We start from the raw sequence: 51,692 nt of genomic DNA, 5'->3' as shown, positions 1-51,692 counted from the left end.
TATTCCACTTTTTCCTAGAGAATTCAGGAATTAAACTTGATTCCAATTTTTCTTCTCATGTCAAAATATCATTATCAGATCTTTGATAAAATACATAATTTAGAAAATTATCGTATGTTTATATTGTTAGTGGTATTTAATAATGAGATTTGTTTAATAATGCCAAAATATTTTATGTTATAGTTTATGAATTTGAAGAAATCTTTAAAAATATATATGTCCAACTACATTTTTTTATCTTAATTTTGTAAAAGGCACTTTATAAAATTTAAAATATTTTGTTTTTATGTTATAGTTTATGAATTAAAGGAAATCTTTAAAAATATATATGTACGACTACATTTTTTTTATCTTAATTTTCTAAAAACCACTTTATAAAATTATATATTTTGAGAATATTAAGACAGGAGATTTCATAAAAAACGAATGACACGTTTCGGAGTTAATAAGATTTCAAAACGCGACGTTTTTTAGCCGCCCGGTAAATAATCAAAATTTTTGATCTCATTATCAACTTTCTTCCAATAATAGGAATAGGGCTAGTAGTCGTTTTTGTCAATATCATCATAAGCTTGACAATTTATAATTGAATTTATTAAATACCATGAGATAGCCCAACAAACACTTAAATTAAGTTATACATTAATAAATATTTTTAATATTTTATATTTTAAGATTGATTCTAGTAAAAGTTAATTTTTGCCCCAACAAGCCTCAAACCCCAGGCTTGTAGATTACATTGGTTTATTAAGTCTCCTATAGGATAATTGTTATTATCAATAATACACCATTTGTATATAAATAATTCATAAAAAATTTCAAAATGTGATATTTTATTTTAAAAAATGTTTAAGTTTTAATTAATTTTTTAATTTTTTTTTAATTCTTTTGATTATCAACCACCAGAAAAGGTGAAAATTAAAGGGAAAAAATAGAATTTAAAGCTATAATAGCCAATGAATACTTATTATATCATATTTTTAAGCATAATATAATTAATTCGACCTAATTCTACTAGCCCCTAGTTACTGATATGATTAACCCTTTCCAGCGCTAAAAAATATGTTGATAATTTTTAAAATTTTTTAAATAAGATTAGATGAAGGGGACATTGGATTGAGACCTCTATCTTATTAAATCTTTTGTAATCGTCAAAATTATTAATTTTATAATTTTGTCAAATATAAATCACTATTGCATTGTGATAATGTTAGTTGTAATGCATTCGCGATATTGCATTCGCGATATTGCATTTGCTATGATGCATTCGTGATAATGCATTCGCTGTAATGCATTCGCTGTAATGCATTCGCTATAATGTTTTCGCGGTAATGCATTCGCTATAATACACTAGCGCTAATATATTCGCTATAATACATTCGCTATGATGCATTCGCGGTATTACATTCGCTGTAATGCATTCGCTATAATGTTTTCGCGGTAATGCATTCGCTATAATGCATTCGCGCTTATATATTCGCTATGATACATTCGCGGTAATGCATTCGCGGTAATGTATTCGCTATAATATCTTTTCGCGGTAATCGACATTCGCGATAATGCATTCGCGATAATGCATTCGCGATAATACATTTCGTGGTAAAAGTTTCGCGGTATTGACGTGATACGATATTTTGCCAAATCTAGGAGGTTAATATATTATTATTTTACCTAAAATAATAATGGGGTAGTTTTTTGTCTAAAATAATAATAGGGTAAATTGACTCAAATCAGCATTTTAATAACCTTAAAAATTTGAAAGGTAAAGAAAAAAGGGAGAAAAGGAACAGTGAAAGGGAAAAAAATGGAAGGAAAAGGAAAGAATAAATAGAACTTATTATTTTTTTATTGAAATAAAACCTGTAGAGGATTATGCTAGTATTAATACCCTTTTTTAAATTTAAACCCATTGTCTGGTATAAGTATCATGTCGGGCCGGGCCTAACTTTGCAGATCTCTAATATAAATGGTTATTAAATGAATGTAACATATAAAAATTTGCACTATATAACAACCATTATAATAAAATAATAATCCATGTTTAACAATATGTTTAAATAAATATTATGTTCATATAAATTTAAATATATTATCAATATAATAGAAATAAAAGTAATATAAATAAAGGTAATTTAAAATTGATTTATATATTATCTATAAAATATTCTTTTTTTTAATGAAGATAGAATAAAATGAAAAATAATTTCATAAAATATATTCATTATTTTATATAAAAAATATTATATATATATATTTTCTTTTTGATATCTAAAATACATATATATTTAATTTGTTTCAATATAATATAATTTACTTCACACTAATTTAGAATAGAATTTGATATTTATTTTATTTTTTGATATCTAAAAAATATATATATAATTTGTTTCAATATATTATAATTTACTTGCACACTAATTTAGAATAGTATGATTTGATATTTATTTTTATTTTTTGATATAAATAATTTGTTTCAATATAATATAATTTACTTGCACAATAATTTACAATAGAATGATTTGAAGATATAAATAATAAAAATAAATAAATACGTAGCGATGACATGACGTCACGATGACATAGTGAGTGAGGATATCGGAAAATTATAATCTTGATAATCATAAAATAGTTTGGTATATATTTATTATGCAAATTATAAAATAATAAATGAATATGATGTTATTCTGATTGACATTTTAAGGATAAAATGTGATAAATAAAAAATGATATGGTTTTATAATTGAATTATGAATTATAATGATTATTTGGAATATTTATTTTAATATGCTACTAACGTTTTTCGCATTATTTACAGAAAATTTTTGAATACAACCACTTTTGAAAGGAAATCTATAAATTTTTACGTTTATTGAGGCATGCGTAAGATGTCGCTAATCATTTATCAAAGTTGTGAAATTTTGTCGTGCTAAATGATTAGTTTTAAAATAATCTCACCTCGATAAATGTTTTCAGATATGTTAAGAACATTATCTCAGTAAAGAATCCTGGATTCATTATCATGTTTAAATATTCAGTAAAAACTATATGTTTCCCTTGTGAAGAGAACGTAATTTGACAATACCTTTTTACTTATATATAATATTTATATAAGGGGACATTTTATAATATAAAGTAGATAAGAGATAACACCAATTCAATTTTTCATGGCCTATATATAAAACGAGTCAAAGTGGTCAATCGTATAAAAAATATTAAATTATTCGCCCGAATAATCCAAATGGTATCTTCTCTAAAATTATATAATGTTTTTTTCTTAGTAAATCTATAGGTAATTTCACTGATATGCAAGCTCATTTTCCACCTTTGGTCTAACCCAATCTCAACTAGTTCTTATCTGACTACCGAATATAATCTTCGCTGGCGTTCTAAACTTTGATCTATGTTTTACCAGCCTATACGCTGCTACCGTTTGAGTCATTGTCATTTGCAGGTCATTAATTTATTCTTAACTGGCATGATTACTTCCTTTTAAGGTCTGAATGGTCGTTCTGCCTGCCCATTCGTCTTAAAGTGGCATGGCATTTAAATGCGGGAAATTTTGTTTTCATAACAATATATAGTGTTGTTAATTGGTTGGTTGTATAAAACCAGACCCGGGGTTTGGGTCTAAAAAATCGACCAAACCAGCTCTGAGCACAGACCCGGGGTTCAGACCCGTGGCCCAGACCCGGGGTTCAGACCCGTGGCCCAGACCCGGGGTTCAGACCCGGGACCCGGGGTTCCAGACCCGGGGTTCCAGACCCGGGGTCGTGTCGTGTAACGATTTAATAAACAAGTTAATAATTAAATATTTTTTATTGCAATAATAATAATGACTGAAAGAGGGCAGGGCGGGTCTACTAGGTCTTGGGGGGTCAGGAATAATTTATCAAAACAAAATATCGATATATGGGTAAAATATAATCTTCTAAACTAAATATCTTTAGATTGAAAGTATTCATTTTTTATCTTGATGGGTATGAATGACTTGGTTTTGGAGGTGGATGTATGGGGGGGGGGTGAAAGTGGGGGGGGGGGGTGAAAATTAATATTTTTTATATGGAAATAAAAATATTTTTTTGTAATGATAATAATAATGATAATGATCACTCATACAGGGCGGGTATAGGTCCTGGGGGGGGTGGGGGGTCAGGTATATTTTTATTAACACAAAATATCGATATGGGTGTTGTTTAATTGGTTGGTCTTGGTTGTGTAAATCCCAAACCCGAGGTGGGTCTAATAAAATTACTGCGATCTAAATTAGCAATATTTATATAAGAAATAAGCCAGCATTAACTCGAGTCGAACCCCATAAATAATGTTGTTTCAAATATTTTAATTAAAATTATTTATCAATAATATCGAACTTAAATAGGAAAATCCTGCAAGCAACTCAGCTTATGACTAAAAAATTTTTAATCGGGGACTCTTAGGGCTTGGAAATAATAAAAATGAATTATTATGTAGGTTTGCTTATAGATTATTTCTATACCATCCTGATCTTAGTTCAGAATTAGATACGAACTTTCTGACCGGATTTATTTAATTTCATCAACTAGATAATAAAATTAAGTATCTGTAGCTAATTTTTTTAATAAAATCACCTATTTTCTTATGTGATAAAAAAATTAAATTATATATTTCTATATGATTTTTAAATCTAAAATAAAGATGTGATTGATATTAACGAGTGGCTGCGTCTCTTCTATAAATATAATAAAAATTTTTATTTTACATAAAAAATTCAACATAAATATGATTAATTTAGATCTTATTTAAAAATATTTCCGTCAACATTCTCGATGGAAACAGTTATAATTATAAATTTAATGAAAATTAATTTCCATTTTTTTAGATTTCGGAAGAAAAGGAAGTTTTTCAAAAAAATTTCTAAAACACATTTGTTTTCAATTATAATTTTATTCGTATTCGTAAATATCATCATCATCGTCATAGCTTTTCTTATTATGTATAATATAATTATAATAAGCATATTAAAACTGAAACAGAAAATAAAATATAAAAATAAAATCACATAATTAGTAATCACTATTTTCAAACTTCAAAGATATATATTATATATAGATCGAATTTCCTTTTCGATATATCATATCGTATCCGTATGTGAGTTAAAGAGGCTGTGAAATATATTAAATCAAAAAAGTAGTAATTAATTACCTCAATTATATGGATCTAGTTTTGTTATTTGGTTTGAAGAACCATTTGAAAAATAATTATTTAAGTTAAATTACAGGAAGTTTTTAAAAAATAACAAAAATTTTCTCAACAATTTCTTAAGTTTTTAATAGTCATTTATTTTAATAAATAAAATCGAAATCCATATTTTTTTAATAATAATAATTAATTAATCATTCTGCCATATTGTTATTTTTATGCACCATTCTGTTTATAAAAGTTTGCGATAATCTCTTCAGAATCTTTTTTTAGTGAATTTGGTGATATTAATTAACTTGACAGTTAACATCGCCGTAAACGTAAATTGATTTCTGATAAATAAGTAAATTTTGGTATTTCCAATAAGAAATCTATCGATTTATTAATGTTAAATATTGTTTAAAATTTTATTCAAATTTCATATTATATATGTTTATTATTTATTATATATAGATTAATGTTACTTATTTATATAAAAGTTATTTAACAATAAAAATATTTTATATACTTTTAGAATTGCAATAGAATTGAATAAAAACTATAACTGATCATTATAATATATTTAAATAAATGACATAAAAATTAGATATGATATCGGATCGGTAATCGGTCGATATCAATTTAATATCGGATCGGATAGGCCTCCAAAAAGTGATATCGGTATACACCTACTTAAAACCCAAATTTATTAGTTATACCTTTAAAACCCGTGGTGATCCTGGATAGTTGACATCCCTTTAAAAATTATGACATATATATTATTGGGAATATAAACTTTAATATAATAAAGAAAAACTTTTTATTGGCCATTATTTTATCACAAATTATAAATTTACATTTCTTTTTATTATTTATACATGCATGAATGACGTTGAATTTTTATATTGGTCCTCCTCCCACATTAAATTACAATATCAATATGTGTTAAAATAAAATTTTACTTTTTTATTTTTATTCCGTCATGCATGGGCTACTCTTTTTGAATATTTATTACATATATTTTTATTTTACCATATAAATTTTTTATCAAAAGAAAGAAAATGGTAAGAAAATAATAATAAAAAAAGCTTTTTTATTAATTTAGAATGAATAAGATAAGAAGAATAAGATTTAATTTAAGATTAGAAAATGAAATATTTTTTTTTTACTTTTCATTTATCCGAGCCCAACCCCAAGGTGTAAGTCTGGACCCCTGGTCTGGACCCCGGGTCTGAACCCCGGGTCTGTACCCCGGGTCTGAACCCCGGGTCTGGACCCCGGGTATGGACTCCGGGTCTGAACCCCGGGTATGGACTCCGGGTCTGAACCCTGGTCTGAACTCCGGGTCTGAACCTCGGGTCTGAACCCCGGGTCTGAACCCCGGGTCTGAACCCTGGTCTGAACCCCGGGTCTGAACCCTGGTCTGAACCCCGGGTCTGAACCCCGGGTCTGAACCCCGGGTCTGAACCCCGGGTCTGAACCCCAGGTCTGAACCCCGGGTCGGCCTGAGCACAAAATTTGGTCGTAAATTTTACGACCAAGCAAATTAACAACACTAACAATATAGCCTAAATTCTATGAAACAACACTTTTAGATTCAATTATTAATTTAATAATTTTAAAAACTATATTTAAATTCATTTTTTTATCAATAATATTAATCCTTATTTGACTAGTTATTAATTTAATAATTTTAAAAACTATATTTAAATTCATTTTTTTATCAATAATATTAATCCTTATTTGACTAGTTATTAAATATATTTTTTCTAAATCTTATACCCATAACAAGCTTTTTAATGTAAATAATATAGGTATAATATTAAATATTTATTTTGTAAACTGAAGGAAAGTATTAATTAAATAGCCTTGTTTTATTACAAAGAGTAACTTATATTAATATTAAAAATATTAGTTATATTTTGTCAAATAATTTCTTAACTTGTGCAATATTGATAATTTTCAATAAATATTTAATTTAAAATTAAATTTATGATTAGTTAAGATAAATTCTCATTTGTTAAATCTTTTAGAAATTTGCATTCATTGTTGTCAGGATTCGATTTGTAATGGAAAACAATAGTATATTATTACATTATATTAATATGTAGTTAAATTATTAATGTAGGTTTTACTAAGTTTACGCCAAAAAAATTGGTTAAGTTTCGACATTTTGATGAATATAATCCTAAAAATGTAATCTTGCCAAAAAAATCAATCAGTCAAAAAAGCAATCACTTAACTCACCATACTCCTAAACAAGTCGATAATTCTCCAAAAAAGATTAATCCAATAATTATATCACATGATTGTATAAATAAACATTCCTCAAATTTTACACCTCCTAAAAAGCCACAAAAATTATTTGCCAGCCCGAAATATTGTCAAACTCCAAAACCAGAAGAAATTCCTTTACCTCCTAAAAATTGGCTAAAAACACAAATATCATGCTCAGAAAAATATGAAATATCAAAGGAAATTAAATTATTATTAAATATACCATCATAGTTTTATAATTACCTGATAAAATCTTATATTAAAAATATCTAGACTTATGGATGTTCATTTTTTGATTTACTTGTATTTATTTTTTTTAAATATATTTATATATGCATAAGATTTTGATGTAAATATTTTTATATGGATTTTATTTCTGGAATAAGATATCTTAGGATATCTCTTTAATTTACAATTCAAAAAACATAGAAAAAAAATATAGATGATAATTACTTAATATATAATATATATTCAAATGTTTTGCACATTTGTGTTTCCTACCGGGGCTCTTGAGCCCCCCTACTATTACCAGAAGAAAACTAGCTCATATAATTTATATAATAAACTAATCCTTATAGTTATTTTTTAGGAATTTCCATATCAAGTAATTGATTAAAAAATTTATTTATTTTTTTCATTATTTAATATATTGCATTTATTCAAATAAATATATATTCTATTCTGTAATATTTTATTTTAGCATGAAAATGAAGGATGGCTTCTTGGATTTTGCACCTATTCAACATCACTAATTTAAACATCAGGGCATATATATATTTATCTTATAATTAATAATGTAATTCATATACAAATATGCAAATAAATTTTTTGTTTTTTACTCACAATATTACTAAGGTTGGCAAAGATCCAATAATTATTAAATTGGCTATAATATAAATAAAACTGATAATATTGAGTCAGATTTTTTAAAAAATATTCACCTTATTGGGTTTTAAAAAAAATAAATATTTACTCTGATATGATATTAAATATTGGCATAACCCTAATTTAAAAATACATTTTCAATTTATCAAAAATTTAAGCCCATAACCAAAGGGGAAGGATCTTGTAAATATCATTTTAAGCAAATAAAAATTTTCTCACCCCACAAAAAATGCGAGATCTGCAAAAGTAGGCTGGCCTGAATAGGCTTTGGACCAAGTTAGGCTTATTTTTTTTAAAAAGAAATTGGTTTGGGTTGAGTTGCACCTAATATTTTTTAAAAAATTGGGCTGGGTTTGGTTTTGGAAATTATTTTTAATATATCTAAATTTATCAATTTTATGCTGAATTTTTAATGTAAAATAAAAATATTTTATTTTATTTATAAAAACTAGATGCCATATAACATATATCTTATATTTTGAGTAATTAAAATTATTTCTATATTTAAATAAATTTGTGCCAGACCAGTAAATTTTTTAAAAAAAAATGTTGGGCTGGGCTGGCAAACAAAAACTTATAAAAAAAATTCCAGGCTGGGATTGAAAAATTAGATCCACAGATCCTACAATATATCACTATGAAAAAAAAGAACTTGAAAGAAAAATTTCTAAAAGTTATTAAACAACAAATTCAAAATATTCTAGGAAAAAAATATTTAGTGAAATCTCAAATAATTTTTATAAAAATATCTTAATCAGTCACCTATAATAAGTTGACCTAAAGACCTCACATTTATTGAGGAACCCCCTACTTAATAGTGTTGCCTCCCTCTATCAGAAAATTAGGGATAAGCCTATGCAAAAGACTTGATATGCAGAATTGTACTGATCCAATAAATTAAGGGCTTTACTAAATAGGAATTCAAACTGAACCGTTATTTGTTACCAAACCTGAACCCTTAAAAAATTTGTCACCCCAACCTTAACAACCTCTAAAAATTAACATGAACTGGGTTGAACCTTTTGATATTTTAACTCTTAAAGATTACTAATAGTAAGTTTTGGGTGACTGATTATAATTATCAATAATATATGTTAAATATATTGTTGTGGCCTTAATAGGTTAGATGTATGCTTGGAAACAGAAGGACACACAGGATGCAAGTTCAATCCTGGTAAGGAAAAATTTTCGGGGTTTTCTTCGATGATGTATGTCTTTAAACATATGACATAATAAATTCCTGAGCTGAGAAATGCCACCCTGGTCACCGACAGGCTTGGACAGCTGGGTGCTAGGATATTTGTCCAATAAACCAAAAAAGACAGCCAGCTGAACTTGTGGGTAAGATAATAACGATTTCTTGGCCAGTACTAGGATGATGGTGACCTCTGGGCCTTTCGCTCAATGTCTACCAAGTTACAATGGACTTGATAATGATACTCCGGTGTGAGATCCATCGTGATTGATATAGTGGAAGATCAGGATTGGGATATCTGTTGATTTGATAACTCCGTGTTGGGAATACACAGGTGGGATATCTGGTAGATACTGATTTGATACACTGGTGGGAGATCAAGATACTTAAACCTCTAAAATGATACACCGGTGATCGATACAAATGAAATCGATCAGAAATACAAAGATAAAAATAGATAGCATGAGTAATAATATAATAGATAAGTGAAGGAGCTTACCACCACAAAATGTGAAAGCTAAAAAGGAAAAAACTATTGTTGTTTGATGGTGCTGCCTAGATGTTAGCATATATTTCCTAGAATTTATTCTTCCTCTATATAAATATAATTTGACAAGAGAATATTGTCAATATTTTTATTTGTATGCCATGAATTAAAAATCCTTTCGTTGAACATTTTGAAATTACAGGCTAAACAGGAACCGATTTATGAACAACCCTTCTAACCTGCGGCGGGTTTTAACCCTCTTTATGAAAATAGGCTTTGATTAGGTTCCTGTTATCAAAATTCTCTCTAAATAACGTTTAAAATTTCTGAATCCTATTTGAGCGTTCACATCCCTGTTGTATATCGCTCAATATTTTTTTTAGAAAATAGTGGATAAAATTTATTTACATAATTCTAATACACTTGTGTGCCAAAAGGCGTGAAAAGGTTTTTAAAGATTTAATCACAAACTATATTATTTTTGAGAACCGAACCTTAACCATGAAATGTTATTTTTTTTAACCTAAACTTAGGAAATTGAACCATGTTTCGCTTTTTATGATTATTTATATTCCTCTTATTTTTTTTAATAATCCTAGTATGGATCCATACGAATAGTCGCTAGTTGTGTACTAATTTTTTTAAAAAAATGTAAAATAGAATCATCATCTCAATGGAAACCCATTTATCCCGCTTTTAAATAAAAAATAAATAATTGAGAGTGAATTTGATCTCAATTTTCTAAAAGAAACTGCTCGATCAAAATCTCTTGGAGATATTGAATTCCATATATAATCTAATCAGATAAAATACTAAATTTAGTTTAAAAAGAATGAGGCCCATGTTCTAGTTATAAATTGATTCTGAAACGATTTTTTATTTAACTATCCTGTATACAAATTTAGACGTTTCCTAGAAATTTTAAAATGGTTAGATATAATATACAATCTTATAATGTATTACAATATTTTAATATAGAATTCATATATATGAATTAAAAAGAATTATTTTTATCTTCTTATATATTCCTAAAAACTTTCTTTCTTTCTTTCCTTCTTTCTTTCTTAGATAAAAAATAGAATTAGGGGAAACGCATGGTAACTTTTCAGCTCTCCCAACCGATAAGTGAAGCTTTTGCTTTTTTACGGTCGGGAAGAGAATTAATTGTTTCGGGAATAACCCTGCAAAGGTAAGATATTTTGCCAATGAATGTTCTCATGGCGCAATTTCTAAACGTTCCAGGCCAAAACTACTTTATATTAAATCTAAACATGAAATATTTTGTTTACCAAAATTAAGAAATGAAATATTTTGTTTACTAACAAATTAAAAATTAAAGGGTAGAATTTTTTTTTAATGCCTGTTTATTTATAAAGGAAATATCTGCTTTAAATGGACAATACGATTCAATAAAACCTTTTTCTTATTTAAAAGTAAACTTGATTATCTCTATATTTATTTCATTATTCACATCCCGGAAAATAATTTCATTTTATTTATTTGATTTTTATAAAAACATCAATTTTTAAATAAACGGTCGGTTCTTTAAAAATAACAAATATGCGGCGATTGTAAGAATCAGTCATTTACTATTTGACCCATTTGACCAAACTTAGACCTGTCGGCGAATTTGATTCTAAAATTTTCAATGGGACCAGGGCGGGACTCGAAGAAGGATTTTACAGAACGATTTGAACATCGGCAAAATTTTTCTTCTTTTCCTTGAATATTCACCATAATATTTTTTCCGACTAGGGGACCTTATTATTATTTTTTTTTAAATATCTAATCTAACATATTTTTCTATTATAATGTTTTGGACCGAAAAGGACTTCGAAAATTTGTCAAACAAAGTATTATGCCTTTTCTAGAACCAACTAGGAGTGACAAAAATATAGGCACGAAATCAAATACACATAGGTTCAATAAATTTGTAACGTTGTATTTTCCTTTAGTTTTTATTTTTAAAAACAAGAAATGTAAAAATTAAAAAATAAATTTTATAGTAGTATTTATTTATTTATTATTATATACAATGTTTTGATTTGGTTACTTAAATTTGAAAATGTTTTAATTTATGATATTAATATTTTATGATATAAAATATATATATAAATTTGGCAAGAACATGTATATTATTAGCACAAGTTTAATATTTAATTAATTATCTCTAATTTCTTAGAGTTGTGTTAGCGCTTGGCTTGGCATATTCCAAACTAGTTTGGTTTGGTTTAATCTTGTTTCGTTTTTTTTCCTTCTTCATTTTCTAATTATATATATTTTATTGATAAAATATCATGTTTTAATAATAGAGTATTATAATGAATTTTAAATTAAATAATTACAAATACAATTTTTAGCAAATTTGTCAAAAAATAGAGATAATATATAATAAATGTATAAATATAGATATAATATAAATCCTTATTCGTAACAAGAAAATTAACCTTCCATCGGAAATTAAAATTTATAAACCGCGAAATATTTTCTTAATTTTGTCTTTTGAAAAAAATAAATAATGGGGAGGGGGGGGGTGGCATTTTTGATTGCGAGATTGTTATTTTCTTGCGTTTCAATATGAGAATTTCAAAATAAATTTATAATTTATGATTATATAGTATCAGGAATTAATTAAGAATCGATATTATATATTATACCTCAGAAACGATATTATATATTATACCTCAGAAACGATATTATATATTATACCTCAGAAACGATATTATATATTATACCTCAGAAACGATATCAAATTTTTAGATCCATACCCGATTAAAAAAAATGTTAGGCACGGATTTAAAAACAAAAAAATCATCCGGCCCCAGGTTTTTTTATTAAAATATTTATATTGAGGCCTATATTCAGATTTTTATAAAATGTAGTATTATGTAAATCTGGAGATTTTTCTGAAAGGTTTAGACTTCTATGTGCCAAATTCTAGAGGCTCCCATAATATTATTTTGGCTGTTTCTTAATCGTGTCGATTTATCCCATTAACAACCCTAGTCATAGGTGTCTCCCATTATTTGTTGTTTGCTATCTGAAGAAATAGAGTAAAACATACGTTGGAAATGAATGATAAATTAAGAAGTATATTTATAGAAAACTAATTTAAAATAAGAAGTATATTTATAGAAAACTAATTTAAAATATCTTTTTTTTTAAAAAATATCATTTAGCCAGAACTTAGGCTTAGGACCTAAGTTATTAAAAATACTTTAAATTATAAATGGGATATTTATTTTTTTTTATTCATTAAATCATTATCTTTTAGATCACAGATTATGATCTATGAATGCATTAAGTTTTTAAACGTTAAATCCAAACACCAATGTCTATATGTGTGATAAGTATAATTTTATATGTGCAATTTCGAGTGAAATAGGTAATTAATTTTTTCTTAATAGCCTTATTCTTATTCTCTTTATTAAAAAAATATACATTGGCGCAATCGCGGTATTATTATAAACCCATCGTTATGGACATGTTTGTATGAAACAATAAAAACTATGTAATTAAATAACCCTTTAAAGGAGATGGGTGAGTATGGAAGAGGCACAATATTATAACTGCTAGGAGAATTTGCCCACTAGGTTGTTGCATCTCCACACCGCTCCGGCACGCATTAATCTTTAAAGATTTAAATCTGAATAATAAGAATTTAACACCGATTGGAGACAAGCCGGGAAAATATAATCAGTGACATAACTACGGGGGACTCTCCACTTAATGAGAAAATGCATATATTTTTTAAGAGGTGCTTATTTACCTTGTAGGTATTACCTTTTCAATACATTATAAAATATTTATATTTTACTGCTAAATGATTATCAGGCAGAACTGAACAAATTATGCGAAATATTTTTACGGGCCGGGTCAAAGTTTTGAAAAATTTCTTTGAATGATAATAAATTTACGTCGTTTACCCTCAAAATAATTACTAGCGGGTCCCGATATGTGTCAAATATATTTTACGGGCCACGTAAAATTATGGGTTCTTCTGCTAACTGAGCTCTATTTCCACATATGTTTCAATGAGTATTATATCAGGATTACCTGCCGGTGATTTTACGGTATTTGCATTATTATCAAATTGACTATTTCTTATGATATAGATTTCATCTTAGGAACACGGATTATTTATCAACAAAAAATATCTATTGATATCAAAAATTGGTTTATAATAGTTGCATTTATAATAATATTTATAAAGTATCACCCTTCTAATTTTCCATTAAAATATCTATACCATTGGAAATTTTATTGAGCTTGGTTGGAAAGCCTCTGATTGTTAACATGATCATTTTTCACACTACCCAAATGAGTGTTAAACTGATTCATGGTCAAATATGATACCAATATTATTTATAATACTGTTCTTCAAATTAATATAATCTGAGTTGCAACATGTTACAGAAGGGTGGGAGAGCCCACGCCTAAATTATGCAGATACAGGAGTCTCAATTTATGGGGAGATATCATAATAATTCCTGTTTTTTTTACTCCTGGGATTTGATTTTTGCGTTACATCTCTGAATATGATTATTCATTCAGTTCAGTCTTTTTATATTTTGAAGAGTTTTAAGTATACGCTTCCTTTTAGCTTGATAGAATTCTACAATCATGAATATTTATAAAGGAATATCTATTATTCTACGAAAACGAATATATTTGCAGGAACGTGCGATTTCTATCAAAGAATTCCATTCGTAATTTGTATTTATTGAATTAGAATGACGCTTATTTTTTTTCTTGGAGATCCAGCCAGGATTTTTAATTTGCTTCTATATTAAAGCATTATTATAAATTTTTATGAATGTCTCTAACAGTTTACAATTCATCGATTTATAAACCTTCCTAAAAAAAAATTTCTTCCATATTTTCGTTCCAATATAATCCCGGACAATAAGATATCTAATTGACATCACTGTTAAATGTGACTATTCAGGGGCTAAAATAAAGATTCAGTTTAGATTGATTTGAAAGAAAATTTTTTTTATAATAACTAATTCAGGTTTCGAACTTTTGTCAGTTTTGGTTCTTTTTGGTTCATTTATTTAAAATTCTTTTCTTTCCTTCAAATATTTTAATGCTATCTTACATCATATTAATTATTAATTACCAATGAGAATTTATATAAAAAGAATAAAAATTTTGCATTTTTTTAACATATAATATCACACAAATTTAGTAATTAAAAGAAAGAAAAAAAAGCGAACTTTACCTTTAAGGGATGATGGACCTATAATAAATAATATTTTTTAAAAAAAATTTTCAAAAAAAAAACTTAAAATTTTTTTTAAAAAATAAATGATGTAAATTTTGATCGCTTCATTGCTTTAATACAGGACAATATTATAAATAAATATTATATAGAAGCGTGCCCATGAAGATTTATTGTAACCTAGTGGATAAATTCTTAAAATCATTCTTTATAATAATTATTCTTTTCGACCAACGTATGTTTTAATTTTTTTTCTTCTTTTTTCTCTCTTTTTCTTCGTCTTTATCATGCTAATATATCACAAAATTAGTTGGAGTCTTAAGTCGTGCTTGCCGAATTAATGACAGGCTTCTGACTTGAAAGCAGATTTAGGCATGCTAAGCAACACTTTGATCTCCAGCGATGCTTCAATATGAGAATAAGATAGATAATGTTTTTCTTCCATAAAAATGTATTCATTAAAAGTTTGTTTTTAACAAGTGGTGATATAGATCTCATCGATGACTCACGGCAGGGCGTCACTAGCCTTTACAATGCTAGGGGGTTCATCTACAAATTTTTTATAGGGAGCTTCGCCCCTATGCCTTCTATTTTGCCAGCCTTCGGCCGGGTTTCTTTTAATATATTATACTTTTTAGATTAAAATTTGCAAACCCTGAACTAGTATTTAAAATTTCATATTTTGTCATTTATTATGTTACATAATACTAGGTTATAAATAATGAAAGTTAAACAATACAATTGGTAAGCTAAAGATAATATTTTTTGCAAGTAAAGAATTACAAAAGTGAAAAAAAAATACATTTTTTCCTACAATCCCTTATTACATTAATAAATATTTGTGATTTCGAATATAAGAAAATTTTACAACTAAGGAATTACAAAAATGATAAAAAAATGTTTATTTATTCCTACACTGACTCAATTGATAATAGTTTTCAAAAACCACAGGCAATAATATCTATCATTCATAATTAATCTTCATTATCCAAAAAATTTAAATATGATTCGCTTAAAAGTGTATTTCTTTAAATGTACTTTGTTGAACTCAATGACATATATAATACCTAGACTGACGATTCATTCATTAAAATGCATTTTTAAGCTTCGTTAAAAGCAAATCAGCTGGACCCGCCATTTTCATAACACATATAGTAATTAGTCTCATGTTAAAAACTACTATTAAATTGATAACTTGCTTCCTTATTATCACGATGATCCGGTAATTTTTTAATAAAGTTTGTATCAGATATAGGAATAAATTACGCTCTCGTTTAAAATTTAAATAATGATTAGTGTAACCAATATGGCGTCTCCAGCTGATTTGCATGATGTACACTTTTATAATATTTATACTAAGAATATGAAAAATATCTAATCTATTTTTTTTGGTATTAATGCATTTTCATAAAGGATATGTGTCTTATAAAATAAATAAAATTTCTATATAAAAATTGAAGAAGTGATAGAAAAAATAATTTAAATGAACAATGGTACAATAAATGAATCGTCAGTCTAGGTATTATATATGTCATTGGTTGAACTATAAATTTCATGATCCAATATACCTTTATATGGATTGTTGCTACACCAACAATCATAGTTGCTACACCAACAATCATAGTTGCTATAGTATTCTCATCATATTCCATGTTATAACTAATTTTATCTTTAATTATTTAAAAAAATTATTACTATCATAGCGCTTATCTCCTGATCCAATCTCACATATAGATTTTATTTTTTTAAAATCAAATATCTTGTATATAAATTAATTTGTCTATTTTCTTTCCTTTTTTTGCCTACACTATTTATATCTCTCGCATTCATCGTTAATCTTCTTTCTTCATTATCCAAAAAATCTAAATAAAAATTGAAGTGTATTACACTAAATGTACTTTGTTGAACTACAACTTCTTCTTTATCCAATATACCTTTATATGGATTGTGACTACCAAAAATTATACTTAGCATAGTTTCCTCGTCAAATTCCATGTATATATCTAATTTTATCTTTAATTATATTAAAAAATTGTTAGTATCATAGTTCACATCACCATATTCAACCTCACACACATATAACTTCTATTGTTTTACAAATAAAATATCTTATATATAAATTAATTTACCTATTTTTTTCTCTTAACTTTTTTGCTTCCATTATTTATATCTCACAGAACTACAATTAATCTTCTTTTATTATGGAAGGCATAGTTTGAAATTGAAAAAATATGTACTTTGTTGAACTCCAACTCCTTCATTGTCTCCCCTTTTTCTGTCTAAAATATCATAAACATCAATACTGCTTTCAGCTCTAATAATAAAAACATTTATCTCAAACTCAATATTCTAATCTATATATAATACATAATAGAATTTTAAAAGAATCGTTCAGGGGTCTATCAAAAATTTTTTGCATTCAGGCGGCTATCAGGGAGACATTAAAAAAAATTTATTCAGGGGGCTATTCAAAATTTTTAGGGGGCTCGAGCCCCTGCGAGTCCCCTCCTAGTGACGCTACTGACTCGTGGGTCCCTCCGAACCCCCTTTAAATCGCTGCCGCCGAGATTCTTAAAATGGTTTCCTTAAATAGGATTGGGCGAGTGAAGGAGGAAAAACTCTTCTTTAGTCTACTCGCCTCTCCCGAATAATGCATCTGCATTTTTCGACGATAAAGTTCAATAAAAAAAATGATAAATAAATATAACAAACAACAGAGCGATTGATAGTATTTCCTAATTTAAATGTATCTATTGTTATAAATCTTTTGCGATTCATTTTTTAGAGAATTTTACTTAGTATATTTAAATTCTTTGAAAGATTGTTTATTGAGATATAATGGTAAAATAAGTCTATAGTGGGTTTATACTTTTTAGAATAATAAGGTTTAGCATTTAGTTTAAATAATACATTTTTGGTGAAATATGTGAAACAAAAACCTTAGTTTTCTAACACCCCCTCCCCTTCCCTCCACGAGACAACTCATATTGATCTAAAATCTATACAAAGGTAACCAACCTGACGAAAAATTAACACTAAATTATTTATTTTTTTTAAATTTTCCCCAAACATGTAAAGTCATCATATTTAAATGTTTAAATTGGGGCAAATTTTAAAGAATTTATAATGTTTGTTTACTACTACCAATGACATAAAATAATACCTAGACTGACGATGCATTCATATCAACTAAAAACAGGCTAGAGACGCCATTTTTGTTACCAATAATTTTAAACGAGAGGCCAATTATGTCTATATCTGACGCAAACTTTATTAAAGAATTTCCTGATCATCGAGATAATAAGGAAGCAAGTTATCAATTTGTAGTTTTTAACATGAGAACAATTTATGGGTTACCAAAGAGGCGGGTCCAGCTGATTTGCATTCAACGACGCTTTCAAATGCATTATTATGAATGCATCGTCATAGGTATTATTATATGTCATTGACTACTACCAAATAAAATATTATAAAAGTTTTTATTATAATTTATGATTCTTTTCAAGATAAAACGAATCAAGTCGTCGGTAATGTCACTCTTACTCAACATCCGGCGTCTAATAATTTAACTCCTGACGAAACAGTAAATCAATACCGCTTAAACCTTTTAGATGGCGCCATGGCTTGTCACAAATACATGAATCCTTTCTACGACAATTTTTATCTTAAAATAGTCAAAACAGGTATATTATATATATATTTATAGTTTTATTGGGATCAATGATACATTATAAATATTCGTATTTCCCCCTTTTTATAATAGATTTATCCTGATTCGCCTTATTTTGAAAGTGCTATCTCTTTCGCCATCGTTTCCTCAAAACAGCCTAAAATTGAAAGGGGCTTATTTAGATTTACCTAAAAGATCGTTTATTTATATACCGAAAAAAAATATATAAATAAAAATAATATTTATTTAACTACAAATTTAAACCTAACAAAAAATTGGGCGACCTAATTAAAAAAATCTGTTTAGCCCTGAGCTAAACAAAAATAATTTTAAAAAAATAGGACGAACCTGAAATTTTTTAGGGTATAAACTTATATTACATTAATTGATATATTTTAAATTATATACTACACAATGACATATAAAAATACCAAAACTGATGATGCATTCATTAAAAGTGTACATCAACGAAAACAGCTGGGGACGCCATTTTGATTACCCATAACATTATTAAAAATTTTAAACGAGAGGCCAATTTATTCTTATGTGACGCAAACTTTATTAAAGAATTGCCTAATCATGTAGATAATAAGGAAGCAAGTTCTCGATTTAATAGTATTTTTTAACATGATAATAATTACTATATGGGTTACCAAAATGGTGGGTCCATCTGATTTTACATTCAACGACGCTTTCAAATGCATTATAATGAATGCATGGTCAGTTTAGATATTATTATATGTCACTGATACTATTAAAAAAAAGAATTTTTCTTACTAAGTTGACTTGCCTTATATAAAGCTATTGTAATTTTTTTTCTTCTCTACTTTATGATGACTTGAGGGCAGTTTTGAAAAATTTAAAGGATTCTGAAGATTCTGTCAATTCCACCATGGCTGATGCTAATTTTTAAAATAGGAAAATTTTATTTATCACTTCGTATTATGGGTAAAATATTATTGCTAACAAGCCTGGTTTATACAAAAGTGCAAACCATGTTGAAGGATGTGCTATAAATCAAATTCAATTAGAAAAAGACTGCCTGTTAATTTGAGTATTTTAATTTAAATTATTGTCTTGTATCATTTTTTAATCTTATTAGATAATTACACTGAATTTTTCAAATGTTTTTTCAAAGGCATAAGATTTCATAAAAGGGAGAAATCTAACTTTTAATTTTAAAGGTTCTAGGCTTCAAACATTACAATCTAAAAAGAAAATGTTTATATACTTTCAATATTAAATATAATATTTTATATTAGCTTTAAAACCAATGTGTTTTATACTGTACGATTTGATAATAATGCAGTTTAATGAAAGATTTGATGAGGAATCGATACAATTTTTAGATCAATCATCTTTTACAGCAAAGGGAATGTCTGAGTATTGAGGTTATCGTTAATTTTTCCATTTAAATTCGAGTCAAAATTTTGAAGAATAATCTAAATTTTGAAACATTTATAGGATGGCTAAAAAATGGGGATGTAATTATTACACATGACCTGCAGGTTAAAAAACCGGTTCAGAGGCATTTTAGCGGTTCGGTTCAGGTTCGGCTAGAAATTTTTGCGATTTAGGTTCTATAAAAAATGCTGGTTTTAGCTTTGGATCCCTGATGAACCTATACCCAATTATACTAAGATAATTATCACCCATTTAAAAAAAAACATAACAATATATTTCAAAGATTTTCTTATGGTTCCATCTAACTCATCGTCCCCAATTCCTAAATTGAAAATGGTCCCATCTCAAGTTCACCAATTCGATATAAACGATATAATCAAGATCAGGGACGGTTTTACCTTTTACATTGAGACTGGTTCAGAAACGAGCTTCCAAATTGGACTTAAGAAAGTATAAATAATTTTCAAAAAAAAAATAATCGTAACGACACATTTAGTAGAAGAACCTTCTACTAAAAAATATGTAAAGAGATTAAGGAAACCCTTGCTGACCATTTTTTTCTAATTATCCTCTCCCGTTTTTATATATAGTTTTTGGATTATTATATTATTTATTTAACGATTGTTTGTTAATATCTATTTATTTTTTTCTTTTTTTTTAAACTTCTTTTATTTTATTATATAAATTTCGTTTTCAATTTAAAAAGATTAAATGCAAATAAGAACAATTAGTGAGGTTAAAAATCCCGATTTTGGCTTGATTTTTAAAAACGTCCCGATTAAGATTTTAGCCAAAATAATATAGGATAACTCGAGATTTGGTGAATAGAGGTCCAAATCTTGCTACCATCTATGAGCAAAATCTCCAAGCTCGCATAATATTATTTTTGGTTAAAATTTTAATTAGGCCGTTTTTGTAAATCGAACCGAATCAGCTTTTTAACAACACTACGACTACGAACAATTATACCAATCCGAAAAAGGGAAGTAGAGATCTTATTTAATATATTTCACGGTTTGCGACAAAATTTGCGATATGTTAAGATTATGTTGGAAGGATTCATTTGAGATAACCGTTTTTAATCGCCGTCAAACTTTATTTAAATCAATTTCAAAAGTATAAATACTAAAAATGATGATTAACCTCGTTTTCTTTTCATTTCTTTTCTCCTATTATCGTTGAATTGCTATAATGTTTTAATTCTTATATTTTTCTTGATATTATTATTATAATAATTTATTAAAGAAAGTATTGATATAAAAAGTTTAGGTATAATATGAATTTAAAATAAATTATTTTTTAGTTTTGTGTTTTTAGGTATTAATTTTGTCCGAATCCTATAGTATTAGGGCCTAAGCTACCATCCCTGAACATAGTGTTGTTAAACAGCTCATTTTGAGCCGAGTATTTAAAACGCCTAACTCAATATTTTAGCTAGAAAAATATTGCCTATGCCTAGAGATTATGATAATATATGTATAGACCTTTGTTCTTTCTATAGGCGAAATCTTCAGGTTTGCATAATATTTTTCTGGGTGAAATATTGAATTAGACGTTTTTAAAAATCGCCTCAAAACGAGCCCTTTAACAATACTGCCTGACCAATTATAATACACCAGTCTTAAAACGATAACTAAGATATTTATACATTATATTTATTCAGGATCCTTATCATGTAGATCAAAACGTTTTAAAAGTTTCCTTCGATTTGGAAAATATAGCTTTATTAAACATCACCGAGATGCGAATAATAGTTCACGGTCAGGGGAGGATAGATGGAAGAAAAAAATCATACCGAGGTATGCTGTTCTATTCTATAAATTATAATTTTTAACATCTAACGACTACAAGAAGGTAGACCAGGGCTGGTTGAATCAACCATTTTTAAAAATCAGTTTCTGTGCAATTTTAAATACAGGAAGGCATAATATATAAATCGGCTCATACAATCCCAAACATATTCCATAAATGTTCCCTATCAAAATTTTTTAAAATAAATATAATAATAATTTACAAATATAATTTATTTTTGTAGGCAAACCAAATTATCGGTTTTTATTTTAGGGTTATTGAGCTAAAATTTAATAAAAATTTGAACATAATTTTTGTTTTATTTTAATAAACATTTGGACATATTGAAAACCTGTTTCTTTGTATTAAAATTAGTCATGAAATATGCTGCTATTCAAAATAATTATCAGAACACCATAAGTGCCTGTTAAACAAACCTTCTCAATTATAAAAAAAATATTTAAAGAAATTTAATAAAGAACTAGATTTTTTTTAAATATAAATGATTATTTTGTGTTGGGCAAAAAATTTTCATATTTAACAACAAATTATATAAAACTTTTGATAGTTAATTATTTAAAATATTTTTTTGTCTATGTGTTTAAAGTTGTATTACGATAAAATTTGAATATCCCAGTGTTTCAATTTGACTAAGATCCCTACAATTCAAATGGCCCTAACATCCTTTCAACTAATACGGTAAAACGGCTCGTTTTAAGCTGATTTTTAAAAACGGCGAACTCTATATTTCATCCAGAATAATATTACGCAAGCTTGAAGATTTTGATGTAGAAAGAACAAAGGTTTGGATATCTATTAGTTAAATCTCGTGGCTTAGGCAATATTTTTCTGACTAAAATATTGATTTAGCCGTTTTTAAAAATCGGCTCAAAACGAGTCATTTAACAACACTACTTCCACCTATTATCAAATATTTTATATCAAAACCATTAATAAAAATTTTTTTTATAGCCGAGATCCTTTTCAAGTTCCTGTTCTCCCTTATAAGTGCAGATCAGGGATTTTCGTTGTATTTTCCTTCCCCTTGGACCCCTCAGAGTCCATACATTCATTTACAAATATACGAAGAAATGTTGATCGGTTCGACGCTTTTTTTGGTGAATGCTTTTCCAAGCTTTAAAGGATTCCATCCCGTTCTAAGTTATTCCCTTTTGGAAAACCCTTTCGATTTCTTTACCATAAATCAATTTACAGGTTTAATGAACACAATATATATATCTACCGCATTTTGAAAATTTCGATAAAAATAACTAATACTCAATTTTAAACATGATTATTTCTTTTTATATTATATGTGTCGTGTTTGGGATATGGAATCCATGGAGCATTCGAAATCGTTCAATTTAAAAATAATTTACTGATGGCGATTTTGAAATTTGAAAAGTCTTATTTGATCGGAAATGTATTTCAAGCATGCATAGAGTACTCACACTCTATTGAATTTTAGATAATTTTGCTCTGAACCTTATAACTACTAGTAATATACATTGATTTATATGGATTATTTTTAAATAAATCAAAAATACGCTATAAATTTATGGCTATATAAAATGTCTGAAGTTGTATTAGGTTATACTCCACACATGCTAAAATACATTTTCTGTTAAATGGGATTATTTTACAATTTAAATATCGGTCTAATTATAGTTCTAGTGTTATTACATAATAGCAATATTCAGATTGGTTTAATATATTATTTTTTGATCTAGATCACCTGCAGTAGATGATTTACAATCAAGATTTTTTGAATCCCAATAGATCACCTATCCCAATACTACATTATTGTATTTATATATAGAATTATATGAATAAATTTTTTTAAATAATATTTACAAAAAAATTATCAAATAAAATACAAAAGTGAGTCGTCCTTTTCATTTGTCATTCATCGCCTATAAAAGAATAGGTAAAATCTGTAAATTATTCTTAGTTTAAAATTTCTAATTATTCTTCTCGATATAATATTTTTTAAATACTTTTAATTGAGGTGTGGAAAATTATTATATATAAAAAAAATAATTTGAAAATTGTAATCTTATATTAAATCCTATAAATAAGGAAATTCTCAGTGAAAATTTTTTCGATCTTCTACATTCCACCCCTGGTTAAATATTATAAAGGAGAACCTTATAAGGCTTATTCAAGCAAGAGAGGATCATATCCTAAGAAAATTTCATTACTCAAAAAAAACGTCATGTGCAAGCACCAGGAATTTGATTTATCAGTGAAAATATATAAGAAAACATTCTGCAACAAAATGTTAAGAAAAATTTATAAAATGAGATATTTGTTTTATGAAATAATTATTCAATTATTGTCATTATTGGACCTAACATATTCTTATAATCTAAGCTAACTAAAAGAACATTTTATAATTGAACTCTGAAAAAATGAAATACTCCTTTCAGGTGGATCTCGTTTCAAATGAATATTAATGTTAGAGATTCTAAGCCAATAAACAAATCAAAAATTATAAATAAATTTAAGAATGAAGCCTTTCTTAATCATTGTTAAAAAACAAACTGATGACTATCTGGAGAGCACAATGATATGGGGATATATGAGTTCCAAAATGTATTAAAAGTCTGGTCATTGCAAACGACATAATAAATACCTTAATTTATTAAGACATTTATTAAATCAACACCTTCACCCAATCATCTTCCCGAAGGCGCAAGCGTAACAAGATGGGGAACCATGACACACTGCGATCGATTAAAGAAAATAAAAACAACCGTTGATTTAAATACAATTAAAACTTGGTGGGATATCATTTAAAAAAAGTCCCTTCTAATAATAGGTTGAATCTAAAGAAAAGCAGATAATATATGAAATTCTATTAGACGGGGATCATGTAGAATTCTCGTAAATTCAAGGTCCAATATAATAAACGAAACTAAATAAATTTCATATGGACGATTATTTATGAATGATAAATGAAAATGGACTTAATTTATTAGGCGCTTTTTATGAGTTTAAAGTTTTAGGCGATATTAATTTATTGACAAATTTAAAAAATAAGTTTCTATCCAGTAAGAGAGGGGAGAGGTGACATTACTGTAATCTTGAAATATGTAATTGATTAATAAATATATGTATGAATGAATGAATTAACGAAGAGTAATTTTATAATATATTTAAGATTTCAAACAGGTTATTTATGCATGGAAAAAATAATAAATGAGTTCATTTTCCTAAGTGGTTCTAATAATTACAAGCTAATATTTTTTTTATAAAGGTTATCGCTGGCTTTAATTGTATAATTTATAAATTAATATAATATCTGTCAACAGGTCAAATAACTATAGGAAGAAGGATAGATCTCGAAAAGCTTTACCCAAGAACAAATATAATGATTACAGTCTCGGTCAAAGTATTCGAAACATTGGCGTTCAGCATAGATCCTCAACGACTTATTTTAAATATAACAATATTGGATGTAAATGATAATCCTCCTCTAATACGAGAAAAGGTTTTAAAATATATAATTCTACATATATAAATCTTCTAGGGTTTATATCACACGAAAAATGTATAGATATTGATAGGACAATGAGAAATATTTCAAAAAAAATTTAACTGTAGGCATCTATTTTTTTTGAAAAAGAATAATAAATTTGCATATGCGTGAGTTGGTCAAAATATGTCGAGATAGATTATGTAGAATTTTCCATGGTTATGGCATAAAATATCATTTAGTTGGAAAAGATCTAATTTATTTGTTTAAAAGCAACAAATATTCTCTTCTACCTTTGAGTTTTGACCATTTTTACCCTTTGGCGTTTTGAGTTGTCAATAATATAGTTTAAAATAACACTTTTTTAAAATCATTGCCATCTTTATTTTTACATCCGAAAAAGTTGAATTTTTTTAAAAAGCCTTCTGGTTAAATTATAATTAAAAGTGTTGCCGATATTTCTCCTCTATTTAAACATTAAGCTTGGTCCGCTACTTTAAGACTACATTTTAAAACGCTTAAAATGTTGAAAGTTAAAAAGCTCCTATCTTTCTACATTGATAACATATTAAGCGCGGTGTTAAATAGTGAATAAGGACGAGGCCGAAGTCGAGCGAATGTAATATAATATTTTACCTATTTTTTATACTTACACTTAATATAAATATTATTATAATCAAATCAGGAATATCACTTTTCGATTCCCGAAAATGTCACATCCCCTTTAGAGATAACCAGATTTGAAATAACGGACATGGACGTAACCAAGCCTTCCTTGCATATCTTCAAAATAGATTCTATTTCGGATAAAAAAAATAATCCAGCCACCAATTCTAAAAAGGCGAATAAAAAAGACCCAATCGAACACGATATCGGGGAAATGTTTGAATTTGTCAGTAAAAAAGATTCGAGCCTAAAACAGTTAAAATTGGAGAAAAGTAGGGGAGACGGGCTTCGATACGATAACTATTTAAACGCGGAACTAGAGAGCGAAGAAATGAAAGATATTTACGAATATTTTGATGAGGATGATATAAACGAGGACAGACTTAATAAATATGGGAAGTAAATTTAAAGATATCCATAGTTTTTTTATTTTAAAATTTATACATTTTATAAAAAAATTATTCACTCATTTTACTTTTTTTGGGGAAGTTTGAGGAAATCCAGGCTAATCGGGGCCTTGAAAAGCAATGAATTAATAGATTTCCCACCACTCTCTTTCTTAAAAAAGAATAAAATATGTAATTTGAGAGGTATGAACTTCAAGCGATACAACTCTTTCTGCTATTTATAGTAATACATCGATGTCCTTTATTTGAGAAAGAAAGAAAGAAAGAAAGAAAGAAAGAAAGAAAGAAAGAAAGAAAGAAAGAAAGAAAGAAAGAAAGAAAGAAAGAAAGAAAGAAAGAAAGAAAGAAAGAAAGAAAGAAAGAAAGAAAGAAAGAAAGAAAGAAAGAAAGAAAGAAAGGAAGGAAGGAAGGAAGGAAGGAAGGAAGGAAAGGAAGGAAGGAAGGAAGGAAGGAAGGAAGGAAGGAAGGAAGGAAGGAAGGAAGGAAGGAAGGAAGGAAGGAAGGAAGGAAGGAAGGAAGGAAGGAAGGAAGGAAGGAAGGAAGGAAGGAAGGAAGGAAGGAAGGAAGGAAGGAAGGAAGGAAGGAAGGAAGGAAGGAAGGAAGGAAGGAAGGAAGGAAGGAAGGAAGGAAGGAAGGAAGGAAGGAAGGAAGGAAGGAAGGAAGGAAGGAAGGAAGGAAGGAAGGAAGGAAGGAAGGAAGGAAGGAAGGAAGGAAGGAAGGAAGGAAGGAAGGAAGGAAGGAAGGAAGGAAGGAAGGAAGGAAGGAAGGAAGGAAGGAAGGAAGGAAGGAAGGAAGGAAGGAAGGAAGGAAGGAAGGAAGGAAGGAAGGAAGGAAGGAAGGAAGGAAGGAAAGAAAGAAAGAAAGAAAGAAAGAAAGAAAGAAAGAAAGAAAGAAAGAAAGAAAGAAAGAAAGAAAGAAAGAAAGAAAGAAAGAAAGAAAGAAAGAAAGAAAAGAATAGAAAAGAATAGAAAAAAGAATTAACTAATATTATGGAAAAAAAAATTTACATTAGGGAAAAAGAAATGCCGATGATGACTAATAATATTCTGATCTTAAAGGAAAACGCTAGGTTAGATCGCGAAACAAAATCGAGCTACGTTTTCTTGGTTACTATTTCAGACATGACGGATGCAGGACTTACGAACAAAACAACGAATATTGGGAGGATGAAAACTTATTTTTACGCAAAAATATTAGTTTTATATATATTTTAAGTTTAAATATTTTAAAAAAATTAACTTAAATTTTTTTAAATAATTTAGATAATTTTTTGACACAAAAAAAATACATTAATAATTAAGTACCATTTTTTTTTAATATTGGTTTTAAATTAAATAATATGTGCTGCAAAAAGCAGCATGAAAGCTAAAAAAAAATTTATCGGCCAAGTTGAGAAAATCGTGATCGTGTAAAATATTTAGTCTGGGTATTTCATAAAAAAAATTTAATATTGTTTTTAATTTTTTTCTTTTTTTTTGTAAAATTACTATTTCCTTTCCGATCACACATTTAGAGCAAACAAACTAATATTATTATTTTTTTAATATAAATAAAAAGATTTTCATAGACATAATAGATGTGAATGACAATCCACCAGTATGCAATATGGGAAACAAAGTCATAACAGTTCCTGATATGATAGAGATTGGATCGGCTATCGATATAATATCCGCCACGGATTTTGATGACGCTTCTAGCCCCAATGGACAAATTCATTTTTATTTAAACAATGATAAAAATGACGAAGGTTCCATTTTTTTCTTTCTATAACAAAAAAAATGTCATATAATTTTGCTTTTCCGAATTACGCTAAAATGAATATTAGAGGTTTATATTCATTATGAAAAATAACATAATATATAGAGACTTTGCTATAACTAGGGTGAGGGGGGGGGTGAGCTTTTCCTACGCCCCCCTAACAATGACACTGAATATATAATTAATTATATGATAATCAATACAGAACTGATAATCGTAGAAGAATTAACGGGATTAATAAAAGTAAAATCATCATTCCTGGGTCTACCCGTTAACGCTTTTAGAAAATTTTCTTACAGAGCTTGTAATTCAGGACCAGAATTTGAGAACTATTGTTGCCATGACACCTTCGCAATCAAAGTTCAAAATGAATATGGTGGTAGTTCCGCCAAAACTGAAGGGATCGGGATCGATACCGATGGACCACCTAATTATATTGTCATTTACCAACCAGCGGACGCCTATGATGTGGTGGATATACACGAGGTATGATTTTTTTTTAAATTTTAATTGTAATCTATTACATTTATACTATTTATATGCTAAAATCGATTTTTTTTGAACAAAACTTACATAATTTAATTTATCGCTTAGGATATCGCCTTGGGCTCTAAGGTTTACGAAGTGAAAGCCAAAATCGAAGGCGGCAATAGGGAAAGCTGGAGATCTCCTCTCGCGGTTCCTCACGATGGAGGCGATAATTTTCACTCCCAAAATTTGTTTAAAACGTCGAGAGATAGAAGGTTTCAAATTTATTACAAGATCGAAGAGATTCCTATATACCCAGAAGATCACCTCTCTTTTTTCATCCATCCTAAGACAGGGATTATTTACACCAGGACTATTCTAGACGCTGAGTCTAAACGAATATATACGGTTTATAATATAAATCTAATTTCTTTCATCTTTTTAAGTTCAATCTTATTTTTTCATAATATATTAGTTAATTCCTTTTTCTTTTCTTTTCTTTTTCTTTTCTTTTCTTTCTCTTTCTTTCTTTTCTTTCTTTCTATCTTTCTTTCTTTCTTTCTTTCTTTCTTTCTTTCTTTCTTTCTTTCTTTCTTTCTTATCTTTCTTTCTTTCTTTCTTTCTTTCTTTCTTTCTTTCTTTCTTTCTTTCTTTCTTTCTTTCTTTCTTTCTTTCTTTCTTTCTTTCTTTCTTTCTTTCTTTCTTTCTTTCTTTCTTTCTTTCTTTCTTTCTTTCTTTCTTTCTTTCTTTCTTTCTTTCTTTCTTTCTTTCTTTCTTTCTTTCTTTCTTTCTTTCTTTCTTTCTTTCTTTCTTTCTTTCTTTCTTTCTTTCTTTCTTTCTTTCTTTCTTTCTTTCTTTCTTTCTTTCTTTCTTTCTTTCTTTCTTTCTTTCTTTCTTTCTTTCTTTCTTTCTTTCTTTCTTTCTTTCTTTCTTTCTTTCTTTCTTTCTTTCTTTCTTTCTTTCTTTCTTTCTTTCTTTTCTTTCTTTCTTTCTTTCTTTCTTACTTTCTCTCTTTCTTTCCATAAAAACAAAAAGGATCTTGACATAAGTTCCGAATCATTGCATCAATATTTTGTTTTAATTTATTTTTAAAATATGTATTTAATAGATAATAGTGAAGGCTAGCACGGGAGATTTGACTAAACAAGAATCCAAAATGATTACGATCAGAATAAGGGATGTGAATGACAATAATCCGATATTCATAAATGTTTTATTTTTTTTAAAAAATTCTTTTGATAATATAAATTATTACATCATGCCATTTGGTAAAAGGAATATATAAATCAAATAGTTATTTAGCGATATATCAATTATTTAATGCATGAACAAATCGAATTCATACAATTTAAAATTTTAGTGGGCCTTATATGTTAAGAGTTGCTTATGTATTTAATGATATATTTCAGTGCCATACTATAGTTCCATTTAATAAACAAACAATTAATAAGCTGAAGGGTTCAAAAAAAAAAATTCGCTTTCTAAAATATCTATAACTCTAAAACGAGTCCATTTAAAGATAATATTAAATATTTTAAGAATAAGAATATATAGAACTCAAAAACCTTGATGAGCCTTGATATTTTTGGCCCAGGCCCGCAGTAAAAATTTTTTTATGGACTCCTGGCCCGGCCCATATTTAATATTAAACCCATATCCACCTAACCTAATGTTACTTAATACTTACTTGTGATACTAGTAAAAAGCTCGATTTTAAAAAAGGCTAACCCCATATTTTAGCCAAAAAATATTACGCAAACTTGGAGATTTTGTTCATAGATCACAGAAAGGGTTTGGGCATAATATTTACAAATGATTAAGGCTTGCGTAATATATCGAGATAGTTTAACAACACTAATTTTCGAGTTTACGCTAAATGATATTTAAATTTATATTAAATGAATTTCATGTCAATATTAAAAGAAAAATGGTGAAGATCCACTAGTGTTAGAAGCGATGAAAAACGCAAATATAGGATCAAAAATAGGCTCAGTTAGCGCCATAGATAAAGATGCGGAAGAAATCAATTCTAAGATCTATTATCACATGATTCGTAAATGAATAATATTTTCGTTGTTAATTCTTTACCAAAAATATCCAAATATTATTAGGAAAACAGAAAATTCTTATTTTTTTAAAAAAATAAAGACAACACGATAAAATAAATAAACATAATTAAGGACCATAACGTGGTGTAACCACTGCAAGACCTCTTAGTAGCATTTTGGGAGAGACAAAAAAAAACTATCTTCACTATTATTATAATTATCAGAGTTGTTAAAGCTCCTTTTTAAAAGTAGCTAGCTCCCGCTCCCGCTACTACATTTTTAAAAGGAGCTAGCTCCCGCTCCAAGTAATAGAGTGCCACTCCATTGCCGCTCCTTTGATTTTCATTTTTTTAGAAGGTATACGAAACAAAATCATATTTTTTTTTATCTAAAAGCTTTATATTAAATGATCTATCAAAATATTTATAACCTTTTACTTGCTTTTAAAAGTAATAAATTTTCTAAATTAGAATCTAAAAAACATGCACGCCTCTGCCCTAAGACCTGTTTTGCAATACTAAATAGGCACTTGACAGGAGCACTAGGGGGAAGCGGGGTATTATATTTTATAAAGATATTTTTTAATTCAGAGAATTTATCAAAAATAGTAATTTTGGTATCATTATTTAAAAAATATTTGTCCATATATTATCTATTCATGATCAATTTCATGGAATCCAAAAAAATCTATCAATTTGTATTTAAAAAAAAGATTTTTTACCTTTAGATGCTTTTTTAGATTGAAGCTGCTCACTTTTGAAAATTAAATAGTTTTATTTAAACACAAAAGACATTTTGCCCTTAAATTTGATTGATCATGGATCAACATTAGAATTAAAATATTTTTTGTATGATAGAAATGGAAATTAGATTTCTTCATCTATGATCTCTAAATCCATAATATCTCAAACTATTTTTTGTATGATAGAAATGGAAATTAGATTTCTTCATCTATGATCTCTAAATCCATAATATCTAAAACTATTTTTTGTTATATATCTATAAAATGCATATTAAGACTTACAAGATTTTCCAAAAAATTTTCAATATAAAAAGGAAAACTTGATGTTTAATATTTAAAATGATTAGATGAAAAACCAATATAAAACTAGGCTAAACATTTAATAATAGATAAATTTAAATTTATTAAAATTTCATTTTTATTGAATTTTAATAAATAAATATTATTAATATTTAAAAAATAATTTAATTTATACATTAAATTTAAAGGAGCGGTGGAGCGGCGCTCCTCCACTCAGCCCTAAAAGGAGCTAGCTTCCGCTCCCGCTCCTGGTCCCGCTCCCCAATTTGTTTTTGAAAATGTAGCGGCGCTCCATCTGAATTATAAAATATTATATTTATTAATGAATTTTAGCTTTTAATTATAATACTTCATTAGAATAGTTTTTTAAAAAATATTCACATATGCCAGCCACCCTCATGCAACTTACGAGTTTTTGTTGATCAGTTGCGATGTTTTGATAACGTTAAATATTTGATTTTACAATTTTTTGAAAAAAAAAATGATTTGATAAAAAATATATCACATGATGACTTTTTTTAACGTTCTAAATGTTATTTGATTTAAAAAAAACAACTAGTTTTTGGTTATTGAGACACGATTTTTTGAGAAATGATTGCTGGCTTTTGGGAAAAATACGAGGGGTCATGCAGTGGTGACCATAAGTTGAGTTGAGTAATTTCGCCATTTTTAGCAATTTTAGCCAATTCTTAACTAACCTTTAAAAAAAGAGGCTAACTAGGTTTATAGCTGAAAACTATCACACTTCAGGATTTTTTTTTTTGATTCACTTTTTAAGTAAGTAAAAAACAAATTAACTCGCATATCAATGCTCAGCGAATTATATAATTTTTTTTTCAGAACGCGCCTATAAATTTAAGGAAATTAGTATGTTTTTTTAGCCATTACCCAACTATATTAAGGACAGTTTTAAAATAAAATACTAGCGGTCTGACACCATTTTTTTGGTTTTTCTAATTATATATATTGTTTTCAGGTGATGACGTTTTTTAAATAATGCTTAATGGTTCTAAAAGTCACTATTTTAGAAAAGATAATTTTAAATTATTTAGAAACGAGCTAAAACACCCTGACTTGTTTAGTAAAGCATTATGAACACGCTCTATTATTAAATCATAGAGAGAAATATCCTGGACAAAAAGGAAGCCACGAGAAGAACCCCGGACAAAAAAACACTGGACAAAAATACCTTTGGATCCCAATTTAAGAAATTTGTTTAAATGCTAAAAAAATAGACAATTTTAAATATGTTTACATATTTTTAAGACTACACTTTTAAGGCTTTTAATTTTATTTTTGAAATTTTTCTTTGTCCGTGAATATTTTTGTCCAATGTCTTTTTGTCCAACATACTTACTTCCATTGTCCAAGACATTTCTTGATTTCTTAAAATGACCTATAAATATTTTTTTTTAAATGTACAATTTGAAGTTTAATATATAAAAAACAAAATAAAACAAATAAAATGTATATATAAATAGATGATGATGGTAAGGTTTGGCTAGAGAAAGAAACTGGTCAATTATTCGTAAACGGGAATCTTTCCGAATCTTCTCAAATCGCGAAGAGTGCGATGACTAATGATTACAATGTATCGTTCCTCCAATTAAACCAGCTGCAACATTTAGATCCTATTGTAAAGCAAGATTACGCCAGGAAAATCGAATTGATAATCCAGGTGACTAATTCAAAGATTCCCCCGAGAATCACCAAATTGTTTTACCAATCCCTCCTCAAGGGAAAAATATATGATCCATCTATTCTTCGGGTCACGATCAAAATCTTGGAAGATTTAAAATCTGTTCAATCGAACTCAATCGAATTCGACAAACGTTCGCAAAAATATCTAATCGGTTAAATATATTCGATATTATGATATAAAAATTTGTTAATACGAAATAAATTTAATATATCTTCACTAATATAAAATTTTTAAGCATCACGGTAAAATTATTGCTGGGTAATTTCTCGTAATTTAGTTTATTTTTAGATGCCTAAAAAAGTGACTAAGATTCATTTTCAGACTCGATTTTAGAAAATAACAGCTTAATTTTGAAGAAGGTATAAATAGATTAATTCGCGTCTCAATGATTAACTTATTAACTAAGGCGCTCACCTATGATTGAGACAATTTTTAGTCATTACCCTCCCAACTATACATCCCAGAAGGTTAAATTTAGACCTTTATCTTCATTCATGATAATCGCATCCTTCCCTTAATTATTAGCATCTCCAAAAGGCATGGGCATAAGGCGTGTTATTTTTTTATAAAAATGATAATTGCTTTAAATATATGCAAATAAAAATTAAATCCATTTACTAGAAAAAGAAGAGGAGGATACTCAAATTGTAGGGGGCCAACCAATGGGACTAATCAAACTCAACCCCATATTGAAAGACCTAAAACAATTAGTCGGTATCGAAATGGTAGGCCAAGAGTTTTGTAAGATAGTAGACCTCCCATCAGCATTACGTGATGACTCTAAAGATTTCATAAATTACGATCTGCCAAAATTCAAAGAAATTGGGATGGTGAGATGCCATACGTCTTCGATGCCGTCAAAATTTAGTTTATTAGCGCCGGTAAACGGGGAGGAGTCTACCACGTATTACATGATGAGGAATAAAGAGAGACAAACTAATACCAAAACTTTGTTTCATTTGAAGGACTTAATGGAGGACGCTTCGCAAATAACGATGCCCGATTCGTTACTCAACGGGTATTTTGATCTGAAGTTTTCCGCCATTGTTCAATCTCCGTCAAAGAAATCACTTAGGCCAGAAAGAATTTTCTATCAACTTAAAGTATATATTCTAATGTATTAAGTTATTACCTTTTATATTATATCAAGGGGCTTCCGCTAATAGTTTTATTTATGAAGTTACACTGTTCCTTTAAACTTTTTGCCAATATGTTAGAAAAATAGGTATAATAGATTAATTTTAATTTGCCTTAAAAAAATGGTATTATATACAAAAGGCGTGCATTCGCATGGGCCTAAATTTGAGTACATTCCTTGTCCCGAATAAAAAATTTGTCCTGACCCGGCAATAACTTTAATATTACCAATATATTAGATCTATTATTTATCAATTAAATCAACTTATATAAAATATTTTTTAACTGCTCATGTAGCCTCTAATATAGTATGCACTCATTTAGTAACCTTGACCTATGTTAGTATTGCTGAATGAACTAACTTTATCCAGTTCCATTGCAGCTTAGCCTAGCATTTGCCCTAAAAAAATTGACTTTAACCTAAGACAAATATTTTAGCATAAAAACTTGGCTAAGCGCTTTAAAAGTTGGTCAAAGTTAGGACAATTTAGCACCAGCAGTCCATATATGCATTTTGATGGAATCAGGGATGTCATGTTAGCTTAAATTTTACAGAAGGAACTCCATCAAATTTGTTCAGAAAATACAATATAGACCTGACTTAAAAAAACATAACTGCGATGAGGTGAATTGGAATATTCGATCATTAGATTTAAGTTGAGATAATTTTCTGACCTCTTGTAGTATAAAAGTAATCTTAGTTTGTTAACTTTTCTGTTCATACCATATTATATAAAATAATATAGATTTATCGATGAACTACTCTAAAGAAATTATTTCCATATGAACATTATTAGAGGATATAATAAGTTTAATCTTGTTATTTCTTTCCTTTCTATTTTTTTACAGGGATTAGTTAAAAGTTTAATTAACCTTACCGTTATATAGGCAGGATTACGAACCCTTCTCTTTTTTAAAAATTGCGATAAAAATCAAAACTGGTCATTATTTTGATTTAATTCTTTTTTTAAATAGCGTTAACCTAATAATTTAGACAATAATCATATCAAAATTGGTAAATATCTAATGAATACTTTTGCGGATATGCGGCAGGAATCTTTTTCCCCTATGAATAGGTGGTAATTAAAGGTTAAAGAGTTGTATATTATAAGTCTGCAATGGACTGCTTTTCGTCAACAAACCTGCCTACTCGTTGTTTAAAGCCACCAAAGGTCTTTTTTATATATTCACTCCCCCCCCCCTCCCACCATTTAGCTAATAACTCTGTTTTAATGTAATAAATATATTTAAAAATAATTTCATTAAAAATATATTTAGACTCAAACAATTTGGGACAGCTATAAATCAAAATTTATCATTAGAGGCTTACCCGAAGAGAGTGAAATATTCTTACAGAATATCTCAAGGTAAAACTATAACAAAGGTTTTATAACATGATATATATTTATTTTGATTTGTTTTTTTTAAAGAATTGGTTTGGATAAGTTTCATGACACTAGAATAATTATAATAATACAAGGATTCAATAAGTTGAATCGAATGAAAATTATAAATTATGAATAATTTCGCTATATTTTATCATTTCAAAACTTGTAAAAATCATATAAATTGATATTGCGTTATAAATGATATATTCCTAAATTAAAATCCTATATCTTTGGTATGCTAAAAACAAAAGACCGGTACATAATATTGTATTTTATTTTTAAGAGATGGACAAATATTAAATATTTGTTTATTTTATTGTCATATCACCTAGCAATTATCAATATATTTATCTATTTTTTTTATGGATTTCAGCTTTTTCAACCGAAACTTCCAAGATTTGGGTTTAAGCATGACATTGGATTCATTGAACTACTACATGCCTAATCAGGGGGTCCTTAATTACAACTTTTCAGAGGCTTGTTTTCACGTTTCCAAGAATGGGATGGTCTTAGAACCATCGGAAATAAGGAAATTCATGTTAAATAATCGGAAAGTTTGGAATAATTTGCGCCAAAATGGGATCGTTCGGATAGAGGTTTTATAATACATATTTTCTTTTTATACCCTTTGCGGAGAATCGAAGTGAATATATAACAAGAATGGGAAAAATATAACTTCTGCATAAACAATCAATTTTTTTAAAAAAATAATTCATAAATAAGAGTGGGGAATGGTATATATATAGCATCACTCAATATATAGTAATTTACTAAACAACGTCCTAAATTTATTAAAAATGAAATAGTACCTATTTTCTTATAAACTATAACCGCATCCCTCTAATCTTCAGGTTTTAAAAGAAGAAGAAAAGTATCTAAAGAAAGAAATAACCCGAGTTGGGATCAAGCAAACGTCTTGCTATCTTTCACTCAATGTCTCTAGTCTCTAAGTTGCACCTGCCACTCTGAGACAATGATTTTTTTGTATGTAGGGATAATTTCCTAGATTTTTTGAAAAACACGTAGAAAAACAATAAACTCGACGCTATACATCATTATCTCTTAGACATATCCAAGATAACCAACGAAATAAGTCAAAGGAGGCTTTGCCCCAATAGCTCTAATTATATGAATCCTAGAGGGGGGGGGGAGAACAGAAGATTTAAAAACTATTTATTTCTTTACAATCTTTATTTTTCTAATTAAAAAAAAAATCATTAAAGAAATGTTATGTGGAAAGTTTATATGAGCCTCAAGTCATGGAAATCGTTTTAATCGGGATAGCTATTTTGCTCATTTTATTCATCAATATTTTGAGTGTTATACTTATGTTCTACAAAAAGGAGTAAAAAAAAAAATTTTTTTTTTTATATTATATGAGAAATTAAAAATATTTTATAATTATTAATTTAATTAGTAAAAGTATTATCTAAAAATTTGTAAAGTATTATCTTAAGATTTAAAATGTATCATTTCAGTTTCACTGTAGTTAAAACGTAAAATGCTTCTTTCAAAAAATTATTTATTTTACGACTATAAAATTTCTTTAAAGATTAATGGCTCCTTGAAGAAACGTAGTAATACAGGAAGTGTTATGTTTAATTTGTATATAATCATAGTCATTTCATTAGAAGAAAAGAATTCATTTTTTTAACAATAAATAGAGTTCAAGTTCTTCTGATTTCCACTTAGTCTTTTAAAATTTTAAACCTAACTCGACAGATAATAAAAAAAATTAGAAACAGTCCTCATATGTAATAATGGATGGGAATGAGGGATGTTAGCTTTCGGCTTAGGACAATATGTTCACGTATTTTAACCAAATTATTATTTTTCAATTGGTCCTATCTACTTTAAATCGAGAACAGATTTGACAGAGTGGCATTTACATATATGAAAACCGCCGTTCATATAATAGTTCGCGATGGTCATAAAATAGTACATTATATTTATTTGGTGGTTGAGTGTTGTTTTATTTCTTTTATCAATTTTCCAACTCTAAATATTTATTGAATGCGTTTTTTTAAGTTTAAAAACAAACCGATTTTTTGCTATCAATAAGTGATTTCAAGTTGAAAAAATATGCAGAAAATATAAAAAGACCACTCAAACTATCACTTTACTTTAATATTTATATTTCAAATATTTGATGATTATTTTTTTTAAAGTTATTTAATAAAATAGTACAAGTTTTAATACATTAAAAACATCCACAAATTAATAAACTGTATAAAGGGCCTGATTTTTTTAAGAACATAGGTCTCGTTTTATCTTTATATATTATTTATTTTTGGCCAATGACTGAAGGATCTCGACCTATACAAATAGGCATATATTACATTTTGAACAAAAACAGAATAATTTATTACGTGAAAGATGACACTAAATCCCAACCTGACGATGCCAAAATAAACTCCCAAAATAAGGATCAATTCATCAAAAGCAAAGAATTCTACTTTGGGAGAGAAAGGGAAAAAGAGCCAAATGTCATATCTCCAGATTTTTACGAATGGCAGGTTGTTAGAAATGTTATAACATTATACAATGCAATTACATGCATAATTTGTTTTATAGGTCATCCGGGCATTTGCGTTTATAAGGATTTCTAAAAAATTGGATATTAAAAAATATGAAGAAAGAAAAATGATACGTTTTCCGTGCAATTTTTATCATATTTTTAAATAACAACATTATGTGACTAGAAGGCCTAACTGAACCGAACTATACCGTTATACGGAAATGAAACTTTAAATAAATTTATAAAAAGAGCAAACCGAAATTATAGAATTTTTTTGAACCGATTTGATAAGTAACAATTTTCTTGGGGGAGATTTTATCATTCTATGCTAATTTTTAAAGTAGGCTGCTGACCCTACCATCTTTTCGCATTTATTTTAAAATTTTTACTTGCTTTATTATAATATAATAATTAAAACCATCATGATATAATAATGTTCTGATATATAATAAATTTTATTAAAATAGACAGTTGACAAAAATTTACTTTACCCTCTAGTTTAAAGTGATTAAACATATGAAAGTAGTTAAATTTTATTTTATTTTAATTCTATATTACAAAATAAAATATAAATGAATGAGAATGCTATTTAGACCTTTGGCCTGAAAATAACATTAGTATCCTTTGATATAGTTTTGTTAAACGGCCCGATTAAGAATTTAGCTAAAATAATATTATGTAACCCTGCAAATTTTGCTCATAGATGGCAGAAAGGTTTGGACATTTATTTGGCAAATCTTGAGGCTTATATACTATTATGGCTAAATTCTTAGTCGAACCATTCAATCGATCCAAATCGGGTCATTTAATTTGAATAGAGTTGAGAGAGATACTTCCTAGATGGCCTACTGTATATTTTATAGACTCAAAATCAATTTAATAAAACAGAAAAAACCTTAGTATACGTTGTTAGAGCGAATTCACGCCGAAAATAGGAGATATTCTTAATATTTTTCGCAGCGAATTTTGTATGCTTCACTACAAATTCGCGCTAACTGTAAATCAGGGGTTAATCGGAACCTTTATAAAAATTTTCCCCTGAACCGTATTACCAAACAAGAATTTTTATTGATAGCGGTTCAGGTCCCTGTAGGCGAAAATTATTTACTTTAGTAATATTTATTATCAAGGGTTAAAAAACTTAACTGATCATTGAATAATTATAAATCATTTACTTACATATCAATTATTAACTTATATGTAATCACTTTTAGAAAGCTTACACAAAAAAAATATAAGTAAGTTTTAAACGCAACGTGAAAATTAAGCTAGCCCGGACGGCTTCTTTATTAGCATTGTTAAAATGCCATAATTTAATCCTTTTTAAAAAAAACCCCGATTAAGATTTTAGCCAAATTAATATTATATAAGCCTGCAGATTTTGAGCAGAAAGATTTGCATTTGCTACATCACAGGCCTGCATATTATTTTGGCTAAAATATAACCGTTTTTAAAAAAAGAAAAGATCCTAATCGGATTTTTTGACACTATTCTTTATCGCCTTTTGTATATATTTTTCTGCAAGCTTTCATTTCCTTTAAGATGCGTTATATATAATGGTTCAACTTAAGGAAATTGCCGTTAAAAGAGCGGTTTGTCAGATTTGATAAGTTATTAATAAAAACTGATTAATTAATTAGACATAACCATTTTAAATATATTTTAACCCTAACCTATATCTCTTTAACCTTTAACCCTACTCCTTACTTCAGATACCTTTTTAATTTGAAATATATTTCAACCAATTTATAATCTCCTTCAGTTGAACATTCCTTGAGTTGAGCTATTATAATGTTATATAGTATTTTATTAAAAGAAATGGTTATGAAATTAAACAAAATAAAGCACTAATATATTATACCTTAGACTTAACTTTAAAAATTTATATATTCCTAGGAAAAAAGTTTAGATATGATCGAAGTGAATTCTTACAAGGATAAAAATGACAGCAAACTTTATGGGACCTATTATGAAATTTCTAAGCATGAATGAAACTTTTTATTAGTGAATTATAACCCATTATTTTTATAGAAATTTTGACGTTATAATTGACATTTTTTTTAATACAACCAAAAAATCCTATAACTGTACCTTTTTTTTATAATATAAAAGGTTTAGTTTCTTTAAATATAAGAAGATTAGGTCTAATTTAGTACTGTCAAATGGCTCGATTTAAGCCAACTTTTAAAAACGACTAACTCAATATTTCATCCAGAAAAATATCATGCAAGCCTAAAGATTTAGTTCATAGGTGTCCCAAAGGTTTGGTAATCTATTAGCTAGATCTCGAGACTTGGGCAATATTTTTCTGGTGATAAGAATGAGTTATTCTAAAAAAAGGCTTAAATTTAACCGTCTAGCATCTAAATGTAATATTGAGGCGCAATTATTCGTTATAAAATAAACTTTTCTAAATCAGAAACAAAAATATGGTATCTGTATCTAGAAGCATCTATTTGAAAAGTATCTTATATCTTATCTCGACACTATTTTAAAGGTATCTCTATCTATTTTTACGTTTTTTATATTAAAAACAACAATATTTGAATTAAATTAATTTAATATGTCCCCGAGTTTATTTCATTATAAAAACAAAACGAATTTTACTATACGCAATGGTTGACCACAACAGGGTAAATTTTATATTAATATTTATAAAAATATATATATCATAATTTTTAAATCAATTTTTTTTAGACAATCTCTAAAAAGAAATCAAATAATTTAATCGAATTGGGGGTACCCCTAATATGATATAATATTGATATAAGTTTTGAGACATCATATTTTGAATGAGTGTCAGGATTTTAATATATTTAATGATTGGCAATATAAAGTAGTTATTTACTAAATATAACCACTCTAACGTCAAGTGGCCCGGTAGGAAGAATTTAGTGTGGATAAAAATATCTACTGATAAACAGGGTGCCATGATGATAAAAATATTGAGAGGATATTTTATTTTTAATATCCAGCCATTATTTATAATCAATTATATATTTTGTATTTTAAGTATATATTTTTGTATATGTGTGATATCAGCTCAATAATTTTTTTAACAAATTTTAACAATAAAATCCTAAATTAGGCATTATGCACAATTCACATAAATATAATATAAAATGTGATAATTATCTTTTAATAAATGTTCACGATTATTAAATAGGCTAACGCCCAAAGACTATTTTGATTTAAATAATTCGCCCTCCCCCTGAGAGGCCATTAGCACCCCCCCCCCCAATTGGACTATCTTTTTTTCAAATATAAAAGCAGATTAATCCATTACTGGTATTCGTTGCGTTTACGAAACCTTTATAAAATTTTTAATTTCAATATTTTTTTTTGTTATGTTCGTTCGATTTAAATTTTAAAGTGCCAAAAAAAAATTTTTTTATATTAATTATCTAATATACATTAAATTATTTATAGATTTATATAGAAAATTATTTTAATAAAATAGTGCTTTTTAAATAACAACTAAATATTAGCCATTTACAGAGTTATATAGGTGTTAGAAAATGCTTCTCAAAATAAATCTGAGATTTTTCTGAGAATGCAAAAGCAAGATTTTTGATCAAATTTTACATTAAATAAAAAGTTTTTATGTAAATTTTTTTTAATAAATGAATTTTTTCTAATTTTTATGCATAAAAACTTTTTCATGGATGAAATCACAAATATTTTAATTAAAAATATTTTGACATTCTTCAAAAAAAATATCTTCTAACATTTTTTTAAAACTCTACATCCATCAAATATATTTTCTTATCATTGATTTAATATTATACATTATCACGCAATCCATAATTAATTATACGATCATAAACATTATACCATATGAACAACATATATAAATTATATATAATTTTCCCATTCAGCAAGTGACCATGCGATCTAATCCACCAATCTTCTGTTTCATCTTGAAAGCCATTAATGAGTGCATGCTTTCTCTTGACATATTAGTTCCCGTTGGTTGCAGGAGCCTGGACCTACGGTACTCCAAAATATCCATGGGTATGGGTGCAATTTCTATTTCCGGTTGCCTTAACTTGACAATTTTAATCACTTTATTCTCGGATTCCTCCTCTTCGGAGAAGTACATTAGATCCTCTAGCCCTAACATTTTATCTTGACTTTGTCCATCGCCGTCGTGGCGTTTATTTAGTATCTCTTCCCTCATGTACAATTTATCTAACGGAACTTTGCGCTCCCTTCTGTAGGAATCACCATCAGAATCATTTTTAGCATTTTTAGAGGGCTTACCTTTAGAATTTTTTAAAATACAATAATTCCAAAAGGAAACTAATCAAAATATTTAAAAAAACCAAAACATGTAACTTGACAAAAAAAGAAAGTTCGACTCTCACAAGTAGTGAAAATAAAACAAACAAATCCTCACTTATCTCCTTGTTCTTATCAATCCTGTGTTGAGCATTCATCAATTCTTCCATCTCTTTTAAAATCGCTGGCGATATGCGTCTCTCGTCTTCATCGATACTCTGCTTTTGTTTGGCCATCTTTTGAGCCATATACAGTTCTTGACCTATAATGATTAAATATAATATTAATACATTTCTTTAAATTGGTAGCTAGCTAGATTGAATAAATAAAATACAGATCATGAATGTATTCAAAATTTCTCCTAGTCCCTTAGTCACCAAAATTTTTATTATTCATTACTTAAGGCTATGCCCATAATATCAAAATTAAATTCATAAAATTTTATGAAAATAAATAAATAAGTTATTTTAAATATAAAAATATGTCCAAAACATAATTCTAGAAAATTTTATAAATTTAACTATAATTTCATTAAAATTTCAAAATTTGCGAAAGTTTTAAAACTTTTCGATTTTTTTTGATTTTGGACACAGTATAAAGGAACTGATTTGTCTACTCCCCCAAAAATGTTTCATAGCGATTAAAATATCTAGCCCTATAAATAATAATTTTATAATAAAATAAACTAGTGATATATTATACTTTTAGCTTGTTTTAAAATGACTTATTGAAAATTAGTAAAACCATCGCAAAACAAAGGATAAATAAATTTTCGAATTAATTTTTTCCCTATAATATGATAATATAAAATTTTTTTTAAAAAATTATGGCGTACGGTCTCAGGTGCCATTTAATAGTCTAGGAAACCGCTCTTTGGAAAAATAAATAATTCTGTCTGAAAATGAACTAAGATAGCGATATCTTACTGCAATTCCCTGCATTTGTAGAGTGAGAATTCACAGCGACGTATACAAAATTCGCGATGAAGAATATTACAGCGTTTTATATACTTCGAAGCGAATTCGCGCCAACTGTGAATGCAGGGTTAGGAGTAAAAATCATGTTTGGAAGTAACCTTAAATAAAAAAAAACTCTCTTCTAAAAATTATTTTAAAAAAATAGAGTTATACCAAAATGACAAAAAATCGCTTATAAACATGAATATATAATTTTTTAAAATACTAACCTAAGCGTCTTTTGGCTTTGGCATCTTCCCTCACCTTGTCTAGCTGCTTTTTAATTGCCCGGTCTCTAAACTGAACATCCTTAGTAGCCTTGGAGAAGGAAACTACTTCGGGAGCTTCGTCATCATCCATCATCGAATTGAGTGATTTGTTCGCGAAATTATTCCTGAATTTTGTAGATTTTTTTCTGAAGTTACCGTCAAAGGAGGTAGATAAATTCTTTTTTTTGTTGCCTCTTTTGAATAAATCGAAGTCTTTGCCAACTTTGGGAGAGTTATTTTTTAAAAGATTCTTCTTGAAGGGTTGTAATAATTTTTGACCTTTTTTAGATGATGATGCGGAGGAACTAATGTGGTTATTAAAGACCTTCTTAGGCAACTCTTCATTTGTAACAACATGAAGAGTATTGCATTTTCTTTCGGCACTAGAATCGACTATTTTTTTGTTGCTCTTTAAAACTGTTTTGGATATTTTACCCTTTTTGTAGGAAATTTTCTTGGGATCATCTAAGGCAAATTTTTGAGGAGCCTTGACATTTTCTTCAATTAAACTTGGAATGCTACCATAGTTGCTGCTCCGTGTTCTCATTTGTTTATTCTATTCTATACTTTGAACCTGATTTTGATATAGCATTTTGTGCAATAAAAATATCAAATTGAATGGTAAAGCTATTAATTTTGTTAAGCAATATTTAAGGTTAGAATATATACCATATTTTTAAAACCCTTTTTAAAATTATATATGCGATGGATTCAGAGGCTCAACAGACACCTGCCCCCTTCAACAGGATGGGAGAAGGCAAATTATTTATAAGGCCTCCGATTATATTGATGGTTATCTTAAGAATTTTAGTTGTGGAAAATAATATTGGGGGGGGGGGGGGTTAAACATATTAGACTATAGCTCATAACACACCATAAATATAAATTGCTTAAAATAAAATAAGTTGCCCTATTATTACTATTTTTTTAAGTACATATATACCTAAAAAAATTTTTAAAAACAATGCATTGTAAAGCCCAAGCCATATATTTTCTTAAGCCAGCTCCTAGTTTTTAAACCCAGGAAGGATTTTTTCATTTATGGTCTGTCCCAGAATTTTCTCAGAAATAGGACATATAATGTATTTTATTGATAAATTCTGATATTTGATAAAAATGATAATCCATAATAGTATTTTTACCCCTCCTATTATAAAAGGTTTATTTTGATGTTCAACTATAAAATTTTCGGTTAGACATTGCATTTATGGAAACTGGACTAGACCAGGCTTAGATTTTTAAAAATCACCTCAGTAAACAGACTGGAACCCAGCAAAGCAAAAACTAAATCCCTAACAGACTGAAAATTTTGCTATTCTGCAGACCTCTATAAAGAATAATAGCACATTCGTTTTTTTCTTGGGTTTAGAAATTTTTAAATAAATTTTTTATAAATTAAGAACAGAATGTTATCTAATTTTTCTTTTATTCATGAAAGTCAATTATCATCTCTGAGTATCAGCCACTACCACCAGTAAAAATTAATACTAAACACCTTGTCATTTTTAAAAGTTCAGCCCAGATTTTTAAAAAAAAATTCTGCCAATTCTGGACTGGCAGATTTCACTGATATTAACTTCATTAGGCATTTGTTTTTTCCTAGGATCTTTTTATTAGAGGTCACCATAATCTGGCCTAGCCTAACAGGCAAATTCTGAAAAATATTGTATGGGCTAGTCTTAAGTTCTGCAAATGTTTTTAAAGTTGATAAAACAAATTTATGTTTTCCTGGATAAAAAATTATTCTGGGAATATCCAGACAACTTGTACAAAATATATTTTACACCAGGAAAAACCACATACAAAATTTTCCTGCACCGATTCAAGCTATCTCATCTCTACTTTTATTATCAATTAGATTAAAGATCTGAAATGGACAGGTTTTAAAACAAATGCTCACAAACCCCATGTTTAAAAAATTTAACCTGCTTACCCATGGTCTTCTTTATAAATCACCTGCCCACCTACTCATTTACCTAAAAATTTGACCAACCTGCTCAAACAATGTTTAAAAATTATTTTAAAGGTTGGCTTGGTTCTTTATTTATCTTAATTTAACCTTAAAAATTATGCAATTTTGTGAAATAAAAAGATTTATAAAGTTTATTTGCTGATTACACCCAAGAAATTCACCTGGCCATTGTTTTAAAAATATTTTTTAACTTGCCTGCTCACCCACCCAATGTTAAATTTTTTTTTAAATTCACCCATTGCTGATCTCTAAGGTAGATATCAATACTATTAGTGTACAAAATGTTGTTTAAATTTGTAATATTATAAGTTAATCAAAAAATGGTAATATCACAATAGACAAAAATGATATAATAAAATTTATTTTCTAAAAATATATAAATTTAGATTTTATATAATATTCAAATTATCAATAATTATAGTATATTCTTAATAATCAAAAGTTTTAGTGGTATTGGGAAAATGCATGCTTATATCTTATGCCCTTGTTATATTCTTAAGCAAAAAGAAATCTGGAGAATTGACTTTATTAGCAGGCCTAAATAATTTGGTAACGTATGTTATTTTATTAATAGCAATCGCATATCTAATCAAATTGTATTGTATAATAAAAAGCACAAGCTTTATTAAAATATTTCAGTAAACATGTGACAAGCTATTTTTATAAAATATCCAAGATTAATGAAAATTTTAAAATACAGTTATAATTTACGCTAGCGGTTCGAATATATTGAAGTTAATCTGCCAAGTTTGACATTGATATGTGACTTTATTTTGCATAATATTTCCATGATAATTAAGATACTACCCCAAATCAAGGAATTAGTAACTCAGGGAAATCTTATAATAGGCTGAAATATTTTTTATACATTTTAGCCTAGCCTTGCAACATTTAATAAATTGTATGCTAAAGGATATGATATTATAAGATTTTATTATTAATATTCAAAGGCAATTTATTAATATATACTATAAAGATTAGATTATAAAAATATATCTCTAAGAAAATTTTGAAAAAAAAAGCAGATCCACTCAAATTATTATTCCCATTAAAGAGAAAATCAAAGGATGATTTCATAGTTTTATATATCATAATTAATAACATAATTTTTTTGTTTTATCGAACATTTCTATTTTATAAAATTGAATCATAATAATTTTTTAAATATAAATGTAATTATATTTGAATTATATACATCATTCACAAAATTTATATATTCTTATAAAAATTCATTATAGACTATAATATATTTTTGATATGAAATTGCACATATAGATTATATAATTTTGAATAAAATTCATGATTATTATAGATAATATATATTTGCAAGCAATTTTTACATTTTTGTAACATAATTATAATGATAAGTAATTTTAAAATAATATATAGAATAAATCCTGTTGCCAAATTTTTTAAAACCCCATTTTTATTTTTTAATGGTAGGTTTGTCTGATTAGCAATTATGGCATTTAATCCATGATCTATTAAACATTATGAACTATTATGTTTAAACTAATTTATATGACTTTTTTTATTGATTGTAATAAATTTCATAAACAATATTATGCTAATTCATAAGATTTATTTTTATTGATTGCAATATTTCAAATTACTTATTAATAAATGCTTTGTCATATATAAAGCGCAATCTTTGGGGGCAAAATTATTAAATTTATATTTTTTTGCTAGCGTAGTGATATTTTTATAATATTTAACAACCAATAGCACTGTGTAAACGACAATTTCTTAGAGTTGGACCTAAATCGATAATTAATGCTATATTATATAAAATAATTAATAATAATAATATATCCATAGAATTGTATTAACTTGCATTAATCTCATATTATTAAATGTATTCTAAAACTCTTATAAACAGATAATTAAAAGATCAAGTAATCATTAATAAAATTCATGTGACACAGTTAAGGTGCTGAGCCTTCTAGCATTTGGAAAAAAACTCATTGTGTTAAGAAATATGGACCACCTTTATGGTGGTTTCATTTCATATGGTTTTTTATAAAGTTTTTATATCGCGATTCATTATCAAGGGTATAAAAATAAAGCATAGAATTATTGAGATAAATTATTATTAAAATTGTATTTTAATTTTGTTTTTAATGTTAATTACTAATATTTTTTATAATTTAAAGAACAAGAAGGTTATTTCATTCTTCATTATTTTAATTTAGGCTTAAATTGATATAAGATCTTTCAAATTATTTTAGATATTAGATAGATAAAATTGCCTTATTTACTCATTCCTCTCTTAATTTTTTATAAGTTTATGATTAAAATAATTTTGCCAGGTATTTATTTTACACTTAAATAGAATTAACGGGTATATAAATTAATACCATTGATAAAGAAAATTGACACAAAATATATGTAAGCATCTTAAAATAATTTGATGTATTGATAGAAATGATTAAGACTTCTTCTGAATATATATATCTAATAAAAATAAAGTGTACTAATGATTATCAAAATGAACTAGCAACCAACAAGTATACGTAAACCTTCAATTCAATCATCAAAAAATCTTCAACACCTCATTATAATATCTACTAGCATTTATTTTTATTGAAATGAAAATAATTGTGTACACAAACTAATTTGCAATAAATTTATTCTGTTATAGAAAAAATATATATAATATAATTAATATTTGATAAATGCAGCAATATTATTAAATAAATTTATTCAACTATATAAAATATATAAGAAAATATAATGTTTATACAAATAAAGATAAAAATCTATAAAAAGAGTTGCCATAAATATTATGGAAAAATACTTATGTAAATAATATATATAAAAGATTAGCTAATGTTATATTTGCGTTTTATTTTTTTCATTCTTTCTCTTATATCCAAAGATAGGTTGGACTTGGATTTTTGATTCCTTTCGATAATAAGTTTTTTGTTTAAAAATATTGATAAAATTAGTTGAGGTTTTTTAATTTTTAAATCATTTTTAATTTATGATAAAATAATTTTGTTGCTTTCGATAAAATGGCTTTATTGTATATATCGTTGGATAAATCTTCAGCATCCTCTAATGTCATTAATTCTACTTCAGTCAGCGTCTACATGAGCGGGAGGGTTAGGAACAGTTTGCATCCCATTTTTTTGAGGGGGTAGGGGGTAAGCTGCTTTAATGGGGGTAGGATAAATTTTTTTGGGGGTTATCTATTAAATTTTGAGATGAAATAAGACAAAGTTTATTGCTGTAAAAATTAATACTTTTATTATAGTATTATTATAATACAATTCATCGACCAAATCTATATATTGCAAACAATCATACACATTGTTTTCCAAATAAACTATCCTTTTAAATATAATTTAAAAGGTTTAAATATTTCAGCAAGCTCATAATGCCATAATAATTAATTCATTGTAAATAACGGAGGTTTTAATTAAATTTATTATCTAAAAAATAAATTCTTTATATTCACAAAATATCGATAGTTGGTAGTAGATAATTTAAGTTATCCATTATAAATTATTTGAAAAGAGTATCAATAAATAAATAGGTGTAAATAATGAAAAAGAGACATCTCCGCCGAAGACGGCGGGGATTTTTTAGGGGGGTAGGCAAAGGTTTTTGAAGGGGGTTTGCATCCAGTGAAAATCCTGTCATGTAGACGCTGACTTCAGTAAATATAATTATCATTATTATTGGAAAATGTTTCAATTCCATGGAGATTATTCGAATTTTTATTGTTATAAAAAAAAAATTTCGATTAAATCAGGAAGCTTAAAATCCTTTTTAATATTTTTCATAGATAAAGTCAGGGACTGCCAACATTAACCTAAAGCTAAAAGGTAAAGGCTAAAACTGTCTTATATAGTAATTGGGAGCGCATTTACAAAAATTTCTTTGAACTCTTTCATGATATAAGCCTAAATAAAATATTTAACAACATATTAACCTAAGGCTGGTATAGTGCACCATTTGAACCCTTTGTACAATTACACATTCCCAATTTAACATGGACATTATATGTACATTAAAAGGCTTAACGCTTAACACTTTATATTTTTATCACCCTTTTAAATTATTTTGTTTGTGATGGCATATCTAAGAAATAGGTAAATCAAATCTAAAAATTAAAAATTTATATAAATTGCGATATTTATTCTGCTAGATTTAAATAAAAAATAGAAACATGGTTATTTCATTTTGTGTCAACTCTTAAAATAAATATCTGGCAATATTATTTTGAACCGTAAAAAGTTTTTTAAAAAATTTAAAAACGTATGAAAATAACCTAACCAAAAAAGTACTAAACATTTCTTACACGATGGGCTTTTTCCAAATACATGTTTTATAGTGTTATTAAACAACGGAGCTACACTAGATATTCCTCATTTATATCAAACTGGATATTAAGTAAATATGAACCGTTGGTGGACCGCCGCAGGTAGATTTTCGCACAAAAGTCCAATACTTTCTTCTAAATCTAAAGGCGGAGATAAAAAGGTTAAGATAAAGCCTTAACCCTACTAAATAAAATTTTTCTTGTATATATGCAATTTTGCTCACAATAAGGTTCTACCTTTCTTAAAAGGAATTGGAAAAATAATTTATTTTAAGAAACTTATTCCATTTTTATGTTTCTTAAGTCTTTTTATGTAAACTTGCTCAAAATGGTAGATTCTAACATTTATATTGCAACTTATTTTCAATCATAATATCATTCATTTAATATCTTATTTTTCTCTTGCAATAAAATTCAACGAATGAAGAAGTATGCATGCAGATGATGTTAACAAACCTAATGAAAATTAATTTACATATATATTTTTTAATATTGAATTTAAAAAGATATTTAAAATTTTACACATGCTTATATCTTGTGTAGTAAAAAATAATAGAAACCTTACACATGTAAAAAATAAATGAATTGTGTAAAAAAAATTATTGGTAAAATCTCCTAAAGAGTGGATAAAAGGGGTAACAAAAAAAAGGCATAACAAAGGTATGAGATTTAATACTAAATCTACATCGAGAGATCTCTAAAGATATTCAATTCATTGTATCGATAAAACATTTCCCGTGGATCTCCTCTCCAGTATCTACATTATTTTTTTTCAGAGAGTAATGAAATTTTTGGAAAGCACTATCGTCAAAGCTTCATAAGGCATTAATAACGAGCATAAAAAAGTTAATTTTGTAGGTCGGAGTATTTTTTTTTTAATGTTTCGTCGTTGCCTGGGGCAAAATGTGAATTTGTTGATTTGGCTGAGAAATCAACACAAGTATAATAGTCTAGAAGAAAGTTGTAAAACCAAGGTAATATTATCGATCTTTTTAAACTATAATTTAGGAGACAAACTTGTTTAAGAATAAATTGTGTATTAGCCTTTTTGAAACTTGTAGTATAATGATGTTCATTGCTTTGGTGCAGGTTAGTTTTTATGGAAATATTTGTAATGCAGTAGGTTGATGCCCTTTATTATCTATTATATTAATACAGCCAACAGAATTAGATGGAATTACTGTG

At 27.4% G+C, this 51,692-nt stretch overlaps 2 protein-coding genes and 1 long non-coding RNA gene across 4 annotated transcripts; 2 read left to right on the top strand and 1 right to left on the bottom strand.

Annotated features, from left to right (window-relative positions):
* The first annotated feature begins 7,172 nt into the window (after positions 1–7,172).
* LOC135931917 (uncharacterized) lies at positions 7,173–8,272 on the top strand. Its single transcript, XR_010573210.1, has 2 exons — positions 7,173–7,239; positions 7,286–8,272. It is a non-coding gene; the product is annotated as an uncharacterized LOC135931917 (long non-coding RNA).
* A 7,115-nt stretch (positions 8,273–15,387) lies between these two features.
* Positions 15,388–40,739, top strand: LOC135931233 (protocadherin Fat 3-like). Its single transcript, XM_065468203.1, has 20 exons — positions 15,388–15,460; positions 18,732–18,908; positions 20,583–20,749; positions 21,963–22,098; positions 23,063–23,305; positions 25,405–25,583; positions 26,254–26,633; positions 27,654–27,837; positions 28,199–28,388; positions 28,605–28,885; positions 28,994–29,275; positions 29,976–30,077; positions 30,791–30,920; positions 33,439–33,810; positions 34,281–34,762; positions 36,075–36,163; positions 36,558–36,780; positions 37,408–37,529; positions 38,541–38,700; positions 40,599–40,739. Exons 1-20 carry the CDS (start codon positions 15,388–15,390, stop codon positions 40,692–40,694), a joined length of 4,068 nt encoding a protein of 1,355 aa, XP_065324275.1. The 3' UTR covers positions 40,695–40,739.
* Positions 40,740–42,453: 1,714 nt separating this feature from the next.
* Positions 42,454–46,920, bottom strand: LOC135931715 (uncharacterized). Of its 2 annotated transcripts, XM_065468988.1 has the most exons (5): positions 46,892–46,920; positions 44,644–44,782; positions 44,170–44,601; positions 43,102–43,245; positions 42,454–42,965 (listed from the first exon to the last, which is right to left on the bottom strand). In XM_065468988.1, exons 2-5 carry the CDS (start codon positions 44,753–44,755, stop codon positions 42,577–42,579), a joined length of 1,077 nt encoding a protein of 358 aa, XP_065325060.1. In that variant the 5' UTR covers positions 44,756–44,782; positions 46,892–46,920; the 3' UTR covers positions 42,454–42,576. The 2 variants fall into 2 exon arrangements, with proteins under 2 accessions (XP_065325060.1, XP_065325059.1); XM_065468987.1 differs by having other exon boundaries at positions 44,170–44,782.
* Positions 46,921–51,692: the final 4,772 nt, after the last annotated feature.

This window comes from Gordionus sp. m RMFG-2023, chromosome 1 (genome assembly GCF_954871325.1).
Source record: "Gordionus sp. m RMFG-2023 chromosome 1, tfGorSpeb1-WG-v2, whole genome shotgun sequence".
In the NCBI taxonomy this organism is placed as follows: Eukaryota; Metazoa; Nematomorpha; class Gordioida; order Chordodea; family Parachordodidae; genus Gordionus; species Gordionus sp. m RMFG-2023.
Note: the sequence above shows the minus strand (reverse complement) of the source record. Positions and strands in the feature narration are given on the sequence as shown.

Coding starts and splice junctions, on each gene's coding strand:
- LOC135931233 (XM_065468203.1), top strand. CDS start 15,388: ATGAAGATTTATTGTAACCTAGTGGATAAATTCTTAAAATCATTCTTT. Junction 18,909..20,582: donor TCTTAAAATAGTCAAAACAG/GTATATTATATA, acceptor TATATTTCAAAG/ATTTTCTTATGGTTCCATCT. Junction 26,634..27,653: donor AGACTTAATAAATATGGGAA/GTAAATTTAAAG, acceptor AATTTACATTAG/GGAAAAAGAAATGCCGATGA.
- LOC135931715 (XM_065468987.1), bottom strand. CDS start 44,755: ATGAGAACACGGAGCAGCAACTATGGTAGCATTCCAAGTTTAATTGAA. Junction 43,246..44,169: donor CAAAGCCAAAAGACGCTTAG/GTTAGTATTTTA, acceptor TAATCATTATAG/GTCAAGAACTGTATATGGCT. Junction 42,966..43,101: donor TGATAAGAACAAGGAGATAA/GTGAGGATTTGT, acceptor AAAATTCTAAAG/GTAAGCCCTCTAAAAATGCT.